General features: G+C 45.5%; 3 protein-coding genes and 2 pseudogenes across 3 annotated transcripts; 3 read left to right on the top strand and 2 right to left on the bottom strand.

Annotated features, from left to right (window-relative positions):
* Positions 1 to 5,211: 5,211 nt before the first annotated feature.
* LOC136456870 (glycerol-3-phosphate 2-O-acyltransferase 6-like) lies at positions 5,212 to 10,537 on the top strand. The gene is made up of 2 exons (XM_066456854.1): positions 5,212 to 5,947; positions 9,403 to 10,537. The coding sequence occupies exons 1-2, from the start codon at positions 5,330 to 5,332 to the stop codon at positions 10,285 to 10,287; spliced, it is 1,503 nt and encodes a 500-aa protein (XP_066312951.1). The 5' UTR covers positions 5,212 to 5,329; the 3' UTR covers positions 10,288 to 10,537.
* Positions 10,538 to 16,088: 5,551 nt separating this feature from the next.
* Positions 16,089 to 22,411, bottom strand: LOC136461175 (cytochrome P450 86A1-like). Its single transcript, XM_066460585.1, has 3 exons — positions 22,251 to 22,411; positions 21,384 to 22,176; positions 16,089 to 18,414 (listed from the first exon to the last, which is right to left on the bottom strand). Exon 3 carries the CDS (start codon positions 18,330 to 18,332, stop codon positions 16,089 to 16,091), a length of 2,244 nt encoding a protein of 747 aa, XP_066316682.1. The 5' UTR covers positions 18,333 to 18,414; positions 21,384 to 22,176; positions 22,251 to 22,411.
* An 8,587-nt stretch (positions 22,412 to 30,998) lies between these two features.
* LOC136459465 (uncharacterized) lies at positions 30,999 to 31,762 on the bottom strand (annotated as a pseudogene).
* A 1,715-nt stretch (positions 31,763 to 33,477) lies between these two features.
* Positions 33,478 to 35,509, top strand: LOC136461174 (UDP-glucuronate:xylan alpha-glucuronosyltransferase 1-like). The gene has a single exon (XM_066460584.1). The coding sequence runs from the start codon at positions 33,478 to 33,480 to the stop codon at positions 35,332 to 35,334; it is 1,857 nt and encodes a 618-aa protein (XP_066316681.1). The 3' UTR covers positions 35,335 to 35,509.
* Positions 35,510 to 46,423: 10,914 nt separating this feature from the next.
* Positions 46,424 to 47,158, top strand: LOC136461173 (uncharacterized; annotated as a pseudogene).
* Positions 47,159 to 72,089: the final 24,931 nt, after the last annotated feature.

The following is a 72,089-nucleotide window of genomic DNA, read 5'->3' as shown; positions in this document are numbered from 1 at the left end:
TTTTATAAAATATGATAAATAAGGAAAGTTTTAGATATAAAAATGGATTTGATTGATGCATGCGTGATCTCTTACTGATATGGTAAATCTTTTTAATTTTATAACTCTGTAGTTGATATATTTTGATTACCATATTCTTTTTTATGTAACTTTATACACTTAATTTTTGCATGTGTAAGGATTTGCATGTGTACGTGATTGGCGTGTCGTGTGTGTACGCGGCTAGCCTGGTTAGTGTGTGCGTGTGTGGTGAGCGCGTGTGTACATAGTTAGCCTCTGGTTAGTGTGTATGAACGTGTGGTTAGGCTAGTTAGCGTGTGTGTGGTGAGCGTGTCCATGCATGCATGTTAGATGAGTGGTTAGCATGTGTATGAATTTGATCAAGTTTATACAAAATAAATATTTTATAGTTATTCTCATGATACTTACTCAACGTCATAAGTATAAATTTGATCAAGTTTGAATTTATTTTATTTTAATTCAAGTTCGTATAAAAATTATCAAATTCATAGTTTGAATTCATACGAAAATTTATAGTTCAAATTCGGATAGCACCATTTATTCGATTTTAATTCAAACTCATTACGGAGAGGGAAAGAATGGCTTCTGTATCTGCCGTGATTAGTCCGTGATTAGGGGAATCGGCATGCATGTCTTTAAAGGAATCTCCCTCCTGTCATTAGGCGGATGCCGAAGTTTTATTTTGTTTCCGTGGAATTTTTAATTTATTAAGTAATTCATAAAATGTGAAAAATCAATGGCTCAGATTGATTCGAAATATTGTACCTTAGCATTGCCCTAATATAATACCAAAGTGAAAAAATTTGGAGAACACTCGTGTGTTGGAACATAGCCTACATAGGGATGATTATGAAGGGGTTAGTTGTTATGTATCATAAGCTAAATATGGGAGTTTAAGTTACTCCTACGTGTAACTTACACTAATACTACTTCACTCCACGAGATTCCTCTGCCCAGTAGTGGTTGCATCGTTTAGTCAGTGCGTCACTATGCCTCGTGCCTCAATTTCCTGTTAGTTACACCAGCTTACTCGCTTTGCATAATTCCATATGCGTTTAGAACTTACTTGTGCGAAAAGTTAGATGTGAATTCTCATGCCATTTTCTTCACCGCTTTTTTCTTATGATGGTAGACAACTGGTTGTCAAGATGTGTGCCTATTTTTGGCTCATCATCATATTTGCCAATGATGTTGCATTGTTGCTATCGTCAATCAAAAGGGAACACTTCTCCAGATATACACATTTGATGTTTCTCCGACGTAGTTACCAAGATTGCCATTTTGGAAAACACTCTTTAATATGGTAACTTGTGACCTGCCCTGATGTTGACTCTGTTTAGGAAGGTTGCGTTCAAGGACCCGCTGGCTGCTTCTTCTGTACAACATCTATCACTAATCACTCAGCATATTAATGTGTCCATTGAAATACACTTGCATTTTTGTTTTGTAGAATCTTAGGCCCTGTTTAGTTGCATCCCAAAATGCCAAATTTTTCAACATTCTCCGTCACATCGAATCTTTGGACGCATGCATGAAGCATTAAATATAAATAAAAAATAAAACTAATTAAACAGTTTAGACGAAATCCACGAGACGAATCTTTTAAGCCTAATTAGACTATGATTGGACACTAATTGTCAAATAACAATGAAAACGCTACAGTAGTGTTTTGCCAAGAATTTTGTCATCAAACAGTGCCTTAGCTGAAGGCCTGTATTTGGGACCTCCAGTCTGGAAGTCTGTGTGGTACGAAGGATAATAATTTACTTGTGGGTCTTATTACAACAAATTTTCTAGCATTTAAGTCAAACTGTCATCAGTAAATTTGCAACAGTGCGTGCATCAGTACAAAGGGGGCAGTCACATGTATGCACTTTAAACCCTGAAAAATCTGCGTGCATCAGTACAAAGGGACCACCTGTTAATGTTATAGCTAATGGGTAGAGTACCAAGACTGATCAGAGATGGGCCGAGCCCCCAAGGTTTGTTAATTGTTACCTCTTCACCCTATGGTGGAGGTAGAGAGACAGGAGGTAGGAGAAGGCTAATTGATTTCTTGACTCCTTTGGAATACAAAGGATTGTTTCTTAAGACACCAGACTAGGAGAATGGGCAATAACTTTTTAACATATTCGGCCGACACAATTGCTACAATTCTTTAGTGACCGGCTAAGAAACTGGACATGATCTTTTCAGCCTGATTCAGGCTCCTCTGGCACCTTGTGTTTCTTGTCTCAGCGGGAGTAGTTCCTGGTTCCCGCCCCACAAACAGTTGAATTATTGATTATTGTTGTCAGGAGAGCAGGATGTAATAAATCTTTTTCTAGTTCTAGCTTTCCAGTCTCCCTCGGCGTTCTTAAGAAGCAAAAGTCGATACGTCCAAGGGTATTTTTGTTCGTCTAGTAGCTACTAAATTAGTAGATTTTAGTTACTTTAGTAACTTTTCAACTAAACACTATGACTAAAAACTGTTAAAAGGGTTTTAGTCATCTCTAGTAACTCTGGAGTTACTAAAAGTGACTAAACCATTTAGTAGCTACTAAAGTTTAGTAGCTCGAACCAAACACCCCCTAATAAGGCTGTGTTTAGTTCCCAAAAAGTGCTACAGTAGCTATCACATCGAATCTTATGGTACGTACATGGAGTATTAAATGTAGATGAAAAAAACTAATTGCACAATTTGGTTAAAAATCGCGAGACGAACATTTTGAGCCTAATTAATCCATGATTTAACATTAATTGTCAAATAAAAATAAAAGTATTACGGTAGCCAAATTTCACGAAAACACTGCCTAAATAAATTTGTGTCGCCCAACAACTATGTCATGCTAACAGTGACGTATAACAAGTCACAGGTCACCATTTAATGAACAGCTCTGTCAGCATCAGCATGCGTTGGAATCTAGGTTCGCCTGAGCTTATTCGGCCCTACTTTTCAGCAATGAAACAATGGCTCTGTTCGTTTAGTTTATAAGACAGAATCAACTCTACTTTTTCAGCTATAGAATAGTGTTTTTCTCTAACAATAAATCGGTCCTATAAATCAGCCGTAGCAGCAATAAGTCTTGCCGAACAGAGCCTCTCACAACATTTCAGCATTGTTTTCTTGAGAATAAAAATCAGAATTGATTGAGTAATGCTAAACAATAGTTGATCCTTGAAGCTTCTATCAAAGACAGGTAAGTGTTGATATATACATAGGAGTAGTATATATCCTCTCTTCATACAGTACCTGTCTTAATTTTGTCACGTCCCAAAAAAAAACGAACAATGCTGAATCTTCCGTGTCCCAAGGTTTCGTTACCCTGTTTACTAGGACAGTTCTGAGGCCTAAAAGTTTGCTGCTTCTCGCCTTCGCCTGTTGGACGTGGGAAAGTTCCGTGAACAGCACTGCGTCCAGTCCATGTCTCCGTCACGTTTGCGCCTGTTTAGTTCCACCGAGGGCCCGATCTCACCCAAAATTCAAAAATTTTCAAGATTCTTCGTCACATCAAATCTTGCGGTACATGCATGGAGCTTTAAATGTAGAAGCTTTAAATGTAGATAAAAAAGTAATTAATTGTACAGTTTGCCTGTAATTGGCGAGACGAATCTTTTAAGCCTAAATAGTCCATAATTAGACAATTTTTACCAAATACAAACAAAAGTGCTACAGTAGCCAAAAGCCAAAAATTTTCACATCTAAACGGGCCGAATTTCCAACTTTGACACTATGCAAAAAGAAGATTCTCCGTCATATCAAACTTGCGGTATATGCATGGAGTACTAAATGTTGACGAAATCAAAAACTAATTGCACAGTTTGGTTGTACTTTGCGAGACAAACGTTTTGAGCCTAATTAGTCAACGATTGAATAATTATTACCAAATAAAAACAAAACAATACTGTAGACAAACGTTTTAAGTCTAATTAGTTAACGATTGGATAATTATTACCAAATAAAAACAAAACGACACTGACGGTTCGGCCGAACTAAACGTGGCCTTGTTTGCTGCTACTACTGCTATACAACCTTACGTAACCCGAAGAGCGTGATTAATTCTGATACGTGAGCTGTAACTGCGGTTGGTCATCACTTATCTGTTGTGGTTTAAGCTACGTTTAGTTCGCGAAATGAAAATTTTTGGATGTCACATCGGATGTTTCGGAGGATGTCGGAAGGGGTTTTCGAATACTAATAAAAAACTAATTACATAACTCGTCTGGAAACCGCAAGATGAATTTATTAAGCCTAAGTAATCCGTCATTAGCGCATGTTAGTTACTGTAGCACTTATGGCTAATCATGGACTAATTAGTCTTAGAACATTCGTCTCATGATTTTTAATCAAACTGTGTAATTAGTTTTTTTTCGTCAATATTTAATACTCTATGTATGTGCCGTAAAATTTGATGTAATAGTTTAAGGTGAAAATTTTTAAGAACAAACCAGGCCTGAGTTGTTGAGTAGTGAGCGAGACTGATCCACGGCGAGGCATGTCGGCGAGCGGCGACGCAAATCAATGAGCAGACGCTCCATAAACTTCCCAACCAACTATTCCGACGCGATTAAAGCCGCTGCCCTAGTGCCTTCTCCCCCTTCGACTGTCGCGCACGCTCCATGCTGCAACCGCGATTACGTCTCTTGCGGGCTTTATAGTAGGAGAAAAAAATAACATCGTAAATGTGGATGGATCCACGCACGGGAAAAGGGAATTGTGGACAGGTCAGGCCAGATATGACGCGGGCCGCGACACAGCTGTCCGTCTGGCCGCCTCATAAATTCAAACATGTTGGTGAGAAAACACAAAACACACGAGATAGCGCAACAGCTTCATTTACCTGGCGCGGCCTACAGCGTGCTCGGCTTGCATTGGACTAACCCAAGCGAGAAGTTTGTATTGCTGCATCGCCTAGCTAACCTCCTCGCGCACGTACCCAAACGAGGAACGATGCACTCCACTGCTCCAGTCCAGTGGTCAGTGGAGCACCGCACAGGCACAGCCATTGCTCTCTAGAAGTAATGGCCACTCAAGTTAGCTGCGAGGGAAGGTTGCCTGGCATTGCAACTGCAATTGCAATTATACACCGTCGTGGCTAGGGGCTGGGGCTGCTGGCCTGCAATGCAAAGCCTCCCCATCCATCCGCATCCATACTCCCCCGGGCCGTCACCACCAACCTCGCGTCGCGTATATTAACTCCACCTCGCCGCCCCACTCCACTCCACTGCCAACTCGCAGCAGCAGTCTCTCCTCTGCTCCCACTCCTTCTCTGGGGCCTGGCCTGGCAGTGAGATCGAGCCTCCATCGAGCACTAGCGAAGACATCAAGATGGTGGCGTCTCGCAGGTTCAAGCCCATCGAGGAGTGCTGCTCGGAGGGGCGGTCGGAGCAGACGGTGGCCGCCGACCTGGACGGCACGCTGCTCATCTCCCGGAGTGCGTTCCCCTTCTACCTGCTCGTGGCGCTGGAGGCCGGGAGCGTCCTCCGCGCCGCGCTGCTGCTCCTGTCCGTGCCCTTCGTCTACGTCACCTACATCTTCTTCTCCGAGTCCCTGGCCATCAGCACGCTCGTCTACATATCCGTCGCGGGGCTCAAGGTGCGCAGCATCGAGATGGTGGCGCGGTCCGTGCTCCCCAGGTTCTACGCGGGCGACGTGCACCCGGAGAGCTGGAGGGTGTTCAGCTCCTTCGGCAAGCGCTACATCATCACGGCCAGCCCCAGGATCATGGTCGAACCCTTCGCCAGGGCCTTCCTCGGCGCCGACAAGGTCGTCGGGACCGAGCTCGAGGTCGGCAAGAACGGCAAGGCCACGGGGTTCATGGTCAAGCCCGGCGTGCTCGTCGGCGACCACAAGAAGAAGGCCGTCGTCAAGGAGCTGGGCGACGCGCTGCCCGACGTCGGCATGGGGGATAGGGAGACCGACTTCGACTTCATGTCCATCTGCAAGGTATGACGTACTACTCCGATCCACTGGCTCAACTATACTTTAGCTCTTAATTTTGGAACTGATACTTCAAATGCCTGATGGCTTGTTGAATGGGTAACGTTGGACGTACGTTGTTTTCTGATAATCTGATCTCGTCGATGCATTAGTATTTGTTAGCACCCAGATTTGCAACTACTACAGGCTATTTAGGCATGAGCAGGCAACACGGAACATATCGGGTAGTTGATGCAGGTTGGAATTGAAGTACGGTAGAAACAACACCCAACTGTTTCACAATTTAGGTAACATCTGAGTATCTGACCGCTAATTAAATGACACTCGTTAAGTTTTTCATCTGCCTCAACTTAAGGCCACCCAGATTGGACTTTATACGGCGTCGTCAACGCTAATTTGCAAATAGCTCTCTATACGAGACTTAGAAATAATAAACTTTATTGTAGGGTTACGTGAGCGGTGAGAGAACTCTTTCTTAAGAGATCGTGCTACACTAACTTGTTATTTAATCTCTCTCATGATAGCAATAGAATTATTAGTAGACCAGCTATTTGGAAACATTGGAGACGGACTAAGAGTTAAGACGCACTTGTAAATTTGGTCTGACTGACTACGATAGCTAGTAGCACCATCTAGACTGAGGATTTGTTTACTCTGACTATAGCTAGTAGGAGCATACTAGGCCGCGTTTAGTTCGCGGCAGAATCGGCGCCGCCGGAATTCGCCGGAACTGTTCCGGCACTGTAGCGCACTGTAGCATTTCGTTTGTATTTGGTAATAATTGTCCCATCGTTGACTAATTAGGCTCAAAACGTTCGTCTCGCAAAGTACAACCAAACTGTGCAATTAGTTTTTGATTTCGTCAACATTTAGTACTCCATGCATGTACCACAAATTTGATGTGACGGGGAATCTTCTTTTTGCATAGTGCCAAATTCTGGAAAATGGGGGAACTAAACAAGGCCCTAGTAGAGCATAGTAGCACATTTGGCTGAGTTTAGTTCCTAAAAAGTTTTTCAAAAAGTGCTATAGCCATCACATCGAATCTTGCGATACGTGCATAGAGCATTAAACGTAGACGAAAAAGAACTAATTGTACAGTTTGGTTGGAAATGACGAGACGAACGTTTTGAGCTTAATTAGTCCATGATTGAACACTAATTGCTAATAAAAACGAAAGTGCTACAATAGCTAAATTCCCAAATTTCGCGAACTAAACACAGCCAAAGAAATCTGGTAGTATGCTAAATCCAGGTATATATAGGCCCTGTTTATATCCAGCGTGTAAAGCATTGGACGTTCCATCGGATGTTACACGGGGTGTCACATGGAGTGGTCGGATACTAATAAAAAATAAATTACAGAATCCACGAGTAAACCGCGAGACGAATTTATTAAGCCTAATTAATTCATCATTAGCATATGTATGTAATTGTAACACTTTATTATCAAATTATATACTAATTAGGCTTAAAAAGTTGATCTTGAAAATTAATTGTAAACTATATAATTAGTTATTTTTTAGTCTATATTTAATACTTTGTGTATGTGTCCAAAATTCGAGGAGACAGGGGAAACAAGGGCGTAGTATCATCGTAGGCATCGTCGCCCTGCTGTGCTGCTGTACTTCACTAGCTGCTGATAGTTTCTGCCATTGATAAGGCCCCGTTTAATTTCTCCCCTTGAAGTTTACTCTCTTATCATATTGTATGTTTAGAGATATGGAGTATTAAATATAGATTAAAAAAATAATTAATTATATAGATCGTGACTACACTACGAGACGATTTTTTAAGCCTAATTAGTCTATGATTTGATAATGAAGTGCTATCGTAAACATGTGCTAATGATGGATTAATTAGGCTTAATAAATTCGTCTCGTGGATTATTGAGGACTGGTATAATTTGTTTTATTATTAGTATTTGAACACTTTCATGTGACACCCGATGCGACATCTTTAAGCTTTAGCTTCTGGATTTAAATACCACATAAGTCGGTTGAAGCTGATTCGTTATGAGAGAAAAACATGGTATTCTAGTTGATAAGGCTGATAGGTTCAAGCCGATTTGTTTTCTATTTTTCTCAAGAATTCAGATACAGTACATGCATGCCATCATCCTGAGAGCCCGTTTGGCACGGCTCGCAGCGGCTCTGGTTTATCTGACAAAAACACGGTAAAGTATGAGAGAGAAAGTCGGCTTTTGCTACAGTGTTAGTACAGTATTTTGTCAGTAAGCCTAGGCCGCTGCTGCGAGCCATGCCAAAGAGACCCTTAATCGTACCCTGATAACTCAGGGTGGTTGTGAGTTGTCACAACATGAGCAACCAGATTGAGGTCTTAGATAACGTCATGCCACCACCGGTTGACACGTTACGTTTGACAGCGCAAAGTGGACGCCGGGAAAGGGGATCACCGGTTTCACTGGCGGAGTGGCGGCTGGCCCGGGCGGATTGAAGGCGCATCCGTTCGGCGTCGTCCCGTCTCCATTTACGGTTGTTTGGTGGAGAATTCATGGCGTCCTGTCCGGTGGAGAATTCATGGCGTCCTGTCCCCGGGCGCAATGAAGACCAACCCTGCTGGCTGGCGCGTGAAGCATGAAAGCTGGAGCTGAGCGTGCCAGATCTATGACTGCCGCTTCGTTTCTTTTTTTCTTCTTCCATCCATCGTCGTCCGGCCGGCCGGCTTTGCACCGGAGTAAATTCGGTGCTGGCACTGTTCGTCCTGGGACCGTCGTCGTGGCGCTGTCCGTGTGCTGCCAGTCTAACTACCAGGACAGTTGGCCTTGTTTAGATTGCAAAAAATTTTGTAATATGCACACTGCAGCACTGTTTCGTTTGTATTTGACAAACTTTATCTAATCATAGACTAACTAGGCTCAAAAGATTCATCTCGTGATTTACAACCCAAACTGTGTAATTAGTTATTTTTTTTACCTACATTTAATGCTACATGCATGCGTTCCAAAGATTAATGTGATGAGAGAGAGTGAAAAAACTTGGAATTTGGAGGTGATCTAAACAAGGCCTAGGACTAGTGGATGCTGCTGGTTCCCACCTCCTAAAGTTAATTGCACGGATCGAGATTAATCTGCGAAACGAATCCGTTAAGTATAATTAATTCATAATTTGATAATGTAGTACTATAGTAAACATACACCGATGATGAATTAATTAGGTTTAATAGATTTGTCTCGTGAATTAGTCATAACTGTAATTAGTTTTATGATTATCTCATATTTAGTTCTTTTAATTAGTATTTGAAACACCCGATATGACACCACGTAAACTTCATGAATCCATACACCCCGCGGCCTGTTGTCGCACTGAACAAATGGTAAAAAATAATGTCCATACTGATCGAAAATTACTAGTACGTACACTGAGTTATGTACACAGTACACTTGTTGACTGTTATGTACTACGATGACAACGTGCGTAATGTGGGTGCGTGGCTGTGCAGGAGGCGTATCTGGTGACGTCGAGGAAGTACAGACCGGTGCCCAAGAACCAGCTGCTGAGCCCGCTGATCCTACACGACGGTCGCCTCGTGCAGCGCCCGACGCCGCTCGTCGCGCTCGTCGCCTTCCTCTGGATGCCGTTCGGCTTCGCGCTCGCGCTCATGCGCGTGTACATCAACCTGCCGCTGCCCGAGCGCATCGTCTACTACACCTACAAGCTCATGGGCATCAGGCTCATCGTCAAGGGCAACCCGCCGCCCCCGCCCAAGAAGGGCCACCCGGGCGTCCTCTTCGTCTGCAACCACCGCACCGTGCTCGACCCCATCGAGGTCGCCGTGGCGCTGCGCCGCAAGGTCAGCTGCGTCACCTACAGCATCTCCAAGTTCTCCGAGCTCATCTCGCCCATCAAGGCCGTCGCGCTGTCGCGGGAGCGCGACAAGGACGCCGAGAACATCCGCCGCCTGCTGGAGGAGGGCGACCTGGTGATCTGCCCCGAGGGCACCACCTGCCGCGAGCCCTTCCTGCTGCGGTTCAGCGCGCTCTTCGCCGAGCTCACCGACCGCATCGTGCCGGTGGCGATCAACACCAAGGAGAGCATGTTCCACGGCTCCACCGTGCGCGGGTTCAAGCTCATGGACCCTTACTTCTTCTTCATGAACCCGCGGCCGACGTACGAGATCACGTTCCTGACCCAGCTCCCCAAGGACCTCACATGCAGCGGCGGCAAGTCGCCCATCGAGGTGGCCAACTACATCCAGAAGACGCTCAGCGGACAGCTTGGCTTCGAGTGCACCACCATCACGCGCAAGGAGAAGTACGGCATACTCGCTGGCACCGACGGCCGTGTCCCGTCCAAGAACAAGGACAAGGAGAAGGAGAAGAACTAACGGCCAAAGTCGCTGTGCCCAGCACACTGCATGCCGTTTACTGCTCAAATTTATTCCAATTAATTGCTCCTTGTCGAGAAGTAGGCCATTTACTCATTGTTTTTAAAAGGACCATGTGATGTGGGCCGTGTACTACTACAAGCCTTGATGATCACATAATTATCTACAAGTTCTTCCTTTTCGGAAGACGGACGGAAGTGTTGTTAGGCCCGTCTTAATACAAAGTATCATCACACATAGTTTTCAAGAATACTACATTAGTTTTACACATTTCGGTTGATGAATGAAACAACCCCTCTCAGTGATTTCATCTCACAATTTATAGATCAGTGCAACATTTAGTTGTTATATATATGGTGCTATGATTATATAATATATAGTAAACATGCAATTGCATATATTTTTTTAATATGGTCATGTTCGTTTCTCTTATAATCCGTACTTTTCAGTTTATTTTCAGACGGAACAGTATTTCAGCTTATTTTTTCAACGAAACGAACGTAACCTATATAGTATATGCAATTGCTTTTTCTTTTTTCTTTTTTTTCTTTCACGCGGAAGGTACATTTCACATAAAGTTTTCACACTGAATATGCAGAACCAGAAGCTTTCACACGCTAATATCATGTTTACCTAGAGGCACAGGCAATTTACCAATGTAGGAAATTTGTTTTTCTTTTCTAAAGAAAATAAGAACCGACAAAGGAGAGTTGTCTTGCTTCAGCTTGGCCACTTTTTTCGAGTAGTGTCGGGATCGGGCGGACCGCCAAGAGAAAAAAAGAAGAATGTCAACCTCCTCGTGACTACTAGCAATACGGATATGGTAACCTTCCTAATATACTTTCAGTGTTTTAATCTCAAAGTTGATGGGTTTATAAGTGGAATGGGACACATACTTATGTTCATGGTGTTGGCACGGTAGATCTGAAGTTTATTTCGGAGAAGATCAAGTAGCTGAAGAACGTACAGCATGTTCCTACTATACGTAAGAACCTTGTCAGTGCCTCCCTTCTTTTGAGAGACGGTTTATGGTAATGTTACAGTCCAATAAAGTAGTACTCCCTCTGTCCCATAATATTGGACGTTTTAAAGGTCAAAATTTGTCTCATAAAGCATGACGCTAGACGGTTTTCAACAACCGTGACCTAAAATATAAGACTCATTCGTTCTTTAGGTAGTGTTACAGGCAAAGAGTTCAATACCTATTTTTGATCTTCTCCAACAACAAGACCCAAAAGACAACCCTTTTACAAATGGGTCTCCTGGAGAGAGGATACTCAGATTTGGGTATGCCTCTCCTGGCATCCCAAAATGGGTCTTCCATATAGGTACTATGTTGGAGACTATAGGTATTGTATTGAGACTCATTTTAGGTTTAGGTTCCGTAATAGGTCTCATATTGGAGACAGCCTTATAGCCAATCATATAGGTTCCACCCTAAGCCAACCATCTCATCAGTCCGTCCATCTCCGGCTCAGCACTCCTTTTCGTCACGAGAGATGAATATAGGCCTTGTTTAGTTTCTTCCTTAAAATTTTACACCCTATCACATCGAATGTTTAGACACATGCATAGAGTATTAAATATAGACTAAAAAATAACTAATTGCACAGATTGCGACTACTCTGCGAGACGAATCTTTTAAGCCTAATTAGTTCATGATTTGATAATAAAGTGCTACAGTAACATATGTGCTAATGATGGATTAATTAGGTTTGATAAACTCGTCTCCCATTTTACCGACGGATTATGTAATTTTTTTTATTAGTATATGAACACTCATACGACATCACATGTAACATCCGATCTGACACCTCAAAACTTTATGCCATGGATCTAAACACCACCATAAAAGGGGGGGAATCAGAGTTGGGGGTGCTGTGGTGGTGCTCAGCGCTGCCCCTGAGATCGGTGAAAGGTCCTTGTTTGGTTTTGGTAATTGAGTGACAACTTAGGTGGACTAATTGTGTTTATGTGAGATATACAGGTGATTAGTCCACAGGTACATGTGTGTGAGCAATATATACCATGAAGGTAAAAATAGCTTGGAAATGTTGCAAAGCTCACACATGTGATGATGAAGGAGCTTAAATGCACTATGAGACATGACATTGAGTCATGTGATCAAGGTGGAGAAGATCAAGACAAGACTTGTCTTGATGGATCGGTTGTAAGCGTGAAGGGCAAGTCGAAGGCTTTGGAGTGATGGACCGCGTGGCGGTGAAGCTTGAGCAAGACTTGGCACCGATGGACGATGGCAACGGTGAAGAGCAAGTAAAGTTAAGATCGATGAACCAATATGATCATGTGATGATATGAAGTGGATCATATCATTGTTGATCGTGTTGGTGCATGTGTTGCATCGACATTGAAGGAGATGGAATGGAATGCGCAAGGCAAAGGTATAACCTAGGGCATTTCATTTCATCGGTCATAGGTGTGTAGAGAAGTTTATGATCGGGTTTAGGATAGATGGCCTATACTATCAAGAGAGGCAAACTTGTTTGCATATCGGTCATCTAGTGCCACTCGAGTGATCTAACTTTGCATTGTCGCTAGGATCGAGTGGACGTGGCAAGTTGAGTGGCTAACATCCTTTGGGAAATGATTGTGAAAATGCTAACACACAAACACATGATAGTGTACACTTGGTGGTGTTGGCACATTTACAAAGGAGGTGGTGGGATTCGGCGCTTTCGGGAAAATGGAATGCCTATTTTCTATTGCGCCGGATGCAAATTCTTGTGGTTAGCACACTTGAGAAAAGGTGAAGAGAATGGAGGAGATGCCAGCGTTGATCAACTGACCGGACGCTGGATCTGCATGCACCGGACGCTGGCAGGCTACGTAAGGTCAGGCTAACGTACGTTGACGTAGAAGCTGGAGTGTGACCGGACGCTGGCTGCGTCCGATCAAGTGTGACCAGACGCGTCCGGTCGAGGTCGGTACCTTACTGGAAATGACCGGACGCTGAGGGTTCAGCGTCCGGTCAGTTGAAGCTGCTGTGTCTGGTCAGGTCAAGTGACCGTTAGAATCGGGACACGTGGTCGTCTACGGGCGACCGGACGCTGAGGTCCAGCGTCCGGTCAACACGACCGGAGTGTCCGGTCGGCCCGACCGTTGCCCAGTGAAGGGGTAACGGCTAGTTTAGCCCTTGGGGCTATAAATAGAAGTGGCCTTCGGCCATGGCTGGTGCTGAGCACCTCAAGGGACTTAGTGTCCATGCTTGTGAGTGCTTGGGAGCCCTCCATCACACATATACTTGATAGTGATCATTCGATTGTGTGAGTGAGCGATTCTAGTGCGATTGCATCGTGAGGTTGCATCGAGTGGCACTAGGTGATCGAGTTGCAAGCCGGTGGTGCTTGTTACTCTTAGAGGTTGCCACCTCCTAGATGGCTTGGTGGTGGTCTCCGTCGAAGCGTGCAAGAAGCTTGTGCGGCGCTCCGGAGAAGTGCTTGTGAGGGGCATTGTGCTCGCCCCGCGGGAGCCGCGAAAGAGCAACTCTAGTAAAGCGTGTCATTAAGCTACCCTCACTCAAGGAGTAGGTTCTTGCGGCGCCCGACGTGCGGACTTAGCGGGTGATGCTAATTAGCCGCCGAACCACCAAGTGAGCGGTCGACACAACGGGGACTAGCGTGTTGACAAACACGTGAACCTCGGGAGAAAAATCATCGTGTCAACCTTGTTCTTCCCGTTGGTTTGCATCCCCATTACACAAGCTTGCATTTACTTTTATACATATTAAGCTTGTGTAGTTGCTCTTGTAATTAGATAGCTTGTGTAGCTTGCTAATTACCTTATTGCTTGTATAGCATAGAAGTAGCTCCCTTGCGTGGCTAATTTGGTTTTAGTAACCTCGTTAGTCACATTGCTTAGTTTGTGTAGCTAAGTATTTGCGCTCTCTAATTAGGCATTGGTTGCCTTGTTATTGAGCATTGCTAGTGAGCATCGTTAGCTTTGTGCTTTTGCTTACTAGCATGTGTAGGAGCTTCCCTTGTTGCTTAAAGTACTAGTGGCATAGGTTTGTGTAACCTTGCTCCTAGAATTGTTTAGGAGAGCTCTAACTAGCCCGGCACCTTTGTTGCATAATTGTTATCTTTGCAAGGTGCTAGTGAACATATATAGTGGGGTATAGTCTTGGCTAGACCGATAGTTTTAATTCCGCATTTGTATCGGTTAGCTGACGCGATTAAGTTTTAGAAAAGACTATTCACCCCCCCTCTAGTCGCCATCTCGACCCTTCAACCGGGCTTGTTGTCAATCAATCAGAAACGTAGCAGCTCATAGGGGCACGCAGGTCTTTCATCCTCAACATTGATCTACGTGATGAATTCTAAAAAGTCTTGCTTACTAAGACAGAGGAAGTAGTGTCGAAGCATAGACAATTTATTGGTAAATGCTTTGACATAAGGGTGGAGGCTTGTTCCTCTTTTCTTTAACATTTTTTTGTAATAAGTCAGTGAATCATATTTATAGCACGGTTAATGATAATGCAAATGTTTGGCACTCTTGCATGTCATGTTAACTTTGGTTTGATGTCATGAACTCATGATTGTCTAGCATGAGTTTAATCCGCATTTCACTATTGCCACAGGTCCTTGGTTTCATAGTCGTGTGCAACCAAAGCAACCTCGAAAGCCTCGCAAGGCAGCGGAGGAGAGAAACTTGACACCTCTAGAACTCGTACATTCTGAGCTATGTGAGATGAATGGTGTGTTGACAAAAAGTGGAAGAGATATTTGATGACTTTAATTGATGATGCGACTAGATTTTTGCTATGTTTACTTGCTTAAATCTAAGGATGAAACGCTAGACTACTTTAAAATCTATAAGGCTGAAGTTGAGAACCAACTAGAGAGAAAGATTAAGAGTTTAAGGTCAGATCATGATAGGTGACTATTTTCTCATATTGTTTGATGAATTATGTGAGGAACATGGTATTATTTATGAGAGTACGCCTCCTTATTCGCCTGAATCAATTGGGATTGCTATCAGAAAAAGCGCACGCTGACTGACTTGGTGAGCGTCATATTAGACACTGCTGGTTTATCTAAGGCATGCTGGAGCAACAAAATAACTCCGTCTCTCTCAATTGACAGTTTTATGGAGATGAGGGATGAGATTAGACTAGAGATGCTCTAAGGATCCAAACACCCCCGTTAGCCCTACCGCTTGTGTGTACATAGCAAGAGACGAGAGAGACATAATACACACCCTCCATCCTTCGGCACTCATTTAAGATAGGTTTCATACTTGTATATGCAAAGTAAAAAGCTCCATTGCTCTGTCGATTCATTAGACCTGAATAAAAGTACACAAACCGATCCATCTACCCAAAAGTACACGGGTACAACCATATGACGCCGGGTATCCTACAAACCTAACAGTTTAACGAAGAGGGGGAACGAAGAAAACCATACGACTTTGGCAAGCAGAGAGGCACATAGTTTGAAATGGCTGCGTGGCGAGACGGCTTGGAGCGGGACAAGGAGACGACAGCAGCACGGCTCGGATGGTGCGATGCTAGTCTAGAGATGGTGGCGTGGCTCGGCACGGCCCCGGAGGAAAGGGCTGCGACGGCTATGGAGGCGTCAGAAGAGGAAAGAAGAAAGAGATGAGGTGTGTTGCGGTTTCAACATAGGAAAAGATAAGGAGAGTGAAGAAGAAAAGAAAAAATAAAGATATTATGGAATATTTCACCCTTTTCACTAATCCGGAGAAACTGTTTTGCCATACTTATTTTTTATCAAGTGAAGTTGGAGCTAAAAAAACTATTTTATCAGAGAAGTTGTTTTGCCTCAAACAAAAGTTTTACCAAACACGTCCTTAGAGTGACACATCCGTTGTGCAGAATATGCCTGGGCGCATTTTAGCCTACCGCTTGTGTACAGCAGCCAGAGATGAGAGAGACATACACCCTCCATCCTCCGCCACTGATTTAGAACAGGTTTGATACTTGTATGTGCAAAGTAAAAAAGCTCCATTGCTCTGTCGATCCACTGACCTGAACAAAAGTACACAAACCGATCCAACCACACGAAAGCACACAAGTACAACCATATGACGCCAGGTACCCACAAATCTAGCAGTCTAATGGAGAGGGGGGAAACGGAGAAAACAATATGACTTTGACTGGCAGAGGCGCATAGAAGAACTTCAGCACGAAGAAGCCAACGCCAATGTGAGCGGGCACATGCAAGGCTTATGCAGCTGCTGCATGTTGTGGTCGGGATCACAAAGGCTCCCTGCTGCGGTGCTTCCTCCAGTGCCGCGACGTAGGCGGCGAGGTCCCGCTGCTTGACGTGCACGCGGAGCCCGTTCTTCATGAACAGAGTGAGCGACATCTTCTGCTCCACCTTGTGCCCAGGGATGAGCTCCACCGAGTGGCGCAGCAGCACAGCGGACGCGATAGACTTCATCTGCAGGTACGCCAGGTCCTTGCCCAGGCACGTCCGCGGCCCGCCGTTGAACGCCACGAAGCGGTACGCGTCCTTGGCCGGCTCGAACCGGGTCCCGTCAGCCGAGAGCCACCGCTCAGGCCGGAACTCAGCGCAGTCCTTCCCCCAGATGCTCTCCATTCGTCCAACCGAGTAGATGGAGTAGGTGATCGCTGAGCCGGCCGGCACCACGGTGCCATCGGGCAGCACGTCGTCCTCCACCACGTACTTGGAGTCCTGCGGCACCGACGGATACAGACGCAGCGTCTCCGCCAGTGCCGCCTTCAGGTACACGAGGCGATCCAGCTCGTCGAAGTCCAGCGGCTCCTCAGTCCACCTCCCGGTGTCGTCGCCCCGCGTCTCCCTGAGCACGGAGGCGATCTCCAGTACCACCTTGCGCTCGACGTCGCGCCGCAGCATGAGCATCCAGAAGAACCAGCTGAGCGCGACGGACGACGTGTCGCGCCCGGCGAGCACGAAGTTGAGCGCGATCCACTGGAGCACGTCCTCTGGGAACGCCCTGCCGTTGCCGTCGCGCTTCTTCATGAACCTGGAGAGCAGGTCGTCCGACGGCGTCGCCTTGCGCGCCGCGATGGCCTCTGTCATGTAATGGTCCACGATGGCGAGGCTCTCGCGGAGGTTCCGCTCGCTGCCGACGCCGAGCGCCTTCTTGATGCGCCACAAGAAGCTGGGGAACAGGAACCTCTGCAGCGTCGCCTCGGTTGCGGAGTCGAAAGCATTGGCGAAGGGATTGTCCTGCAACCCCGGCGACAATGTCTCGGGGTCCTTGCCGAAAGTGAGGCCGCAAATGTTGTCGAAGGTGAGGCGCAAGAGCAGGTCCTGGAGGTCCACGCTCGCTGCGGCTTCGCAGTGGTCTGCGAGGATACTCCACAGGCGGTACTTGATAATGCGGTTGGCCCAGCGTGCCATCGCCTGGCGCAAGGTCCGCGTGGTGAACTCGAGCGCCGCCGTCTTGCGCTGGAGCAGCCACGTCTCGCCGTCGGAGTTGAAGATGCCCTGGCCTAGGAGGTCGTGGAACGCCGCCTGCCACATGGGGCCCTTGGGGTAGTTGTCGAAACGCGCGCGCAGGATGTGCTCCAGGTTCCTCGGGTTGCACGTGACGGTCACCAGCCCCTGGCGCTGCGCGAGGAACGGCAGCGGCAGGATGCACGTCTGGTACGTGGCCGCTTCCCCCGTGGAGCGCAGGTTGTCGACGATCCAGTCGTGAACCTGCGCCCGGTTCAGGACGACGCTGGGCAGGCTGCCGACGAGGGGCCACATCCGTGGCCCGGACAGCCGCCGCGTCAGCGCCCAGAACCACACCATGTACGCCGAGACCAATGCCGCTGCCGCCGCGGCGACAACATAGGGGTGCGAGTGCAGGACACCGGCATCCAGTACAGTGGCCATGCCGGTGCGTTTTAAGCTTGGAATCGCACCTGGTTGTAACAGCACTGTGGCAATATAATTAGGAGGGCTGGGTTTTGGCGCTGCGATTAAGAAATGGCGCTGTTCTTGGTGAGTTGGGAAATGTGTTTGGTGCCCTCGTGTATATATATGTCCTCTGCACACGAGCCGTGTGGAGAGGCTTTCCTCTGCGCCCATGTCTCGCAAGATTTTGAATTCATCAAGGACAAATAAAATGCGTTGCTCTTGTCCATACTTCTTGCCTTCTTGCCCATCCTGCCTAACAAGAATAGGCAATGTTCCTCACTTCAGTGAACGTGCTGGTAGTGACTAATCTAACTGGGTTGGTGACATTTGTTTCAAAAGTGTAACAGAAAGCACGGAGCGCTGTAGGTATTGGGCAGTGGTTTCTGCCTATAGAAAATTCAGTGCGTGTGCGTTTCCTTCAAGAACTCTCGCTTTCTTTCTTGTTAGTGCGAACTACCGGAGCAGGTTGCCCATACTTTAGCAAATCTATTTCGTCAAATATTTCACCTCTCACGTACTAGAACCATGCATTGCTCTAACATCGACCTGGTAGCAATAGTTGGTGAGAAATCTGTTGCCTATTACTTCCCATCCAACATATCGAACAAGAAGGCAAGGCTAAAATTAAATACACAGAAGCCAAAAACGTGAGAGTTGATTCACATTACATTCTTTTCATGCCCAGTTTATTTAAATGGTTTGACTGATATAACAGCCTCTACATCGTGAGATCATTTTTGCTCTATGGACAGCAAATCTGATCCCACACTCAAAGAGCTAGAACGCTCGGATCATATGGAGATAACCTCGCGACGAACCCTAGCGAACCTGGCCTAGCCTGACTTCAGAAATTGGCCTAACTGATTTTACTAGAGAATTAAATCACGAAAGCCTAGAAAACGCATCCTGAGAAAGCGCCCACTGGGAAGGTGCACATAGGGTTGTCCTAGGATCTCGGAAGGTCATTTAGAACACCAACAAACACTATTGAGGAGCTTGCAGAATAACAAGTTGGGGATGGAAACGCTAGGGTTTGGAAAAGGCAAAATTAGTATATCATCGACTGATTATCCTCATTCGGTCATTGCCCCCTCATATTTATTTGGTGGGATGGACTTATCGCATCTAAAGATTGTTTACAACTCAAACTCAACATGGATCTCCACTCAGATATGTAAAATTAAAACGGACTTAGTCGACTTGGCAACCCAGCCTAGCCAGTTTGTAAAACATGGCCTAGTTGGCCTGACAACCCTACCTAGCCGGTTTTGCCAACAAAGCCGCAACGGGCCAATTTTGACCATCAATGGGCTCATGCTTACTACAATAGATGCATTTGTAGTAAAGTGTAAACTCATCAAGATATGTTACATATTTGCATAGGTTTATGGATGCTAGGGAACAATATAGAAGAATGTTACATATTTGCATAGGTTTATGGATGCTAGGGAACAATATAGAAGAAGAACGATCAAAATCCCGAGTTAAAACAAAGAAGATACGATGAAGATTCCTTGCTAGACCATACATCTGAGCACTTGATCGAGACGTTGGCGTCGAGGCACATGGATGATGCACATTGAAAACAAAGATCACCATATCATTCACCAAATGAAAAGATAGAGGTACAGTGGAACATCCGGCGAGGCGGCGATCACCAGATATGTGTGCAGTAAGATGGAATGACCCACCGAACAATACAGAGGAGTGATGGACCTAGTGCTAGATCATCAAGTGATTTGGGACCTAGTGTTAGTGGCTCAGAGAAACAACAGTCAACAACAATACGTCACCCCACCAGATGATCCAGTGATGCGTTTTATGGCCACCAGATCACCAAGTGATGCCTGCAAATTATGCATATTGTGCTGAATGGCTAGGACTTACTTAGGGGCTATAAATATGCCATTGGCTGGTTGTTTTGAGTAGGTTGGAAACCAAAGAAGCTAGAGGGTATTGATACACTTGAAGATACACTCCAATCGCATATGAGTTTTATGATCATATCTAAGGCTAGAATTGTGCTTAGTGTCATCTTTAGCAAGTCATTAGGTTTTAGCTTGAGAGCTAGAGTGAGCTGGGCTTTGTGCTCTTGTAATCTTGGTAGGCTGAGACACATCTCAATGAATCTCCGGCGACATCAATCTCCGGCGACATCTACCTCCAAGCTTGGTATGGATCAACGTGACTTGGGGTATGGGCAATAAAGATATCGCTTTCTTGGTTGAGAAACTCCTTAGTGGGAGAGTCTAGTGGCGGTGGTGAGCCTAAGTGGGTTACGGCATTTGCCTTGGTTGATAGGAGCCTATATGGTGAGCCCAACACTACGTCAGATATGCTTTCTAGGGGCGGCTAATGGGCATTTGTAGGGGCGGTTTGGCCGGCCGCCCATACCAAAGCGTGGCTACAAATCGCCAATTTGTAGAGGCAGCTGGTGTTATAAGCCGTCCCTACAAATCGATTTCGGCAATTTGTAGGGGCGGTTCCCAGACCGTCCCTACAAATCGATTTGTAGGGGTGACTGTAGTACCAGCCGCCCCTATAATACCTGTTTGTAGGGGCGGTTCAGTCTATAACCGCCCCTACAGTACATTTTTTCGCCAAAAAAATTCAAATTTACAATTTAAATTCGACCAGAACATATGTGTGTGTGTGTGTGTGTGTGTATATATATATATATATATATAATTCAAATCTGACCACAAGCACAAGAGCACAAGGTGTTGGTACTAAGGATTTCTACCTAAGTGAACGTTACAAGTATGTATAAAAACATATAAGCTAATGAGAGAACTATTAATCACTATGGTGGAATAACTCTGATTTCCCTAACCTATAATCTGAACAAGACAAGGCAGGAATGTTAAATTTAATTGGAGAGCAAAGCATGAAGACAGGAAAACCAAAAATAAAATTGTACAACCAAAAAAGTGATATATGTTACTATATCTATATGTGTAGACATATATGCGGGCACATAAGCTGCAACTAAGAAAGTAATGAGATAACTATTAATCTTGCATTAGCACCTATAAGGAAACCAAATAAATAGCTAAAAAATGTAGTACGTACATGTCTCAGGCAATGGATAGTCGAAATTGTGGAAACGATATGTACAGCATGACTGATGCAAGATTATAAAGGGTCCAAATGATCATGGAGATGGAGGTAGCACACTACTCATTATGAATTGGAAAAGGTAATAGGAAAAGGCTGGCTTACCATTGTCACCTCAAGTCACTGATTGGCCAGTGAACTTGCATGAACAGAGTAGGTAGCCCCAGATGACTTGAAGAAGGAACCTGTATAAGGGCATGGAACCTGCAATGCAAATAAACATGGCGCTGCACTGAACAAAGGCATGGAACCTAAAATGTGGAGTAGCAAAAGCAATAAGAGATATAACAAAAGGGGTTCATCTGTGCAAATTGTCTTTCCCTTACGTCTCATTGTACAGCCCCAAAAAGTGGAGTAGAAATTTAAGCACTAATGGTCCTGCTCTAAAGAATGGAAAGTCAGCAAAGCCACCATGTATAGATGAGGTTATAACGAATAGACTGCACCAGAGAAGGAAAAATTGTGAACCCATAACAAACTGTATAGGTTATCATGAATTGAATCTAGGTACTCCATAACAATGGGTGCTAAAGCACATCCTTTGGCATAGCATGAAGGTAAAGAACTTAACAACATGATGTACTATGCAACACTGGTTGTTGAGTGAGGACAAAGGGCACATGTAAACAGTGAAGGCACTATTAGCAGTTAGAGCCAAAAAAAACATCTTACATAGAACACGTATTATAAGAATAGAGAAGAAAAAACAAACCTGTCATAGAGCATCCAAAAATTTTCATTAGCACAATAGCGCACTTATTAATTGTTCGAAGAGGATACATGATAAGAGGCAGGATCTGTGGAACATACCACCAACAGGTGAAAATGAAATCATGGACCTAGGAATGCTTGCTGCTACAACGGTACTCAAATTGCCAGGTGAAGACATTGGGCATCGCTGCTGCAACATTTTTTTAGATAAGTACATTTTCCAGTGTATGGGGAACCGCCAAAAAAAAGAAAGGAATTTACCTTGGTTCACCTGAGCATGATTTGAGTAGGGTAATCGAAGGAGGCGAGTCACCAACATCATGCAGGAGGTCGTCACCATGGTGCGCAAGCCGAGACAAGGACGCAGTGGCAATAGATGAAATTAGCAATTGCTCAGAGCTAGCAGGGAAGAAGGTTCACGAACGCCCTAGACCTGCAATGACAGAAGCGAAGCACCACGCACTGAGTAGGGCACGAGGAAATCGTTGTCGCCATCACAGAGGGAAAAAAAGTGCAATTGTATAGAACTGACCTGGGCAAAAGCGACAGCTAGGGTTTCGTCGAACGTCGCCACGCTCGATCTCCCTCTATGACGCGGAGCAGCAGTATGACGACGAGACAGGGGGCGACGCGGGACGCCTGCAGGAGGCCGCGCGGGGAGAGCGGGGGGTGGGCCGCCGCCACGGCCACCAGCAGTTGCCAGCGTGTCGTGCCGCCTGGCAGCCGCAGCCTGTACACCGGCCAGCGCGCGTCCGAGAGGGAGAGGGGATCTAGGAGAGGAGCCATGAGAGGAAGCAGGGGAAGAAGATGGCGACGTACCGAGCTGAGCCGCCGCAGCGAGGAAGACGCAGGTAGGGTTTCGTCGAGCGCCCGCGGATCGCCGGGAGGACGCAGCGCAGGGGGGAGCCACGGCGGGGGCCACCGGCGGAGCCCAGCCAAGCTGCTCGGTGACCGGGGACGGCCGCCGGTGGGTCGCCGCGTGCCGAGGGCGACGCCGCTCCGCCCGTGTCGGGAGAGAGAGAGAGAGGAGGGGAGGAGAAGCGGCTGGAAGCTGAAGCGCATATATATTTGTCTGTCGGGATTCGGACGAGAAGCTGGAGAAGCTTGAGAAGCCTAGCAGAAGCCGCTCCATACGAGAATATGCTCCAGACAATCACAGCCACACGATGGAAGATCCTACAGCCGGAGAGAATTGGAGCGACGTGGACCCTGCTTCTCCTACTGGAAGCCGATTTTAGACAATTCAAATTTTGAATTTTAGAAAATGACAACTTCAAATCTGATTTTGAACCACTAAATGATTTCTTCTGTAAAGGTGATGAATATAAAAGTTGTTGAACACATCACTATCTACAATTTTTATTTTGGTCATCTTTTCATTTGACAAAATTTAAACAGTTCAAATTTTGAATTTCTATAAATGACAACTTCAAACAAGATTTTGAAACCTTAAATGATTTCGACTACAAAAGTCGTGAACATAAAAGTTGTTGAACTCATCACTATTTACAACTTTTATTTTGGTCATTTCTTTATTGGACAAAGTGTTAGTAACATCGTTTATAAATTCACATATCACTCATAGTTTTATGAACTATGAGTGAGACATTTTGATTTGTTAACAATGTTTGCTGTCACTTTGTCAGATGAATAAATAACTAAAATAAAAGTTGTAGATCTTAATAAGTTATACATCTTTGATATTCATCACTTTTCACCTGAAATCATTTGGTGTTTTAAAATCTTGTTAGAACTTGTCATTTTTTAAATTTGAAAATTTGAATTGCTCAAACTTTGTCAAACGAAAAGAATGACCAAATCAACACAGTAACTTGATATGGCATGATTTTAAAAAATTTTAGGAAAAAAATCATCACATTTGGAGTTAGTACGAGGGAGAAAGACGAGTTACAAATTTTACCCAGAGATTAAAAAAATCATAATTGTTCATGATGATCAACGATTAACAAGTGTGATTTCTCTTTTTAATCTGTGGTAGAAACTTGAAACTAGTTTTTCTCCCTCATACTAACTCAAAATGTGATGGTTTTTTTTCCTAAAATTTTCTAAAATCATGCTCTTTCATTTTAGTCTGGGTCATCTATCTCTGTCACTAATTTTGGACAATTCAAATTTTGAATTTCAGAAAATATCAACTTTAAACCTGATTTTTAACCACTAAATGATTTCAGCCGTAAGGGTGATGAATATAAAAGTTGTTGAACACATAACTATCTACGACTTTTATTTTGGTTATCTTTTCATTTGACAAAATTTAAACAGTTCAAATTTTGAATTTCTATAAATGACAACTTCAAACAAGATTTTGAAACCCTAAATGATTTCGACTACAAAAGTCGTGAACATAAAAGTTGTTGAACTCGTCACTATCTACAACTTTTATTTTGGTCACTTCTTCATTTAACAAAGTGTTAGTAAACATTGTTCACAAATTCACATATCACTCATAGTTTCATGAACTATATGAGAGACATGTTGATTTGTAAATAATGTTTACTATCACTTTGTCAGATGAAGAAATAACCAAAATAAAAGTTGTAGATCTTGATGAGTTATACATCTTTGGTATTCATCACTTTTTCAGCTGAAATCATTTGGTGTTTCAAAATCTTGTTAGAACTTATTATTTTTTTAAATTTGAAAATTTGAATTGCTCAAACTTTGTCAAACGAAAAGAATGACCAAATCAACACAGTAACTTAATAGGGCATGATTTTAGAAAATTTTAGAAAAAAATCATCATATTTGGAGTTAGTATGAAGAGAAAGACTAGTTACAAATTTTACCCAGAGATTAAAAAGAAAAATTACAACTATTCATGATGATCAATGATGAACAAGTGCGATTTATAGGGACGGCTGGTGATTGAGCCGCCTCTACAAATCGCAACACCGGGGCGGCTGGTGAGTGAGCCACCCCTACAAATCGACCCATTTATAGGGGCGGCTCGTATCATCAGCCGTCCCTACTGTGCCATTTGTAGGGGCGGCTGGTCTCGTGGGTTCCGAGGATGCCCATCGTAGGGCGGCTCCATCACCAGCCGCCCCTAAAAAATTATTCCTGTTGCTACAAACGTTTTTTTAGTAGTGCAACACCGTGACCGACAAGTCGATGAACCGTAGAGTGTACCTCAGCGGAACTCGAACATGGACTATGGGTTGTATTTTGGTAACTGATACCATGAGATACATCACCTCATTTCATGACTTTGCACCTCCTAAGGCTTGGTTTAGTTCCAAAAAATTTTCACCCCAAACTATCACATCGAATCTTGCGGCACATGCATGGAGTATTAAATATAGACAAAAAAAAAACTAATTGCACAGTTTGGTTGGAAATCGCGAGATGAATATTTTAAGACTAATTAGTCCATGATTAGCCATAAGTGCTACAGTACTAACCTGCGCTAATGATAGATTAATTAGACTTAATAAATTCGTCTCGCAGTTTCCAGACGAGCTATGTAATTAGTTTTTTTATTAGTATCCGAAAACCCCTTCTGACATCTCTGAAACATCCGATGTGACATCTAAAAATTTTTATTTCGCGAACTAAACACCCCCTAACATGAATTCTTTATTTAATGCACTTACATTTTCGCAATTGATTCATGTGACTTTACATTTTCTACATTAGCTTAGTCTGGTTAATAGGATCGGATCTATGTTACATTTTTTGTGGGTTTTGGTAAATAGAGAACATTAGATAAACTTAAGTTCACATCATCCTAGTTATTAGTTGTTTTGGGTTTATCAAGTGTGAATAGAAGTAAAGTCCTAGGACAAGCCGCTTCGGTCAGCCATTAACATTCCCTTCACTAGTAAACCTTTATTCATACTTTGCAGAGATCTCCCCTCATATAACCTACAAAGATTGGCATGCGCATGCTCGCATCACGCTCGCAATTGTCCTTTTTCGAGATTTACATGGTTTTCAGGGTGTGTTCTTGGTTTTTTCACTATTAGACTAAATTCATACATATCAGATATTTATTTATCTTATGTGTTTTCGAACACTTCATATTTCTCAATTCCTTTCTTTTTTGCCTTGGCAGTTTCAAGTGCTAAAATTTCAACTCAACTTTTTCATACCCGATTGGATTTTTTTTTGGCTCTAGTGCCAAAAATTAAAATAGGAGCCCCTGTTTAGGGTCCCTTGTTCTAGATGCTCTAGTTGAACATAGCTTTAGCACTAGAATCTACAGAGTGTGTGTTTCGCTTACAGAGCAAAACGAGATGGAATCAGCCATCCCCAGATGACTGGTTAGAGCATGTGTAGAATACAAATAATGGTCAAACTATATGCATTTAACTTAAAATAATAACTAAATTGCTGTATTGAGGGGCTGTTTGGTCTGACAGCCAACACCATCCACACGCCGTTATGGCGTCGCCGAATATTAGGCGGAGGAAACGGCCAGCCACAGGTGTGGCGAAGATTAACAAAGGAATAAGTCACAGAATCTTATGGCCACCACAACGGATTCACGAGCCAAACACTGGTCAAGTTACCCCAACGATTCACGAGCCAAACACTGGTCAAGTTCCTGTAGGCAGCCGTATGTGTAGCGTGGCGAACGACGGCCAGCAACAAAACAGCTCCTGAATGGCTCATTGTGTCACACCTCTACTTTAATGATTTCTGGAGCTAGTGACAACCAACTTAAAAAATTCTAGACCTGATCGAGTTGTGCAAAAAGGCCTACACGAGACCTAGTTTTTTTTTTAAGTTCCAAGAGGAGCATCTCAGCTAAATCCTAGAGCAACTCTACCAAACAATATACAGAGGAGCACTGATTCTATACTGATTTCTACGAAGTGATTCTCTCAAATAAACATAAAAGGTTGGTGGTTGGAAGCTAAAAAACTAGCCTCTTACTATTCAATTTTCGCACATAACTACTTACGTACATGTAGTTTATTCTATAAAATTACTTTTAGTCGTAGAATCACTTCTCTCAATTAATTATTTTCCACACACAATAAGGTTCTAGAAAAGCTCTAACGGATGCATCCTAGCTCTGTTTGACATCGAAGTGGGTCTTAGAAGCGCTTGCTTATTTCCAGCTTTCAGGTGAAGCTTTTTATTGGAAGCATATATATATTATTTATGATGGTCAAAAATCGCAATAGAGTTGGTGAGTATCCTCTAACAAATTTTCATTATTAGCCGCCGCGCAAGAGAACACAAGAACAACAAGCAGATCTTACCCGGATTTTCATGACCATATGTTACGACACTATCCAATTTATCGACAGCTACAAATTAGATGCATATAGCCAGGGGCGGACCCAGGGGCCGACGACCCTGGGCACCTGCTCGGGCTCTCCGTGGTGACGACTTGACACAGTGAAAGGCAACAATGCCAATGCAGCACCGCATGTCGGGAGTCCTGGTTACTGCCTCGGCTCCAGAAAATCAGTCACTTGATCAGCTGGTTCTCATGTCTCACGGAGCAATAGACAAGTACTCAACCACCGGCTACCATGTAGTAATTCATAATTGACTTTCCATTTTCACTCAACAGTCAAATTACCACTCATCCACCGTCTCAAAACTTAAGGCTTAAAAATATAGCTGACGCATGGTGTATATTGAACTTTTGGCGGCAATTTGTTAATGTACAGTTAATTTTTATTGTCATATTATTTAGACAATTGGTTTACATCTCCTTTTCCTTACTGGTTGGTGGTCCAGCTGGCTCCGGCTCTGCCTCTTTTTTTATTATAGAGAATTTTTTATTTGACACTAAGAAAATGAGTCGTTTCTTTCTTAGTCCTGAAATTGAGAAAATAAGTCGTTTCTTTCTTAGCCCTAAAATTTTCTTCGTTCCCTATTTGACACTCACTTCAACTTTCATCCCTAATTTGACACTACCGTCAAATTCATTAGCTAACGGTGTTAACTGGCTATTAAAAAGACGTTTTTGCCCCTAGAAAAAAAAGCGGCGAAGCAAATTTGAGAGGAAAAAAAACTTGCACCCGCCTCTGATGCATGCGCCCAGCTACAAAAAAAAGGCGCAGGTTTTTTTTTCCTCTTAAATTTGCTTCGCCGCTTTTTTTTCTAGGGGCAAAAACGTCTTTTTAACAGCCAGTTAACACCGTTAGCTAACGGATTTGGCGGTAGTGTCAAATTAGGGATGAAAGTTAAAGTGAGTGTCAAATAGAGAACGAAGAAAATTTCAGGGCAAAAAAAGGAACGACTCATTTTCCCAGTGTCAAATAAGAAATTCTCTCCTTTTTGTACACTGTAGCAAGTAGTCGTTTTTTATCTTTCTACTAAAAATGAACACGAGTCAATGAAGACATAATTTTTAGCTTCAACCGGCTTCGTCTGTGCACTATAACAAAAAAGCCCAAGACATTCAGAGCTACGCCAAACAATGCTTTAATGTTTGCATATTCACTTATGTAATGCTGAATGGTGATTTTAGTTTCAAAACTATCACGGCTGTACACTTAGCTTATATCAGTGGTCGATATGTTTATGTGAACTTGTTATCTATTGTTATGTTCATCCAAGCTCTAGGAAATTTCTAGGTCCGCCACTGCATGTATCCTATTTTGAGGTGAACTTTGTAGCCACATCAATTTTTTTAGAGAATTGTAGCCACGTCAATTATTATTACGGGACATATTATAGCGACGGTGTCCTAGAGGATTGGGTCTAACCTACACCACTTGGCAATCTTATTATATATAATTTTCTAGAGCCGAACAACTAGCGACCGGACTGTCCGGCGCGAGGCCCGCGTTCGGACGCAGCTGCCCCATGCCCCGCTCCTGCTCCGTTCCGCACGCCCCACCCGCTCGGATTCTGTGCCGCTCGAATGACTCGCCCCACCCACGCCGCCCGTCCCCCACGCGGGCCCACATCATCGGAACATCACCAGCATCGAGAAGAGGAGACACCGAGGCAAGGCTGCAGAAGGCGAGGAGGAAGATGCAACACCCGATCTACTTTTGAAACATCCAAATAAAATATTTACAACATACGTTCAAAAAGAGTTGAAACACTTGCAACATACGTCTGAAACACTTGTAAAAACACCTGAAAACTGCTTGAAAAAGTCATTGCAAAATATATGCAACAACTAGATAAAACACATGCAACATATGTGTGAAACACGTGCAACATTAGATAAACACACTTGTAACATACGTTTAGAAAAACAACTAAACATTGGAAGCAAAAGCTTGCAACATAAGTGTACAACCATTGCAACATATACAATATCTCGATCTACTTTTGTAACATCCATATGAAATACTTGCAACATCCAGATGAAACATTTGAAACACTTGAAACATACGTTTTCAGCGCGCAATGTCACCTTGCTGCCTAGATGAATCACGGAGCTCGATGCCACCACGACGCATGGAGCTCGCCGGTGTGCCTCTACGCGAGGACCTGCTCTGCGGCCTAGGCCAGCGCACCCTGGATGCGGTGAAGAACGGGCTTGGCGTGGCAGGGGATGGAAGCGCCGCGGGGGATGGTGGCGGCGGCACGCCGGGGTGGCCTGGCAGGGTCGGCGCCCAAGCGCTGTGCCTCGGAGGCGGTCGCGCGCCGCGCCTGGCTGGGCCAGCGGCCGAGCGCTGGCAGGCGAGCAGATAGGAACGAGTATGTTGACGAGCTGATTTTTCTATTTAGAAACGGAGCAACGGGGGTCTTTAACTGGCGTCGCGCGGCCCACCAACGGTGCGTCTAGCCGCCCGGACGCCCGTTTCCTAGCATTAGCGTTTCTAGAGCACGTATATAACATAACAGCTCTACTTTAGAGGCCTTAAAGAATGACATTGGCCGTGATGCCAGAACTCAGTTAGGAAAGGCCTATCTAGAAAAGTAGGTGGGTTTTCATCAGAATGCAAAGCCGGCCCAGTATAGCACACTGACAACGCCTACCCATCTAGTTTGTGAAAGGTGTTTCTACTGCATCACCTGATTGAGTTCCAATGCGTGAGCAAGTTTTTAGTTTGGGCTTATTACGGTTTGTTTGATTGCTTGGTTAAATCTCAGCACGGCCAGGAATTAGGCTAACCAAAGTATAGACAGATAACAGGTTATATTCAATGGTATGGTGTTCAGTTTTTTTTAGAGGCGCTTAATGATGCAGTCTCTCTCTCTCTCTCTAAGCTACTCTATAAGAGTCTATGCATTGTACAAGCCCTTATGTTCTATAAGACGTGTAGGCTTTTGTTTGTTTCGTCAATTTACGGTACAAAAATCAAAAGCAGAAGCACCTTGTTTTGTCCTCAAACTCATCTAACTTTGAACAGGTCTAACGAAGCTGAGTAAACACACTACGAAATCATTTTTTACTGGATCTAAAGTTAAAATATTTGATTTAAACACATTTATCGCTTGAAAAGACAAGCTGAAAAGTATTGTTCGTTGATAATGTTAGGAGAGAAAAAATATTGTTTCTTCTCTAAAAAAGTACGGCTCATAAGACAAACGAACAAGGGTGACTTCCATGCATAAGGAAGGTAGGAAGAGTTAAATAGACATTTCTTTTTTTTCCCTTCTACTAGCAAATGTGCCCGTACATTGCAACGGGATGTACGTATAGGAATCAGACTTTGTATTGCCATTACACAATATGTCTTGGAATCTAGTTATTGCAAACCATATGAGCATGAAGTTAGGAGTCTGAGTCGCGTATGTGATACGATGAGCGCGAGACCAGTTTATAAAGTAAAAAAAGTAGGATGAAGAAACGGTTTGGAACAAAAAAAAAATCCTCTTTAATATTAGCTATATAGGTGTAGAAGAAATAGATATAGATATACATAGATAAGATTAAAGTAGAGAAGTAGATAGAAATAGTTATTTATTTATTTGTTCAAAACGTGACAAAAAAACGGATGAAAAATCGTAAAAAATAAAATAAAATGGCAACAGTCGACTTTGAAAAGATGGAACATGTAGATACATACATATCTGTGACAGCACCGTTTTAGCTGCCAAAGTGGCGATTCGTTGTTGGCTTCAGCCCCGTTTCCTCCTCGTGGCGACGATAGCCGCCACCGAGGTGACGACCACCGATGAGGCCTCACGCTGGGGCGGTTGCAGACGAAGAAGTTTGCCATCCTCTGGTTGTGGTACTGTCTCACCTTGTCGATCTCCCGGTCCATGGCCATGTACACGGACGGGTACGTGGAGTGCCCGTCGATGTTCTCGATCAGCTCGTGCACCTCCTGCCCGCCGCTGGACCCGCCGCGGACCACACCGGCGCGGCGGAGGATCCGCACGTCGGCCGCGTCCTCCACGATCTCGGTCATCATCTGGAAGTAGCGCGTGATCGGCTTGCTCAGTTGCTCTGCTCCTCGTACTCCCGCGGCAGGGGGTTCCGGGCCATCGTGATCAGCTTGAAGTCGTACACCAGCGCCGGCAGCCACACCGTCGGCTGCGCCAGCCGCGAACTCGATCTCGGCGCGGCCATTGTCGGAGGCCTGGAGACGGACCCCTGACCTGACCGCCAGAGATACCTCGCGGTCGGCATGCGAGACGGCCAGCCGGTGACGCTTCTCGGCTTCTGCCCCTCCCCTGCGCCGGCTTGACCACGCTCATGTGCAGGCAGTCCAGGAGCGTGCGCTTGCCGCCTCATCATTGTTGGCCACGTCCTTGAACGGGCTGTCCGGGGGCGCCGCCACGGTCTTCTTCGTGGAGAAGAGCGAGTAGTACCAGCAGAAGTGGTGGATCACGTCGGCGAGGTTCTGCTCCGTGACGTCCAGCTTGTACTCGCGCTCCATGGATTCTAATTAAATTTCTAATCGATCTGCTTTGTTGCTGCATGCTCCCGCTGAAGCGGCTGCGTGCATGGATCTCGCACGGGCAGCAACGAGCGGCTGCAAATTAAGCACGGTGGCCAGCGATCGAGCGGGTGAGCCTGCCTATGATGGTCCACGTCCTTGACGCCGTCGCCGACCACGCTAAGCCACCGTGTCGCTACACGCGCCTACACCACGCCTTGCCCTCTCCCATGTATATATATATATATACACGTACTCAATGGCTTCGTTGGCTTCGCTTGAAAAAACCGGTTGATTTTCGAAAAGATAAAATAGGCACGGGAGATAAAACCGATAGTAAACAAACCGATAACGGGGAGACTGGAAAAAGGAAAAATCAAATGTATAGAGGAAATGCGTGGAAACGGAAGCAGACACGGAAATATATGGTAGGATAAAAACGAAAGAAAAAAATCAGAAGAAATGTGGACAAGAAAGAAAAGCTGAAGCAAACACGGAAAATAAAAACGTTATTTGGATCAGGATTCCTACAGGTTATTCAGAAGCCATATATATGGAAAGTAAAAAAGACAGGTTGAAAGAGACGCTTTGCTATATAAAAAGTAAAAATAAGATTTTATCTAATTTATTTTCTATTTGAATAAGGATTCCTATTCTATTTAGTTTATTCAGGCTTAGAGAGATCTATTTGTCCTAACTATCTAAGGTAAGTCTAGACGGAAGAAAACTTTCAACTATCGGTAGTTAGAGGAGTTGGACGAAAAAAATGACTGAAAATTTTGCCTCTTTATTAATTAGGTATAGATATAGATACAATCTAGGAGTATATATATATAATAATAAAAAAGAATAGTTGTGAAACACTGTTGGAACGAGACTGACCTGAACTTAATTTTATCCTAAAACTATGGGCAGCAGAAATAAGTTGCCATTTACAACCAAATGGATAGCATCACTTGATCGGACAATGTGACGGAACAATCGATGGAACCATTCGCCATTAAATTTTGTCGCGGTCCGATTCGTTTCGGCTGATTGGCTACCTGAAAGTACTGCTGACGGGTTTGGTGTGAGAGAAAAATATTGTTTAAGCCGTGGATTATAAGCCAGATACGAGCGAATAAGCCAAAATGAACGTGCTGACGAACGATCGAACTCCAGTAGACGTTGAGTATACGAATAATTATCTAAAAACGAGCTTGCTAGTTCTGTTTAGTTAAAGGCAGACGATTAATTTCCAAATGCCACCTGACTGTGAGGTGCCCCGTGCCCATCCATCACTCCATCTATAAGAATCCTCCAGATGGCGTTCCCTACAAAGCAAGCTACGAACCATCTGACCTAGCAAACTCTCCCTATGTATTGTCCATTTGGATTACATGCGTATATATATTTATTTATGTCAAAGCAAAAGCATACGAATGCACTATACAAAGAGCTACTGCCTCTTTCTCTAACAACAAAAAAAGAAGAAGAGCTACCCCAACTTTGGAAAGGAAACTGGCCTGATATATCTAGCCTGGGCCGGGGATGCTGCTCGCTGCTGCTGGAGCGCATGCAGCTATAAGCTCCGATCAGAAATCGATCTGTAAGTAGCTACCTTCAACCATTCTCTCCGTCTCGGTTGTTCTGTTCCACACCACATTTCGTCTGATGATCATCCTGCTTCTGTCAGTTCAGTGCTTGGGAACCTGAGACTGAGACTCCGCAGAGACATGACTGGCGGCGTACGGAAGAAGAGGGTGTTCAGTAAGCTGCTGGTCTTGCTGTTCTTTGTGTGCGCCATCATCATCGTGGCGCTGCTTGTCCGCGGCAACGGCTGCTGCGTCGTCGTCCAAGTGGCAGTACTGCCACGGATAATTCCAGTTTCCTCTTGGGATGCCTCTCCTACCGCTGCTACAACTCCAAGTGGCAAAATCATCATCCCTCCAACGTCTTCGAGAGGAGCATCGTCATCAGACGATGATCGTCAGGAAGACTCAGAGGCAGTAGCAGCGTCGGAGGAAGAGGTGCCCCCTGCAGCTGCCCCGTACGCGGCAGACAGCAGGTGGAACATCCAGTGGGAGAGCATCGCCAGTGTCCTTTCATCATTCAGCAGTAATGGCACTGGGCGTGGATTCGCCAGAGTGGGCCTGCTCAACTTCAACTCGTCGGAGGTTGCGCGCTGGACGAGCACGTTGCCTGCCGCCGACGTTCGGGCGGTGCGCCTGGCGCCCGCCGCGGACGCTGTCGCCTGGCAAGCCCTCTACCCGGACTGGATCGACGAGGAGAGCAACAGAAGCAGCTGCCCCTCCCTCCCCGACCCGGATGCCGCCCCTCATCACAATTACGACCTCGTCGCCGTCAAGCTTCCCTGCCGCGGCCAAGGCTGGTCCAGGGACGTGCGCAGGCTCCACCTCCAGCTCTCCGCCGCCAAGCTCACCTTCCACGGCAATGGCAGCAGCAGTAAGTCTGGCATGGTGTTGATCCTGAGCGAGTCGGGGTGCCTCCCCCTGCCCAACCTCTTCCCCTGCAAGCACCTCCTCGCGCGCCGCGGCCACGCCTTTCTCTACCGCCCCGAGACCACCTACCTCCGCCACCGCCTCAACCTGCCCGTCGGGTCCTGCCAGCTCGCCGTTCCTTTTCTCCGGCCTTCACCTACACCACCAAGTGCAACGCCAGGTACAAGCAGGATCAGCAAGCAGGCCTACGCCACCGTGCTGCACTCCGCCGACGCCTACGTCTGCGGCGCCATCGCGCTGGCGCAGAGCATCCGGCAGTCAGGGTCCACGCGCGACCTGGTGGCCCTGGTGGACGCGCACAATGTGGGCGCCGAGCACCGCGCCGCCCTCGCCGCGGCAGGCTGGCACGTCCGCCTGGCGCCGCGCATCCGCAACCCGCACGCGAAGGTCCACGCCTACAACGAGTGGAACTATAGCAAGTTCCGGCTGTGGCAGCTGACCGACTACGAGAAGGTGGTGTTCCTGGACGCCGACCTGCTGGTGCTGCGCAACATGGACTTTCTGTTCGAGGAGGCCCCCGAGCTGAGCGCGACGGTCAACAGCGGCGCGCGCTTCAACTCGGGGGTGATGGTGCTGGAGCCGTGCAACTGCACCTTCGACCTGCTCATGTCGGGCATCCACGACATCGAATCCTACAACGGCGGCGACCAGGGGTACCTGAACGAGGTTTTCCCTTGGTGGCACCGCCTGCCGCGCCACGTCAACTTCCTCAAGTACGTCTGGGCCGAAGGGGACCGGGCGGCACAGGCGCGGATGCTTACCGCGGAGCCGGCGGAGGTGCACGCCGTGCACTACCTGGGCATGAAGCCGTGGCTGTGCTATCGTGACTACGACTGCAACTGGAACGTGGCGGCGCTCCGGCGGTTCGCGAGCGACGAGGCGCACGCGCGGTGGTGGGCGGTGCACGACCGGATAGAGCCCGTGGAACTGAGAGAAAGGTTTTGTGCGCTGCCGGCGAGCCACATGGAGGTGCTGGAGCAGCACAGGAGGGAGGCGGCGATGGTCAAAGCGCCAGACGGCCACTGGAACCGCACCATCACCGACCCGCGCCGCCGCATCAAAGTACAGTAATTGCTCTTCGTACGGCCTCGGGCCATGGCTGAGAGAGATCAAGAGCTAGGATGGCCATTGGGCAGAGGGGCTGGTTCGCCTGATTTTGTTCGCTTGGTTGAACACTTCAGACAGGGCCTCGGCCGTCGAAATTTTCTAGCTTCACAAGAAAATTTGCCAGCTTCATAACCAAAAAATGTTCTATTGGCTCTGTTTGGCTTACCCCATATTTAATTTAGTTCGGCTTATTTTTTAAGTCGAAACAGTATTTTTCTCTCACAACTAATTTATCCGGAACAGTGTTTTTCAGTCAGTTTCAGTCAAGTTTTCAGGACCAGCGAACATGGGCAGTACTAAAATTATTCCAACGTTTTATTCCGACGTACGAGAAAATTTATTCCAACATCACAAGAAAAACGATTGAACGCTACAAAATGCTACGGATGAATGCTTATGATAAACTTGTGTGAAATTAAAAGATTAGCAAAATGAATTGTATTTATTTGGCTGAAAAACGTGGAGCGGGACAGAACCAAATATGTCGTATATATACATAGATGTCACCATAGAGTTTCATATTGTTAGAAAATTAGTCAAATCAGTACCAATTTAATCCAAAAAATTATCGGTAACATGTCTATGACATTAGACATGTGCACGCGTGATCTAAGCGCAACAAAAGGTGATGATTGTTTTCGGCTCCGATCGATCGATTGTGAGGGTTCTGACGGGGACCAATATTAGGGTACCCAAAGAGGAGGAGCTAACAACCGTCGCACGCTGACTCATCCGCACAATCAAGAGCGCGACTACACCGCTTACCGGGTCACTCCTCGTCCGTCCACCAGGACCATGGGCCCACCCTAAGCAGACTCTGCCTCGCCCGACATCTGAGGGCAGACTCTGCCTTGCCCGATGACCGCGGGCTGGCTCCGCCTCACCCGACGTCTAAGGGCAGACTCTGCCTTGCCCGACGTCTGAGGGTAGGCTCTGCCTCACCCGACGTCTGAGGGCAGACTTCGTCTCGCCCGACGTCTGGGAGCTGGCTCCGCCTCGCCTGACGTCCGGAGGCCGACGTCCGGGGGCAGGCTCCGCCTCGCCCAACGTCCGACGTCCGGGGGCAGGCTCCGCCTCGCCCGACGTTTGCGCGTTGCTCCTTCATAACTACGTGCGCAGATAAGGGGGGACACTCAAGTCAACCGTAATACCGAGGACCATACCCTGCACGTCTGCAGAAAAGTACCGACATAATATGACGAGACGAGCGCTTTAAGGCCCTTCTAGGCATGTCCGAGCCCGAACAGTGTTGTAGGCGTCGACGTTTGTTTTACAGTGTTGTGGACGCCGCCATTGGCCCTCGGACACGGATCTTGATGAAACCATACGACAACCACTACGGTCCAAGAGGAGACTCACGTCCTCTACAGTGAGTGACGTTCAATCACTGCGCCATCCGCTCACCTTGGGGTTGCGGATCAACACCCTGGTCTGTCGCGCCACCCGCCAGGGCGGGATGAGACGTGACCACTTGCTGATCAAGTCAGAGCATGGCATCATCAATGGACAGACGCCCAGCATGGAGCTATCCCTGGCATCATCTGCCATGGCAGTAGGGCTCGCTCAAAGGAAAAGGAAGACCCAACACCTTCGAAGGACCCTCTTTGCTTCTGATTTTTCTTCTTTCTCCCATCTATAATTCCTGCTTCCCCTTGGTCTATAAAAGGGAAGGCAGGGCACCCCACTAAAGGGACGGATCAATAGAACACACCATGCACCACATAACACACGGTTGAGCAGTATCCTAGCTCTCAGCACCCGTTCGACCTTTCCATCAGAGACTTGGGACATATCCCTCTCTCGTCCATTTATACCCCCTACTACGAACCTTTCAGTGCTAATAACAAGAGCAGCAGCCACAAACTGGACGTAGGGACATTCTGCCCGAACCAGTATAAACCTTATGTCTTTTAGCACACCATCCGGGCCCAACGCGCAATAATACAAATTTACTCGTTGGTGTTTACTCGAAACACTGACAGTTGGCGCAGTAGGTAGAAGACCTTTGCACGTTCCGACATTAACACCAGGCCACGGATGGCTAGCCACGAAATTAGCTAGGTCCCGAGCGCACACGTGCACTTTGGAGACCTGGACTTCATCGTCACGGTAGGAGGAGAGTTGGTATTGGCTCACGCCATCATCCAACCTCTCCCCTCCATCAGCCTCAATTATGGGAGGCTTGAGCGCTAGCTCGACATCTCCCTAGGACCCTAGCCGTCTAGGGAGGACCCATGCCACCTCACCCTCTCTCTGGAACACCCCACATGGAGCGCCCCGATAGTGCTTTCGTTCGGTCTCCGCAACGTCGCGTCGACCGTTAGCCACCTTATGGCACAGCGCATGATCCTATCCCCTGCGAACAACGAGTTCATGGGGGTGATCGAACGTGTCACAGAATCTTTCCACCACCTCCTAGCTGAGGAGCCAGGGTTGCCCTCTAGCTCTGACTCTAGCAGGGGAAGCCATCATCCCTCTCGTGAATGCTTCATGGCAGGTACCCCCAAGGGGCACGTCGAAAGCATCCACGAGGGGGAGGCTACTCCAACAAACAACCTCGGTGACAAGGCCAAGAGGGAGACAGTGGCCCCGCCATGCATGCTGGTGGAGCAGCTGAAAGTCTGACACTGAGAGATCAAGGAAGCGCGACTCCAGCTCGAGCAAGAATGCATGGAGCTCGACCAGGAGATAGAGCGCCACAGAGACGATGGGCACGCATGCGCCATGGCCCGCGACATGAACCGGAGGATCATCGCAGATGATGAAACCCTCCCTCGCTTCGCCCGAGTGAGCCAGAACATCACCACCATGGTGGCCTTGCTCCATGGCCTTCCAGAGGCCGCGATGCTCAAGTATCGTCAGGCCCACCGTGAGATTCGCACGTTGCTCAAGCGTACGGTGGCGCAGCAGGCCAAGAGCTCATTGTCTCGACGATGTGAGCTCGACATCAGCCATTGCACGCTCTCAGAATGCCCCTGGCAGGTACACGTCGGTCCACTAGGAACCACAAGAAAGTAGGCAGCGCACCGTGGTCCCGATGCGCTAGCGTCTCGGCCACAACCGTGACACGCGCAACACCCTCGGCGACCGCAGACGTGCCTACAATGACCCAAGAGAGGGAGTTAGATGGGGCTATCACCCTCGACATGGTGGACGCTACAACAGCAGCGAAGGACCAAAGCCCAAGCCCCGGCCCACCAGGGCCTTAGGCCTTTGGCTGTCACATTCTCAACGCTGCTTCCCCACTGAGGTACCGACCTCCAACCAATATCCTGAAGTACTCTGGGGAAACAAACCCCAGACTATGGCTCAAAGACTATTGGCTTGCCTGCCAAGCTGGTGGTGCGGATAATGATGACTTCATTATCCATAACCTTCCACTATTCTTGGCCGATTTGGCACGAGCGTGGTTGGAACACCTGCCGTCCAATAGAATCCAGAGTTGGGTGGACCTGAAGGAGATCTTTGTAGGGAACTTCTAGGGCACATACAAGCGTCCTGGGAACCTATGGGACCTCAAAAACTATAGACAGAAGGCCAGTGAAACCCTCCGTGGGTACATCCGGCGCTTCTTCCGGTAGTACAATGAGCTACCTAGTGTCGCCGACACCGATGTCATAGGAGCTTTCCTATCCGGGACTACCTACGAGTCTCTGGTGCATAAGTTGGGACGTAAGGGCCTGCGAACCACCAAGAAACTCCTGGACATTGCAACTAGCCATGCCTTAGAAGAAGAAGCGGTCCGAGCGATCTTTGATTGTCTTGATAGCAAGGTAAGGCGGGAGGAGGGCACCGGCGAAGGCGCCTCCAATCATTCTGCCAAAAGGAAGAACAAGAAGCAACGGCACAAGGGCTCGCTTGTGGCCACTGCTGACCACAAGGGTGGTCGAAAGCCCATGGAGGGCACTCCGAACCATTTCGAAAAATTACTCGAGGGGCCATGCCTGAACCATGCCTTTCTAGTTAAGCATCTATACAAGGACTGCAGCTTAATGAGGCAGGTTCTTGTCCGGAGGCTCCAACAAAGGGGAGCATGGGAAGGACCTTGACCCCACCACAGAAGACACCGAGGGGAAGGACGGTGACTTCCAACACCAGACTGGTTGCCTCATGATCTTCGGAGGATCAGTGGCCTACGACTCCAAATGCCATCAGAAGGTCGCACGTCGCAAAGTCTATACGACCAAACCAACCACACATGCCTTTCCTCTGGTGGTCAGAGTCCGCCATAACCTTCGATTGGACCGACCACCCAGAGAGTGTCCCGCATCTAGGGGACATATCCGCTCAGTGGTTGATCTGATCGTTGGCACAAAGTGACTCAGCAAAATACTAATGGATGGAGGCAGCGGCCTCAACATCATGCATGCCAAGACACTCGATGAAATGGGCATCGATCCGAACATGCAGTCCACCCAACCAGAGCACCTTTCTACGGCATTAGTGCTCGGAAAGTAGGCCATGCCACTTGGGCAGATTGATCTACCCGTTATCTTTGGGGATCCATCCAATTATAGGATAGAAACCCTCACCTTCGAGGTGGTTGGGTTCTCCAAAACCTACCACGCCATCCTAGGACATCCATGCTATGTGAAGTTCATAGCCGTCCCCAACTATACCTACCTCAAGCTAAAAATATCAGGCCCCGATGGGGTCATCACCGTTGGCACCTTCTACTAGCATGCCTACGAGTGCGAGGTCAAGTGCTGCGATCACACCACAACAATCGTCATCTTCGGAGAGCTCGCCGCCATCAAAAAGGAGGTCACCAAAGAAGTGCCCGACCCCAAGAAGTCGACTAGGTCTTTCAAGCCTACAGAGGGCTCTAAAGAGGTCCTCATAGATCTCGGCAACCTCGACGGTAAGGTGGTGTGCATTGGCACCACGCTTTCCTCTAAATAGGAAAACACACTCGTCGACTTCCTCCTCACCAACAAAGATATCTTTGCGTAGAAAACCTTGGACATGCCATGCATCCTGGGGGAAGTTGCCGAGCACACCTTGAAGATCCATTCAGCCTCTAAGCCAGTGAAATAGCGCCTGCGTCACTTCAATGAGGGGAAACGTAGGACCATCGGTGAAGAGATCACAAAGCTTTTGACAGCTGGATTCATCAAGGAAGTGCACCACACAGAGTGGTTGCCCAATCCTATTCTTGTACAAAAAAGAATGGGAAATAAAGGATATGTGTTGACTATACGGGTCTCAACAAAGCATGCCCAAAGGATCTATTTCCTTTACCGCACATAGACTAGATAATTGATTCTACCTTGGGGTGCGAAATCCTCTGCTTCCTTGATGCATACTCCGGGTACCATCAAATTGCGATGAAAGAGTTCGGCCAGCTTGTGACATCATTCAGCACCCCCTTCGGATCGTTCTACTATGTCACAATGCTGTTCAGTCTGAAGAACGCTAGGGCTACATACCAGCACTGTATGCTCAAGTGTTTTGGGGACCTCATCGGGCAGACTATTGAGGCCTACATAGATGACATTGTGGTCAAATCCAAACAAGCCGACCACCTCGTGGCCAATCTTGAGCAAACCTTTGCAAAACTCTGAGCAAACGGCATGAAACTCAATCTCGAGAAGTGCGTTTTTGGGGTCCTAAGGGGCATGCTACTTGGTTTCATCATCTTTAAGCATGGCATCGAGGCCAACCCAGAGAAGATCTCAGTTATCACAAGAATGGGTATGATTCAGAATATAAAGAGGGTGCAACGAGTTATAGGGTGCCTCGTCGTACTCAGCCGCTTCATCTCACACCTCGGTGAACGAGGTCCCCCCCTTTATCGGATACTAAAGAAGATAGATCACTTCGAATGGATGTTTGAGGCCTAGGAAGCACTTGACATGGTTAAGTAGCTCCTAACAAAGGCCCTAGTCCTGGTTCCTCCCACCGAGGGAGAACACCTTCTGCTCTACATTGTGGCCACCACATAAGTGGTCAGTGCTGCCCTAGTAGTAGAGCGGGAAGAAGAGGGGCACACCCTTAAAATACAACGCCTTATGTACTTCATCAGTGAGGTCCTATCTGACTCAAAAACCCACTACCCCCAAATCCAAAAGCTTCTATACGCTATCCTCATCATCAGGAGGAAGCTACGCCACTACTTTGAGTCACATCCAATGACAGTCGTGACATCATTCCCCCTCGACGAGGTCATCCAAAACTAGGATGCCATGGGAAGAACCACAAAATGGGCGCTCGAGCTAATGGGGTAGGGCATTATGTATGCCTCCCAAATAGCCATCAAGTCCCAATTGTTGGCTAATTTTGTCATGGAATGGACCGAGGTCCAAATGCCACCAGTAGTCATCGATCAAGAGTACTAGACGATGTACTTTGATGGATCGCTGATGAAGATTGATGTCGACGTAGGTCTGGTCTTCGTGTCACCCCTCGAGGTACGCATGAGGTACATGGTCCGTCTCCATTTCTCCTCCAACAATATGGTTGAATATGAGGCACTCATCAATGGCCTACGCATTGCCATCGAGCTGGGTGTCTGACACCTTGACGTTCGAGGAGATTCCTAGCTAGTCTTTGACCAGATCATGAAGGAGTCAAACTGCCATGACATCAAGATGACCGCATAATGCTAAGAAGTCCACTAGTTGGAGGACAAATTTGATGGCCTCAAGCTCAATCACATCTCAAGGCGACTCAATGAGGTGGCTGACATGCACGCGAAAGCTACATTCGGACGAGAGCCGATGCCAATGGGTGTCTTCACCAACGACCAGCACAAGCCCTTGATTTGCTCCGAGGAGTCAGGACAGGGCGGTGATGGTCCATCCAATCCTGGCCCGGGGGCTGAACAACCGTTGGCTACATCCGGCTCTGAAGTCATGGAGCTCAAAGAGGATCTAGCGACAAAGCCTGACCCTCTAATCGACTAGAGAAAGCTCTACCTCAACTACCTCCTCTGTGACACACTGCCGATAGATAGGATAGAGGCCCGATGGCTCACACATTGCGCCAAGTCCTTTGTTCTTGTGGAGGGCGAACTCTACAAGCGAGGCCACATTAGGATCCTACAACACTGCATCCCCTTCGAATAGGGGAAGAGTTTTCTGAGCAACATCCATGGTGGGGTTACCATGCCACACCCCAAACCCTAGTCGGAAATGTGTTTTGACAGGGATTCTACTGGCCTACCACGGTAGCCGATGCCGATCAAATCATACACACCTATGAGGGGTGTCGTACTACACTTGACAGGCTCACCTACCAGCTCAAGCACTCCAGATGATCCCCATCACCTGGCCATTCATGGTTTGGGGACTCAATCTGGTTGGACCACTCAAAAAGGCTCTCGGGGGCTACACTCTCTTGCTTGTCACCATTGACAAGTTTATAAAATGGATAGAGGCTAAGCCAATCTCTGCGATCAAATCCGAGCAGGCCATGTTGTTCTTCCTTAACATCATCCATCGCTTTAGAGTCCCAAACTCCATCATCACGAACAATGGCACATAATTCATTGGGAAGAAGTTCCTCCAATTTTGCGATGAACATCACATCCGCATTGATTGAGCCTCCGTAGCAAACTCCTAAATGAACGAGCAGGTGGAACACACGAACGACATGGTCCTACAAGGCCTCAAACCTAGGATCTTCAACTAGTTGAATAAATTCATTACACGCTGGGTCGCTGAACTTCCTTTAGTACTCTAGAGCCTAAGGATGACCCTAGTCGAGCCATTGACTACATGCCCTTCTTCATGGTCTATGGTTCTGAGGCCATCCTCCCAACTGACCTCGACTATAGAGCACCAATGATTAGGGCATACGATGAACAGGGAGCCGAGGTATCCCATGAGGATGCCATGGACTAGCTAGACAAAGCACACGATGTCACCCTCCTCCATTTGGCCTAGTACCAATAGGCGTTGTGATGGTACTATAGCCGACGGGTGTGGGGCTGAGCCTTCAACGTCGAGGACCTGGTCCTCCACCTCATACAGAGCAATAAGGACCACCACAAGCTCTCCCCACCATGGAAAGGACCATATGTCATTGTAGAGGTACTCCAACCAAGCGCCTACAAGCTTAAAACCATTGATGGTGAGGTCTTCACCAATGCCTGGAACATCAAGCAGGAAATCTTCTCTCAACAGGTAACGTGAGTCGATCGTATGACTTGACCGCTAATGAGAAATAGATAAGGAGCAAGTAGGGTCACTGCTCATATTAGGGGGAGGCTTTTCAAACCCACCACACTTGCCATCAAGGTAAAATCGATGTCCTAGGTCGATCAGGACGGCTCAAGACCGCTACTAAAAGATAAGCACCCTTACTTACTTACATTACATATTAAATTCACTGCTGAGCCTCCGACCCTAGCAACGGTAGGGGATCAGACATCACTCAGAGTCTAGCAAGAGTGTCTGCTCGCTAGACATTTCTCTTTGTTGGAGATATACCCTAGAGGCAATCATAGAGATGATGCTCTAGAGGCAATCATAGAGATGATGATATTCCATTGTATCCATGTTTCATATTGTGTTCCTTGAATATCCATTAAAGGCTACTTGAATTGATTTGCAATTATGTGAATTGTATGTGAAACTCTTTAATTGTATGGTTATTCTAAAGTTGTCCCTAGTCGGAGTTCATGTGAGGACACACATGAATATTAGAATAGTACATGTATTAGCTGATGACTATGTTTCACAAGTCATGGACATGCAGAGGTCAAACTAATAATGTGGGCACGTGTAGAGACATGTGTCAGGACCGACCCAACACAAGATATAGTTACATAGTTCTCTTTACACAATGTGTATGCTTTGTCCTTAGACCTGAGATTGTTGCATGCACTCAATATGTGAATCGACTTACTTGGGGGCTGTCAAATGCTACTCCATAACTAGGTAGTTATAAAGATAGCTTTCAGGTTTGTCAGGAAGCAAGCTGTGAGGTATGATCAGTCAAGATGGAATTTGCACCTCTCTACTTGAGAGAGATATCTCTAGGGCCCCTCGAGTGATCGAATTCAGAAATGCATGGCCATGCTATGTGAGGTTAAGAGTTAACCTAAGAAAGGGATTTTGAATCACAGGATCGAGAAAGAGAGGTCGCCTTGGAGCTAGACCAAATATCATGAGGCAAAGGGAATAGCATGTACATGATGTTGTGATGGTTCATCTGATATGATCTTTGTGTGCGTATAGGAGTTGGCATGTCTTGCTAGAGGCCGCTACCAACTATTGGCCAAGTAAAAGTACTCATAGTCATGTCTATACGTATGTGAACCTATAGGGTCGCACACTTAAGGGGCTAGAAGCCCAATGAGGATCTGATCCAAATTGGACCAGATTTGGGAGTACTAATGGGCCTTAGACCTAGAGGCCTATCAGTGACCTCTATATATTGAGGGGTAGGGGTGGCTTAGGGTTTGTACCTTTTTGGCATAGCTGCTGCTCCATCTCCCATGCCCAGTAGCTGTCCATCTCCCATGCCCTCACCGAGTTGCACTCATGGATCTAGCAGTCCGGTTTGCGACGCTTCCTCCCCACACATGTGGATACCTTAGAGGTGTTGCATCTACAACACTTGGACAAGCCTCTGCACGAGGAGGATGCCGCTGAACATTTGACATGGAGGTGATCGACTACACTACCTCGATGCGCTTCATCAACTTCCACATTTATATGTCTAGTGGTAATCTCGTGATCTATAACAGCAGTGTTCTTGTTTTACGCGGTAGAATTTTTTTGTGCTAGCGTAGCCTACCTCATATTGCGACAGTGGTATCAGAGCCGATGCTGTTTAGTTATGGATTCGAGATGTGTGCATATGGAGATATGCGTGTTTTTAGATTGATCTATGATCTGGTTTTGTGATCTTGCTGCAATGGTCGTGTAATGACGTACTCCTACCGGTCGGAATTCTGCCATCGGAGTTAAGTGATACACGTAATGCCAGTTGCAGCGAGTGAAGATCAATGTGATTGGTCGAATGGAAACCTAGATTCATACGCCAGATGCATATGATGCGCAAGTAGTCAATTGGATCTACTACTAGATCAGATAATTTACCTTGGTCATGTGTTTTGGTAAAATGGCCATAACTTTTTGGTACAATCTCGGATCTCGGCAAATTTTATATGAAAATTGATCTATAGAAAAAATTACACATGAAATTCAATGCCTTTGGCATTTTTAGCGAAATTAGATTTCCCAAAATCAGCTTGGAAGATGGAGTTTTAGGGCCTTTTAAGTTTGGACGTTAGAACGCCTAACTCTGTTTTGCAGGATTTTGTGATCAGTATGGCCCCTGCATATGTATTGTCAAATTAATGTAATTGATGACCTGCGTGTCAATCTATGATGATCCAAGCAACTATGTAACCTTCTTTACTAGCTGATTAGATGTAATAGCTTGTATTAGTTCTTGGAGGACTCATCACTAGGAGGATGGCGCACATAGATCATGGAGATGGAGATCATCATGGTGAACAGGTTCTATGGAGATGGAGATCACCACTAGAAATCGGGCCATACTGTGTCACAACTATGCGAATGCTACTCTTTTGTTTTACTCTACATGATGTGATGTTAGAAGTAGAATGATCCCTCACAAATTTTAAGTTATGTATGCCCTCCCAACTAAAACTTGCACCGTCCCATGTCTTGTACAATTGGTGGTGGGTCTATGAAATTAGAGTATCACTAGTTTTCCTTGACTAGACGGGTTTGTATCGGATACTTACATGCATAAGGGTTGGTTTGCTTCACAAGGTCATCTTAACGGTTAAGGACTTTGGGGCATGAAGGTTGGGCACCGAGACATGGAGATGTCACCCAACAACAGGAGTCATATGTGATATGATTAGCAAAGAGTTGCTTACCGATCTACCTGACTGCTAGTGGTGATGCTAAAGCTCACTAGTAGACTTGTTAGTTGTGGATCTTGAATCACTAAGTATCAATAGAGGGATATTGATTTTAGTGGGAGTAGAGTCTGTTAAAAGTTTAATGTGATTTACTCTATCATGGATACTTTTGTCTTAGTATTTTGCATTATTATTTGTTGTAGATAAATGGCACCTAGCAACACCACACCGTTTGCTTTGCGTTCAGTCCTTGAGAAGGACAAGCTGAATGGAACAAACTACATGGATTGGATCCGTAACCTGAGAATTGTTCTTAGGGCTGATAAAAAGGAAGATGCTCTGGACACCCCATTACCAGAAGAACCTGCTGATGATGCACCTGCTGCCGTTAAGAATGCTTACAAGAAAGCATGTAATGCTAATCTTGAAGTAAGCTGCCTTATGCTTGCTTGCATGGAACCCGAACTGTAGATGCAGTTTGAAACAAATCATGAGGCGTACGATATGATCGTGGTGCTTAGAGACATGTTCCAGACACAGGCTAGGACTGAAAGGTTCAATGTGTCTAAGGCTTTTGTGGAAAGCAAGCTAGCAGAAGGCGCAACAGTAGGGCCACACATAATCAAGATGGTTGGTTATGTTCAACGGTTGGAGAAGCTGGGCTTCCCACTAGGCCAAGAGTTGGCCACTGATTTCATTCTTTCGTCTCTTTCGCCTAGCTATGGGAACTTCATCTCAAACTACCATATGCATGGGGCAGAGAAGGGTCTGAATGAACTACGTGGCATGCTTAAAACAGCAGAGGGTGACATTAAGAAAAGCGTTGGCAGCAGCCATGTGATGGCAATACAGAACAAGCCTAGCTTTAAAAAGAAGGGCAATTCTTGGAAGAAGAAGGGCATGGCTATGAACTCTAAGCCAAACCCAGCTGCCCAAGGTTAAAGCTGGACCTGCTCCTAGACAAAGAGTGTTTTTATTGTCACTGAACTTGGTCACTGGAAGAGAAATTGCAAGCAGTATCTGGCTTCATTGAAGAATGGCGGAAGTAAGAGTACTTCCACCTCAGGTACGCTTGTTATTAATGTTATAGACAACATATTTCTCGCTGATACAATTATTAATTCTTGGGTATTTGATACCGGATCGGTTGCTCATATTTGTAATTCAATGCAGAGACTGATAAAAAGTAGAAGCGTTGAAAGAGGAGAAGTTGATTTCCACGTGGGCAATAATGCAAGGGTTGCTGCGTTGACCGTCGGGACGATGCAACTCCACCTCCCGTCAGGATTTATCATGGAGTTGAATAATTGTTATTTCGTTCCTAGTTTAAGTCGAAACATTATGTCTCCTTCATGCTTGATGAAGGATGGTTATTCATTTGCGAGTGAAAACAATGGTTCTGTGATCTCTAAGAATAATATGTTTATGGCTTTTGCACCCATTGTGAATGGATTGTTTGTTTTAAGTCTTGATGATTCACCTATCTATAATATAAGTGCTAAAAGGCCTCGGCCTAATGATTTGAGTCCTACCTACATGTGGCATTGTCGTTTGGGTCATATAAGTGAAAAGCGCATGAAGAAGCTCCATTATGATGGACTTTTAACTTCATTTGATTTTGAATCATACGAGACATGTGAGGCTTGCTTGCTAGGCAAGATGACCAAGGCGCCTTTCATAGGTTTTCCTGAGAGAGCATTAGACTTGTTGGAACTCGTACATACCAATGTATGCGGACCAATGAGCACGACAACTAGAGGAGGGTTCCAATACTTCATAACTTTTACTGATGATTTTAGTAGATATGGCTATGTCTACTTGATGAGGCACAAGTCTGAAACATTTGAAAAGTTCAAGGAATTTCAAAATGAAGTTGAAAATCAGCGTGGCAAGAAAATTAAGGCCTTACGATCTGATCGTGAAGGCGAGTTTTTAAGCCATGAGTTTAGCAATCATCTGAAGAGCTATGGAATTGTTCCATAGCTTACGCCGCCTAGAACACCTCAGAGAAACGGTGTATCCGAGCGACTGTAATTGAACCTTGTTGGACATGGTTCGATCAATGATGAGCTAGTCAGACCAACCATTATCATTCTAGGAGATACGCTCTAGAAACAACAACTTTCACACTTAATAGGGTACCGTCTAAATCCATAGTTAAGACACCATATGAGATGTGGACTAGAAAGACTCCTAGTTTGTCTTTTCTAAAGATTTAGGGGATGTGAAGTATTTGACAAACTGACTTCAGTTGGACAAGATAACACCCAAGTCGGATAAATGCATTTTCGTGGGATATCCAAAGGAAACTTTAGGATATTATTTCTATAACCGATCGAAGGGCAAAGTGTTTGTTGCTCAGAACTGGTGTTTTCCTAGAGAAAGAGTTTCTCAAAGGGGAGAAGAATGGAAAGATAGTGCATCTTGAAGAAGTTTGGGATGAGCCAATTGGGTAAGAATCAACGAGTGATGCTAGCGTAGCAGAACAAGTTGAGATATCCATGGCAAGAGAAGCACCACCACAACCACGAAGGTCGGCGAGGCTCCACGAATTGCGGGAAATATTATTGTTGGACAATGATGAGCCTACGACATATGCAGAAGCAATGATGGACCCAGACTCTGAAAAATGGTAGAGTGCCATGCAATCCGAAATAGAGTCCATGGGAAACAATCAAGTTTGGAACTTGGTTGACCCACCTGATGGTGTTAAAACCATAGAGTGCAAATGGATCTATAAGAAGAAGAAAGATATGGATGGAAATGTTCACATCTATAAAGCTCGACTTGTCGCAAAAGGTTTTCAACAAGTTTAAGGAGTTGACTACGACGAGACCTTCTCGCCCATAGTGATGCTTAAATCTATTCGGATTATTCTAGCTATAGCTGCATATTTCAATTATGAGATATGGCAGATGGATGTCAAGATAGCTTTCCTGAATGGAAATTTAACTGAGGACGTGTATATGATGTAGCCCGAGGGTTTTGTCGATCCAAAAAATGTTGGAAAGGTATGCAAACTTTAGAAATCCATTTATGGGTTGAAGCAAGCATCTAGGAGTTGGAACATTCGTTTTGATGAAGTGGTCAAAGGGTTTGGCTTCATTAAGAACGAAGAAGAGGCTTGTGTTTACAAGAAGGTTAGTGGGAGCTCTATAGTATTTCTAATCTTATATGTGGATGACATATTACTGATTGGAAACAACATTCCTATGCTTGAAACCGTCAAGACCTCACTGAAAAATAGTTTTTCGATGAAGGACTTAGGGGAAGCAGCATATATTCTGGGCATCAAAATCTATAGAGATAGATCCAGAAGGCTTATAGGATTAAGCCAAGATACTTACATTGACAAAGTGTTGAAATAGTTTAGCATGGAACAGGCAAAGAAAGGGTTCTTGCCTATGTCACATGGCATACACCTTAGCAAGACTCAGTGTCCTTCGACAACTGATGAGCAGGGATCACATGAGTAGAGTGCCATATGCTTTGGCTATCAGATCTATCATGTATGCAATGATAAGTACTCACCCAGATGTTTCATATGCGCTAAGTATGACAAGCAGACATCAGTCTGATCTAGGTGAGAGTCACTGGACAGCGGTGAAAAACATTCTTAAGTACTTCAGAAGGACTAAAGAAATGTTCCTCGTATATGGTGATATTGAGGAGCTCGTTGTAATAGGTTACATCGATGCTAGTTTCCAATTAGACAAAGATGATTCAAAGTCACAATCAGGATTTGTGTTTATGATAAACGGTGGTGCTGTTAGCTAGAAGAGTTCCAAGCAGGAGACGGTGGCTGATTCTACGACAGAAGCCGAGTACATCGTGACTTTAGAAGCTGCGAAGGAGGGTGTTTGGATAAGGAATTTCCTTATTGAGCTTGGTGTGTTCTCGAATGCAGTCCAGCCCATTGAATCTCTACTGTGATAACAATGGAGCTATTGTGCAAGCAAAGGAGCCAAGGAATCACTAGAAGAACAAACACGTAATGCGGCGATTTCATCTCATTCGAGACTTTGTTAACCTGGGGTGAGATCAAGATATGCAAAATACATATAGAATTGAATATTTCTGATCCTTTGACAAAGCCTCTCCCACAGTCTAAGCATGATGCGCATGTAAGAGCTATGGGTATTAGATATCTTCTAGATTGACTCTAGTGCAAGTGGGAGACTATTAGAGATATGCCCTAGAGGCAATCATAGAGATGATGCTCTAGAGGCAATCATAGAGATGATGATATTCCATTGTATCCATGTTTAATATTGTGTTCCTTGAATATCCATTAAAGGCTACTTGAATTGATTTGCAATTATGTGAATTGTATGTGAAACTCTTTACTTGTATGGTTATTCTAAAGTTGTCCCTAGTAGGAGTTCATGTGAGGACACACATGAATATTAGACTAGTACATGTATTAGCTAATGACTATGTTTCACAAGTCATGGACATGTAGATGTCAAACTAATAATGTGGGCATGTGTAGAGACATGTGCTAGGACCGACCCAACACGAGATATAGTTACATAGTTCTCTTTACACAACGTGTATGCTTTGTCCTTAGACCTGAGATTGTTGCATGCACTCAATATGTGAATCGACTTACATAGGGGCTATCAAACGCTACTCCGTAACTGGGTAGTTATAAAGATAGCTTTCGGGTTTGTCAGGAAGCATGCTGTGAGGTATTATCAGTCAAGATGGAATTTGCCCCACTCTACTTGAGAGAGATATCTTTGGGCCCCTTGAGTGATCGAATCTGGAAATGCATGGCCATGCTACATGAGGTTAAGAGTTAACCTAGAAAGGGATTTTGAATCACAGGATTGAGAAAGAGAGGTCGGCTTGGAGCTAGACCAAATATCATGAGGCAAAGGGAATATCATGTACATGATGTTGTGATGGTTCTGTCTGATATGATCTTCGTGTGCGTATAGGAGTTGGCATGTCTTGCTAGAGGCCTGCTACCAACTATTGGCTGAGTAGAAGTACTCATGTCATGTCTATACGTATGTGAACCTATAGGGTCGCACACTTAAGGGGCTAGAAGCCCAATGAGGATCTGATCCGAATTGGACCAGATTTAGGAGTACTAATGGGCCTCGGACCTAGAGGCCTGTCAGGGACCTCTATATATTGAGGGGTAGGGGCGGCTTAGGGTTTGTACCTTTTTGGCATAGCTGCTGCTCCATCTCCCACGCCCAGCAGCTTTTCATCTCCCATGCCCTCACCGAGTTGCACTCGTGGATCTAGCAGTCCGGTTTGCGACGCTTCCTCCCCGCACTTGTGGATACCTTGGAGGTGTTGCATCTGCAACACTTGGATGAGCCGCTACACGAGGAGGACGCCACTGAACAGTTTGACTTGGAGGTGATCGACTACACTACCCCAACACGCTTCATCAACTTCCACATCTACGCGTCTAGTGGTAATCCTGTGATCTATAACAACCATGTTCCTATTTTATGTAGGTAGAATTTTTTTTGTGTTAGCAGTAGCCTACCTCGTATTGCGACACTCTTTGCCCGACCCCTCCTTACGTTTACAAATTGGAGACGCGGTGTGCGGGCATAAACTTTGAGAAAAACTAGTCAAACTGCTAGGACCCTACGCCCGAGCGGCTATGGATTTTTGTTCACCAGTGTGATCAAAGTCTTTATCCCCGCACTCCAAACCTTAAACTCCACCTTCACATGAAGGATTTGGAGGGGCCTACCTACGGAATCTCTATCAAGGAGAGGTTGTTAGGTCACCTAAATCGATTGAACGGCTCAAGCCGCTGTCGAACGATAGATACGGAAGGACGAGAGGCTCATGCAGGTTACTCTAGTTCTGTCACAAACATTGGACCCGGACCTCCGCACGAACACATCCGGTAAAAACTTCCAGAACCCGTCACTCGTGCCATCTAGGTAACATTATCGACCCCCGCTATTTCTTTATGCTCATTCATTCAATCACCCCGTATATCCAAACATTGGACATGTGATTGCTGCATCACAACACTTCACGTTGCGTCACGAAGTGGTACTCATCTCATTCGATATGAACGGCGACATACCAAGGTTCAAAGGCCGGCCCATGAAGGGCTCGTGGCCGCCTTGTGTCAAATAGAGCCAGGAGAGAAAAACCAAGATGAGCCCTAGCGGCCTTGCTCGACCCTGCTCAAAAGCGGATAGGGACATCTTGACCTTTCTCGTTCGATTCTAACCTCAAGCCAAACCCATAGAATCTCCATCGAGGAGAGGCCAACGGGCCACCCGAGCCTATCGAATGGCTCGGGCATCTACCGGGGGCGGGTTAAGAAATAGTGGAATGCCACATGAGGGCTCTACCTTCCCCGTTAGCGGATGATGGACCCAGATTCCACTCGAACATGCCCATTAGCGAGCTCGCCAAACACGACACTTGAGCCATCAAGGCAAGTGTCGTTAGCTCAGCCTCTTCGGTTGTGGAAACCGAGGATGGAGTGACACATGATTCACGACCGACCCCTACCGAACCCCACGAGGCTTGGGGGCTCGAGCCACCCAATCCTAGATCAAAAGGCCAAGGTTCGAAGGCCGGCCCATGATGGGTCCGAGGCTACCTCGTGTCGAACAAAGATCCAGGGGGAAAACACAGATGAGCCTCAGTGGCCTATGCTTGTCCTGCTTAGAAGCGGCAAGGCTGTCTCAATGTTCTCGTTCGATGCTAGCCTCTAGCTGAGCCCATAGAATCCCCATTGAGGGGGAATCTATTGGAAGGCAGGTTAAGGAGCAACAAAATGCCCTTCGAGGGCTTTGCCGATCCCATCACAGGTGACAAAACCGGATTCCGTTTGAAACATGCCCGCTAGCGAGCTTGCCGAGCACGTCACTCGAGCCATTGGGGTAGGTGGCGTTAACTCAACCCCTCTAGTTGCGAGGACCGTGGATGGGGCGACAGTCACAAAAATGAGCCGACCCTTGATTGAATCCCGCCACGCGTGGGGGCTCAAGGAAGATCAAACTTGCAAGGAGACCAAACGCATGGTCATAGAAAAATAGCTAAGACCCTAGGGAGAGGGTGCGAACACAAGAGATGCATTCTTCTAAGTCTCACCATCCTCCCCTCAATTTTCAGTGACATCTGACCTCAGTAACGGCAAAGGGTTGGATCTCACTCGGGGGTTGATAAGGGTACAAATACACCTTTTCTAAAAACAATCGCTGCATCATACCTCTTCCTCACATTAAGCCTAGTGGCAAAGTTTGCGGAAACAAATAAACTAAGGGTGCCTGGTTAAAAAACCTACGCCTCGACGGCTACGGTATCTTTGTTCACCAGCGTAATTTGAAGTTTTTTCCTCTTATGCCTCAAGCCCTATGGTCTTAACAAATAGAGGGGTCGGAATGTGTGAGCCTTTCTTTTGCACATAAAAAGGGAAGAAAAACAAGTTCAATCAAACAAATCAAATAAAATAAAGTTACAAAATTGTTTTCATGATATATAACGATTGGCACTTGTTCACGGGTTACGAAAACACTTATCCAGACTATTTGAGTAACTACCCCCTTCGGGGGAGAACTATATCTTCAACCTTGTCCGCTAGGTTCCGCGCAATAGGAGCCACCGCCTTCTCTATTTCATCCAACTCGGAGGCTTCGTAGCTAGGCGTGAAGCTAAGGCTCATTGTCTCCAAGTCGATACTATCGGCGTAGTGGGAGTGGGCGATGGCAAAGGCTTGGGTAATCTTAGAGCGAAGAGCTTCCCTCTAGAGCTGGCACACCTGTGCCGTGATATCTACGGTAGCATAGGCCGCAAGTGGGCTAGGTTCTCTTCGGCCGTGCCACCTCTAGGTCATCAAAGACCACCCCAATGGCAGCGCGTAGGAGATCGTGCTCATCACTCTCTGCCTAAAGGATCCCCCATGCCTCAGCAAGCTCTGTGACCAGCCTGACAGAGATGCTCTCAGCCTATAGCCTTTGGGCTACTGTGGTTCCAAGATCATCCTGGAGGGAGCTGACCTCCTGCTGCACCTCATCGTGCTCTCGGATGGCCTAGTCACACTCCCCGTGGGCCGCTCCACACTCCGAGTGGAGTCTCTCCATAGTCTGGCGTAGCTCGTCTTGCTCCTTGTGCAGCCAGGCAATCGCTTTGGTGTCTAGGTTTGTCTTCTGCTCTAGGGCCACAGACCTCTCCTTAGCTCCCAACTTGAGCTCCTGCTCCTTCTCCACCTTGGCCAGGAGGTTGAAGATCCACTAGCGGGCCTCAGTGTCCCTTTAGAGCAGCTCATCCCGCTCCTTCTAGACTCTGGCGACCTCCTCCTCATCCTACCACGCCCTCACTGATAGATCCTGGAATGCCTTCTTGGCATCCTCCGTGTCCCGACGGACCTCGGCCTCCCGCTACCGGAGCCCAGCCGCCTCCTCGGCTAGGGGAGTCAGCCTAGCCACCTACTGTTAGGCGATAGCAAGCTGGGTGCTCACATCCCCACACAACCAGGCCTCTTTGGTGAGGCAGTCCCATTTCACCTTCTGCTCATGGAGGAACCAGGATTTCTCCTAGCTACGAGCTATAAGGGACTGAAAAGAGGATCAATGTCAAAACATAAAAGTACATGAAGAAAGAAGAAAGCAAGAAGAGAGATTAAGTGGATACCCAGCCAGTAGGAATGATGATGTCACGTAGGACACCATTGGCCTAGTTTAGGACTTCAATCATGGCCGAGATCCCTTTGTTGAGACTCTCCCGCTCTATGCACTCGGTAGCATCATTGAGCGAGAAGGGTATCGACGTTGGGCCTTGAGGATCCATCCACTTGAGCAGTGACTCACCCCTCACGGGTGAGTGGCTACCCCATGATGTTAGGGCCAAGGGTGACCCCCCGCTGGTCCTCTCCACCATCGCCACGATGCCCGGGGACCCTTCGGTCATGTCCCCCTCTATCCGGCCCATGCCGAGCGCCGTCACCTAGGTCACCGGTGGCATGGATTGTGCCGCATCCTTGGGCACCACCATGGCTGTGTCACGCCCACAGTGGTCGGCGCCATAAATGCGAGTGGCAACTCTGTCTGCTCCAACATCAGCAGTGGAATCCCTTCCATCGCTAGTTGCTCAGTGACCTCCAAGGGCATTCCCTCAGCCCCAGTGATCGTTTGTTCCACCAAGGGCATGGGCACCGCCACAAGCAACACCTGACTGACCGACGAGGCTAGGACGCCAGCTCCGCTCCTGCTCGAACCAAGAGTGACATAAGGCGATGACCAACGTCTTGCCTGGATGGCAACACTCTTCTTGCGCACCAACAGCAAAGAGTGGCCCCATCTTAGGACGCTACAAGAAATAGAAGGCGTGAGTCACACTAAAAACAGAGAAAAATAGAGAAAATAGAGAAGTCAATGACTTACATCGATGTCGTTGGGTGTAGGATATGTTTGGGGGATGAACCCCCAGGTCCTTGCTCCACCTCCTCGTGACGGGGCCGTTTGGAGCCTGCCCCCTACTCCCAGGCCAAGGGGCTCGCCTCCCTTGCACTCGAGGGCATGACGGCGGAGCCATCCCCCTCCCTTGGCACCTTAGGCATGGCGGTAGATTCACCCACCCCTACTAGCACCTCGGGCGTGGCGGTAGATCCACCCACCCCCACTGACTCTTGAGGCACGATGGTGGGGCCGCTCCCCTTCGATGACACCTCGGGTGCGGTGGCTGATCCATCTGCCCCTACTTGTTCTGAGGATGGGCTGATGGTTTGGCCCACCTCCACCGTCCTCATGGGCTCACTCCCTCTCACATGAAATGGGAAGGGTCCCTGCATGGATGAGGGGATACCTATCAGTGTATCCTCGCTCTCCAGGTCATCCCACTTGGTGTTGGTAACTACCTCTTCTTCTTCTTCCTCGTCGTCGTCTTCATCACTATTGGTTTCCTCCCCACGCTCCCATGCATGTAGCTTCTACTACTTCCTCCTCCTCTCATCCTCCTTTGCCTTCCGCTGTCACTTAGCCGCAACGCGGTTGGCCACCATCACAATCGGATCCTTTGGTAGTGGAGCTAGAAGATCCATAAGGACAAGCTTCTTCGGCTAGTCCCCCTATCTCAATATCATCATCAAGAGGTCAGGAGTTCAATTAAAAAGGAGGCATGAGGGAAGAAAACTTACGAAAACAATGTATCTCAGTTCTGGCCACATTGGGGGATGCCCCGGCACCGGATATACAAAGTTAAGGATGGCACCAGCATCGTCCCACAGAGGCTCCATCGCCTCCTTGATACGCTACGCAACTTCAGAGGGGGAGAGTGCTCCCTCGGCGAGCGCCGTCCCGTCGAGTGACACCCTGGGGGCCATCATGTGTAGGGGAAGCGTGTGTCTCATTAGCGGTGCCACCCTCTATGCATGATAGGCACCGATGATCCCCAACGCCTTCATGCCCCTCTCCTTTTGAATTCGGACGGTGGCGAGATGGTCCTGGATCTTCTTCTTATATTTCTCTGGGACTCCCCACCTCCTCCATGATTTCGAGACCTCTTCGATGAGGCACCTGGTGAACTCTAGCAAGGGGGTAGCTACGTCGTTCTTAATGTAGAACCATTGCGAATGCCACCCCTTGTTGGAGGTCAACAGATGCATCGACAGGTACTCGCTGACCTAGTTGTTGCGTAGTTGAGTACCAGTGCATCCCATCAGCATGTTCAGCTCTTGCTTCTTCTCTCGCTTCTTTAGGAGGGTGATGACGAAGAAGTACCACCATAGGTCGAAGTGGGAACCAATCCCTAGGAACCCCTCACATAGGGCAACGAATGCCACAATGTGTTGGATTCTGTTGGGATTAAGATGCTGCAGCTCTACCTTGTAGTAGTGCAGCAAGCCCCAAAGAAACTTATGGGTGGGAGTGGTGAATCCTCGCTCATGGAAGTTAGCGAAGGATACAACATACCCGTCGGGTGGCGACAGTGCTTCCTCATCGCCGGGCAGCCGCCACTCCTCGGCGGCAATCCGCGCGCAAAGAAGGCTAGGGGCTGGCTCTGCCTCACCCGACGTCTAGGAGCTGGCTCCGCCTCACCTAACGTTCGGGGGCTAGCTCTACCTCACCTGACGTCTAGGGACAAGACAGGTGTTGACATTTGTTTTATAGTGTTGTGGGCGTCGCCATTGGCCCTCGGGCGTAGATCTTGAAGGAACCGTATGACAACCACTATGGTCAAAGAGGAGACTCACATCCTCTATAGTGACAGACGTTCAGTCACTATGCCGTCTACTCCCCGTGGGGTTGTGGATCAACACCCTAGTCCGTCACGCTGCCCATCAGGGTAGGATGGGATGTGACCACTTGCTGATAAAGTTAGAGTGTGGCATCATCAACGGACAGACGCCTAGCATGGAGCTATCCCTAGCGTCATCTGTCGTGGCAGTAGGGATCACTCAGAGGAAAAGGAAGAGCCGGCACCTTTGAAGGACCCTCTTTGCCTCTGGTTTTCTTCTTTCTCCCATCTATAATCCCCGCTTCCCCTTAGTCTATAAAAGGGAAGGTAGGGCACCCCACTAAGGGGATAGATCATTAGAACACACCATGCACCACATAACACACAGCTGAGCAGCATCCTAGCACTCAGCACCCGTTTGACCTTTCCATCAGAGACTTGGGACCTATCCATCTCTCACTCGTTTATACCCCTACTATGAACCTTTCAGTGCTAATAACATGAGCAATGGCTACAAACTGGACGTAGGGACATTCTGCCCGAACTAGTATAAACCTTATGTCTTTTAACACACCATCTGGGCCCAATGCGCAATAATACAAATTTACTCATTGGTGTTTACTTAAAACACCGATAGGTTCTTGTGCCTATTCCCCATGGGAGATTACGAAAGGCAACTCTAGTGAAATCATGGCTTGGTAGTGCCTCTCTAGTGGTTCTTATGGCGCTCGTATGGTGGGCTTGGTATGTGATGCCAATTAGCACATGGACCACTTTGTTTGTACTCGCCACAACATTGATGTAGGTTGCTGGCAAGCAACCGAACCACGGGGATAAATCTTGATGTCTCCTTGGTATTCTTAATTGTCACTTGCCTGGTTTGGTATAACACTCCTTCACTTGCTCATTACTTTTCTAGTATACTTGTGTAGTGCTTGCTTGCTTGCTTGAGTAGCTAGTAGAGTAACTTAGTTGTAACTAGTTGTAACTAGCTCTCTAGTGTAGTAGTAGTTGCTAGATTGCTCGTTTGAGTGAAATTGACCTTAGAGATCATAGCAACTAGCATAGAGGATTGCTTGTGGTGAAGTAGAGCTATAACACCCTCGGTGTTACACCATAAATTATTTACTAAAACATGTCATGAGCATCATGTTTATGTGTTAATGCTTGTAATAAAGTGTGTAGATCAATTTTTGTAACTCAAAACGATCAACTAGAATGCAGAACGAAAGTTGATTCGATAGACATGTTATATCACTTAGGGTTTCAAACTAATTGAAAGCATCTAGGCCTCTAGTTGGATTTCGGTGATTAATGACAATACGTGATTACTGTGACTAACATGTGTTTTACAGAGGTAATTAAGTTAGGTCATGGTAATGGAGATTGATTCGGCTATCATGGTGGTCATGCCCCTATGATGGAAATCATTTTAGTTTTCAAAGGATGGATGACAAGGTTAAGGATGGACTTGTTCTAAGTGTCGTTTTGTGTTGAGGAGACACTTAGAGTAGTTTAGGACTTTTTTTCCTTTGGCCGTACTATTAAGGGGGGTATGGATGGGTAGCTTGATCTAGGTGAGTCTAGTGGGTTAGGTGTGGTGCACACTTGCTAAATCTAGCACTAGGTAGCTCCTGAAAAGCCCTTAGAACCATTGGAGCAAACTTCATTCACGTATGATCGAGAGTTAGAAGTGAATGGAGGGTCAAATACTGACCGAATGCTGGTTCCAGAGTGACCGGACGCTGGTGCAGAGTCTGGTTAGTTCATTTGATCAAGGTGAAATTGTCTAGATGCGAACGGACACTGGTTTCAGAGTGACTCGACTTTGGCACAGAGTTCGGTCAGTTCATTTGATCAAGGTGAAATCATCTCGACGCGACCGAACGCTGAGACATGAGTGATCGGACGCTGGGCGCCAGCGTCCGGTCGACTCCAGTAAGGTTTTAGAGAGGGAAAATCATGACTGAATGCGTCCAATCGCAACTTAAACACTAGAGATCAGGGAGAACTGACTGGAGCATCTGGTCAACATGAACGGAGCATCAGGTCACCCCGTAGAGGCACATAACGGTTTGTTTTTCAATCAAGGTTATAAATACTTCCTCTATTCATGTAAGGGGGTACTTTTGCTCATTCTAATAGCTAAGAAACACCTTTGAGAGTGCCAAGAAGAGCAAGGTCCTAGTGAGGTGATTGAGATTTGAGAATCCCAAAGAGAGCCCTCATTAGTGAAAGCAAGAGTAGCAAAGTGTGCATCCACCCTTCTCATTAGGCTTGTCATGGTCAAGTGAGAGTTCATGCTTGTTACTCTTGGTGATCGCCATCACCTAGATGGCTTGGTGGTGATTAGGAGTTTGGTGATCATCCAACGGAGCTTGTGGATGACCCAACTCAAGTTGTGAGCGGTTGTGGGTGCTTCACCGTGACGGAGTGTAAAAGAATCAACCCGTAGAGAGCAGTTGATCCTTGCATGGATCAAGGGGGAGCTACACCCTTATGCAGGTGCTCCAATGAGGACTAGTGGGGAGTGGCGACTCTCCGATACCTTGGCAAAACATTGCCGTGTTCCTCCTTCTCTCTTTACTTTGAGCAATTCAATTCTTGTCATTTACATTCATAGAATTGTCATGGTAGTGTAGGATTGGAACATAGGTAGCTAAACTTTTGTGTAGTAGATCAATAGAAACACTTTCTAGGCACAAGGGGTTAATTGGGCTAACCATAGGACTTAATTATTGCAAAGAAATTTAGAATTAGCCTAATTCACCCCCTCTTGGGCATCTTGATCCTTTCAATTGGTATTGGAGCCTCGTGCTCATGAATTAGACTTAACCATCTAGAGAAAGATGTCTCATGGGGATGGATCTCCTCCTATCTTTGAGGGGGGGTGATTTTTCATATTGGAAAATCTGCATGGAGGCGTATTTAGAAGCTCTAGATGTTGGAATACTTAGAGCCGCCTCACAAGGCTTCCTAAAACCTCGGGATGCTACACACCTACAAGGCGATGAGGTGAATTATGAGAAATGGAATGTAAAGGCTCGAAACACCATTTTTAGAGGCCTTTGCAAAGATGTGTTCAATAGGGTGAGAAACCATAAGGATACCCATGCACTATGGTCAGACGTTTGTGCGCTCCATGAGGGAACAAAGAGTGAGCGTGAGGAACGCTATCATCTTGTCATGAAAAAGCTTAACTCTTTTGAGATGCTTCCTAAAGAATGTGCTAATGAGATGTACTCATGTTTGAATGTTCTTGTAGAGGAAGTCAATGGGCTTGGACTCACTCAAATGCAACCACCCGATGTTGTAAGAAAAATCTTGAGTGTCCTCCCCATTGATAAATATGGGCATATTGTGGCCGTGCTTCATCAAGGTGATCTTTCCACCGCTACACCAACACAAATCTTGGGAAAGATCAATGCTCATGAGATGTATATGCACATCACATCACAAGATGGCTCATCCTCTACTAAGAAGAAAGAAAAAATACTTAGCATTAAAAGCTAACTAAGAGAAGGGCAAAGTAAGTCTTGAGTATGAGAGTTCAAGTGATGATGAAATTGATGATGCAAGTCTTGCTCTCATGGTGAGAAGAACCACCAAGATGCTAAAGAAGCTCAACAAGAGTGACATTAAGTTTGATGGCAAGAAGAAAAAGTTCTTCACTAGCTCTAGAAGGAATCCAATCTCCGAGATGGATTACTACAATTGTGGAGAACTTGGTCATCTAGCACACTAATACACCAAGCCCAAGAAAGACAAGTTCAAGAACAAGTACAAGGGCAAGAAAGATGACTCAAGCAATGAAGAAGATGAGAAGAAGAAAAACAAGCCATACAAGAAGAGAGATGGCAAGAAGAAAGACTTCCACAAGAAGAAGAAAAGTGGAAAGACATACATCATCGGTGATTGGCTCATGGACATTGATTCATCTAGTGGCTCATCCGATGATGATAGTGACAACGAGAAGGTGGCCGCCATTGTTATTGACTCTTCATCATCTTTACCGCCACCACTACCATCATTCTCTACACACCTATGCCTTATGGCCAAGGGTGATCGCAAGGTATCAAATGATGATAGTAGTGGTGATGAACATGCTAGCAATGATGATAGCGATAGTGATGATGATGAATATGAATCACCTTCTTATGATGATTTTGTTAAATTGGTAAATCAATACACTAAGATCATTAGAAAGAGTAGAGCTAAGAATGACAAGATAGAAGCTAAGAATGATTCTCTTTTAGCTAAATGTGATGTAGCCGAAAAGGCTAGTGTTGAGCTTAGAGAAGCAAATAATTCTATATCATCTAAACTCAAGGAGCTCAAATCTTCTAAGAAAGAGCTTAAAGATAAACATGATAAACTTAAGAGGATCCACAATGAGCTCATCACTAGCCACAACATGCTAAAAGAAGAATATACTACTCTTTAGATTAATCATGATAATCTTGTCATTGCTCAAGAATATTTATCCAATGAGCCACATGATGCTACTAACAATGTTGTTAAGATTGATATAGCTACATCATATGATGATTTGATCATTGAGCAAAGTTCTAGTAGCAAGGGCAAGCAAGTGGTTGAGACCGATAGTTATGATGAGTATATCAAGCTCAAGAATGACAATGAAAAGCTAAAGAAAGATCTTGAAGAGCTCAAAACCACCAACACCATAGTGCTAGAAACTCTTGATCATGATGGTGATTTGATTCTTGAGAATGAGAAGTTAAAAGAAGAGAACAAGAAACTCAAGAAAGAGAAAAATAATGATGCACTCAAGGAAGAGAACAAGAATCTCAAATTGGAGAAAGAGCATCTCAAGATTAGATTGAGCAAGTTCACAAGAGGCAAGCATCTTCAAAGTGAGCTACTAATGAACATCGTCAAGAAGATGGATAGAAGTGGCATTGGGTACTTGGTAAACAACGAGAAGAAGGCTCAAGCTCAACAACAATACAAGTCAAAGCCAAAGCCAAAGAGATGTTTTGAGTGTGGACAAGAAGGCCACTTTGCCCATGAGTGCCAAACTCCACCACAACCCTTGCCTAAGCATGCTAGACCTTTTGCTTTCAATGCTCATTACATACTTAGAAAGGATTCTAGTGAAAAAATAAAAGTCATATTCTTAGGACCTCCCAACAAGAATAGGCCTAAGAAAATTTGGGTAGCAAAGTCACTTATTGAGAAGGTAAAGGGCCATCAACAAGTTTGGGTTCCTAAAACTTAATCTCTTGTGTGTAGGTGAACTACAAGACCGGTGGAAGTCATTGGGTTATTGATTGTGGTTGCACACAACATATGACTGGTGATCCTCGTATGTTCACCTCACTAGATGAAGAAGTAGATGGACAAAAAAGAATCACATTTGGAGATAATTCAAAGGACAAGGTTAAATGATTGGGTAAAGTGGCAATATCAAATGATCATTCTATCTCAAATGTGCTACATGTTGCTTTATTAAGCTTCAACTTGCTATCCATAGGATAATTGTGTGATCTTGGCTTTCAATGCTTGTTTACCGAGAAGGAAGTTATTGTATCTAAGAAGGAAGATGATCAAGAGATATTCAAAGGATTTAGATACAACAACCTATATCTAGTGGACTTCACCTCTGAAGATGCTAATTTAAAGACTTGCCTATTTACTAAAACAACACTTGGGTGGCTATGGCATAGAAGACTTGCTCATGTTAGGATGAGCTCACTCAAGAAGCTAATGAAGAATGATTTGGTGAGAGGGTTGAAGGATGTGAAGTTTGAGGACAAGCTTTGTAGTGCATGTCAAGCCAGCAAGCAAGTTGCAAATACTCATCCAACAAAAGCTTTTATATCAACCACAAGAGTGCTAGAACTCCTTCACATGGACTTATTTGGACCAACAACATACAAGAGTTTGGGAGGAAATCTTTATTATCTTGTGATTATTGATGACTATTCAAGATACACATGGGTATTCTTCCTTCATGACAAATCTGAAGTTGCATCTTGCTTCAAGAAGTTTGCCAAGAGAGCACAAAATGAGTTTGAAGTAAAGCTCAAGAAGATTAGAAATGACAACGGTAAAGAATTTGACAACACAAACATAGAAGCCTATTGTGATGAAGTTGGGATCAAGCATGAGGTCTCCGCAACATATACTCCTCAACAAAATGGTATAGTTGAGAGGAAGAACCAGACATTGATCACTCTTATAAGAACAATGCTTGATGAGTACAACACTCCCAAAGCTCTATGGGCAGAAGCTATCAACACCATATGCTATGCAGCCAACTGCCTATTCCTTCAAAAGTTTTTTGACAAGACACCTTATGAGTTGCTCAATGGGAAGAAGCCAGATGTCTTCTTCTTTAGGGTGTTTGGTTGCAAATGCTATATCTACAAGAAGCGGCAACACCTAGGGAAGTTTCAAAGATATGATATTGGTTTTCTTGTTGGTTACTCATCAAAGTCCAAAGCATATAGAGTATTTAATCATGCCACCAGCTTGGTTGAAGAAACATATGATGTGGAATTTGATGAATCTAACGGCTCCTAAGGAGCACATGAGAATCTTGATGATGTAGGTGATGAACCATTGAGGGAGGCCATGAACAATATTCCAGTTGGAGACATCAAGCCTAATGATGATGAAGATGATGTATAAGTGATCAATCCACCTTCTTCATCAAGTGTGCCACAAGATGGTGAAAAAGATGGGAGAGTAGAAAATAAAGACACTCATGTCTCCCATGAGCAAATGGTGGTATAAGCACAAGATGTTGATGCTCCACAACCTCCCCCTTAAGTGGTTGATAGAAGAAATTTACCTCTTCTATAAGCTCATCCACAAGATCTCATCATAGGGAGTCCATCAAAGGGAGTAATGACTTGTTCTTAAAAGCTTGCTTCATTTATTGAACATCACTCTTTTATCTCTTGCTTTGAGCCTACTAAGGTAGAAGAAGCTCTTCAAGATCCAGATTGGATAAACGCCATGCACGAAGAGTTGAACAACTTCACCCACAATAAAGTGTGGACTCTTGAAGAGCGACCAAAAGGTGCAAGAGTCATTGGAATAAAGTGGGTGTTCTGCAACAAGCAAGATGATCAAGGCGTTGTTGTGAGGAATAAGGCAAGACTAGTTGTAAAGGGGTTCTCTCAAGTTGAAGGTTTGGATTTTTGAAAGACCTTTGCACCAGTTGCAAGACTAGAAGCCATCCGTATCCTCATTGCATATGCATCACATCATGAAATAAAACTATATCAAATGGATGTGAAAAGTGCATTTTTAAATGGCTTTATTAATGAACTAGTCTATGTTGATCAACCTTCTGGGTTTTAAGACCCTAGATATCCTAATCATGTTTATAGGTTGTCCAAGGCACTATATGGGCTTAAGCAAGCCCCAAGAGCTTGGTATGAGCATCTTTAGGACTTCCTTATTGAGAAGGGCTTCACTATTGGGAAGATTCTTGTAAAGAGTTTAGTGAATTGATGTCGAAGGAGTTTGAGATGTCAATGATTGGAGATCTTACATTCTTTCTTGGTTTTCAAGTCAAACAAATGAGAGAAGGGATTTTCATCTCTCAAAAGAAATATACAAATGATCTTCTCAAGAGATTCAAGATGGATGAATATAAGGCAATCAAGACACCAATGCTAACTAATGGCATCTCGACCTAGATGAGGGAGGTAACACGGTTGATCAAACTCTCTACCGCTCTATGATTGGTAGCTTGTTATATTTAACCGCATCTAGGCCCGATATCATGTTTAGTGTGTGTATGTGTGCTAGATTTCAAGCTTATCCTAAGGAAACTCATTTGATTGTTGTTAAAAAATCCTTAGGTATCTTAAGCACACACCAAGCATTGGCCTTTGGTATCCCAAAGGAGCTATATTTGAATTAGTTGGCTATTCCGATTCAGACTAGGCTGGTTGCAAAGTTGATAGAAAAAGCACATCCGGAGGGTGACATTTGCTTGGTAGATCACTTGTGTCTTGGTCCTCCAAGAAACAAAACAGTGTGGCTTTGTCCACCACCGAAGCGGAATACATTGCCGCAGGTGCTTGTTGTGCACAAATACTTTATATGAAACAAACTTTGCTAGACTATGGAATAGTTCTAGAAAAAGTACCTCTTTTGTGCGATAATGAAAGAGCAGTAAAACTTGTAAATAATCCGATTCAACACTCTCGCACCAAGCACATAGATATCCGCCATCACTTTCTTAGAGATCTTGTTGCAAAGAATGATATTTCATTAGAAGGTGTAAGGACCGAGGATCAATTAGCGGATATCTTCACTAAACCGCTAGATGAGGTGACTTTTCGACTTTTTGTCGATTGCGGAATGAGCTCAATGTGCTTGATTTTAGTAACTTCACTAAAAAATGAGCTTGTGTTGTCCCTTGCATTGCATTGTAATATACAACATATTTAGTTTTTGGTAATGCATATAGGGCTTGTCTAACATGGTTAAGATAACCACCATAAAGCGTGTGAAGAAGCTTAACATTGGATCAAACTTGACAAGCAACTAGATTTACTTTCAAGTATTGCATTGCATATGCATGAATGTTGCTTTATCGTTTATCTTCAATTGCCCTCTTATTGCCTATTTTCTTAAAAAGAATTATAGCCTAAGGCAAAATATTTTTAAAAATTTTGAGGGTTTGAGAGAGGTAACTCACATCAGTCTCAATTGGTGTTTATTTGGATCTTATTGAAGTTGGGACTTGATTGGGAATAGGCAGCATGAAGGACTTTGAAGATTTACTAGAAAAAGGGTGACCGAATGCTGCACCGGACTCTGAAGTCCAGCATCCGGTCAGTTCATAGGAGGTGAACTTGCTACGATGGAGTGACCAGACTCTGTTGTTCAGCGTTTGGTCAGATGGTAGTTCAGTGTCCGATCGAGCGAAGACAATGGAGGCAGTGTGGATTGGACTCTGGCTGAGTCCGGTCAAGGTTCATCGGATGTGTCCGGTCGTGATTCCAGGGGTTTTGGACCTCTCTGGAATCGATCGGACTCTGGGTGACAGCGTCCGGTCGTTGCCACCAGAGTGTTCGGTCAGTAGAAATCGTGCGGGTTTAGGACTTCTTCTCCATTTCCATTTCTATCTCGTCAGGGGACCCGTTATAACCCAATCCGCCACACCGTTTTCCCCAGCCACCACGCTACACAAAGCCCTAGCCATGCAGCAAGCTCGCCACGTCACCCAACTCCCGACCCTTGCCGCCCTGCTCCTACGCCCTCGCTGTTGTGCCCATGCATAGCTGCTCCAGCGCTGTCGTTGTGCCCTACACCAGTGCCGCCACCATGCCCTACGCCACCATCGCCATGCTCGTGCTCTGCTTCAGCGCCGTCACCATGCCCTGCGCCACTGTTGCCACCATGCCTTGCGCCACTGCCGCCGCCGTGCCCGTGCTTTGCTTCAGCGCCACCATCATGCCTTCACCGGAGCCGCGCAATAGCACCAGTCGCCCATAGCTCAATAGTGCCACCAGAGCCTTCTCTTGCGCCTACTTCGCCGATCCAGTGCTCACTGTCTCGCTAGAATCCCAACCCTAGCCGATCCGGTGGTTCCCCGATCGTTCCTCTTCTCATCGATTCATTGGTTTGCTAGGTAGTAAGCCCTCATTTCCAATTTCATATCTATTGCTTGCATCTTAGGGTTTTGTATCTCTAGATATATTGTAATTATTCATATATCTGATCTATTCTAACGTGCAGCAAGTCGGTGTTTCTAAGGTCTCAGTGGCAGTTGACAGTCAACTCGGGGCCAAGCTCATGAGTATGGATCGAGGCCAAGCCTCGGAAGTGACAGTTGGCAGTTGATTCTTGTCAGGGCAGTTGTTCTTTTTAGCTTCATCAGATGGCTCATGTCAAGAATGTTAGAGGAGGTCCCGGTGATGAGGATCCAAGGCCCCCGCTATCACAGAACCGACCAATTTATAAGGGTACAAGTACAATGGCAGCCCGCAAGTAGTTGCACTATCATACTTGAACCCATATAAACCTGATAGTTTGTCGAGTACCATGATGGGTCTCGATAAATGATTTACAACAACCAAGATCGTACATGATTCAATATACATGTCACATATTATATAAAGTTCACAGATACATTTTCATCATCAGAGTATGAAACAAGGTTATTACAAACCAAGTTTGATAAATAAAAGCAGAAGCAAATTAAGTTTTGAAAGTAGCATTTGCCAACATAGTTTGATACAGTGCCAACATACGATCACAATCCACAAAAGCATGTAGAGGGATTAATAAAGAAGCCTGCCCTAGGCTTACTCCCCATCCATAGCGGGATAAAAGCAACTCTTACAATAACCATGATACACAGTGCCATCTGCAACAATGGGAAAATAAAACCCTGAGTACGAGAAGGTACTCAGCTAGACTTACTCATCATAAACCAGAAATAAATTGACTCCAAGGATCATGCAAGGCTGTATAAGTGGAGATAGCTCAACAAAATTTTGCGTAAAAAGCGATTAACTCAATATACCATTATAATTCTATTATCAAGTTAATTATGATTGTCCATCTCTAAATTAGCAACTATCATGTGCCAAACATGCTGTATATCATTTTAAGAGCATACAATAGTAACCATGGCAGGTATTGTAGTTCTATGTTTAACCGAACCATTATATTCCATAATACAATTACTACAATGTTGGGGCTAGCCAAGTTTCTCACTATCCGAGAGAGACGGTGATTTGAATTGATTTCAACCAGCTAGGAATTTATTCCTAACACAAACCCAGGTCTACCAGCTATGGTAGCCTTAGGTCACCTTTGGTACAACTCAAGTACACATTTTGCGGGTTCGCCCAACGCCACACGATTAGGGACAACCAAATGCCAGGACGTTCAGGCCTAGCCTGTCCTTGGGCTCAGTCTGGCTCCCCGCACATCCTTACTACCATCCAGAGTGCACACTCTTATAGAGCAGGGCCCGGTTTGAGTTGAGCTACTCGGCTTCGCGGTTGGAGCGACTTATCTGGCCAGCTAAGTGATAGACATGTGTTCAATCTTGTCAGAAGTGCCAATAACAGTACGGTCCTTAATTGGCACAGACAAAATCACATGAGTCAACCTACCATAGACTCCGCCCAGCCTTGATTTACTTTTACCCCATGGTTCTTTTCCACGATAGCAAATACAACCAACCGTGCTTCGGTATCCACCTATATCTCGCAGGTGATAGGAAATCACCCGACTTCTACCGGTCTAAGCATGGTTAAGCATATATTCGATCCTGGACCTATATAGGGTTAAAGGTAGCATTTTTGGACAAGGAATTTATATGCATCAAGTGGTTCCAATTAACTCTTATAACCTAATGCATCAATCATAAGGACTTGAGTAATATTTTGTAAAATACTAGGAGACTTAGAATGCTCCAGGGCTTGCCTTTCAGAAAGGAAATGGGGCGGTGATCAGGGCACTCTAGAAGCTCTTCTGGGATCTGCTCCTCACCTTTGGGAGACATGGCTTGAGGAATCTCTTGCTGGTCCCCTTCCTCTCCTTTGTCGAACTCCAGCAACGTTATCTCCTCCGTCGATCCTAGATGCATGAGTATGACATGAGATATTGCGAATGCATTCATGTTGACAAGTATAGTATGATGTTCCATGATGAATGGATTTTTGCAAGCATTCTTAACAACATGGTGTTAAAGTAATAACAAGTGTATCACATTTACTGAGTATGTGCATATCTCTTCTTGGTTATTTAATCAACTACTTCAACAATGCATCTACTATATCACAAAATAGCAGCTACTTGTTTTACTCATAACTAAAGTTCTACTTATAGAAATATGGTGATCTTAGACTTTATGGAAAGCTTATAAAATTATCTAGAACTTTTCTTTAATACTCTCACTGTGATTCAAGAGTTAAATTGGGCAAACAAATCATTTAATCAAATCTGTCCAGAAAGTAAACCTTTCGGACAGCAAACTTGTAACAGCTAGAACTCAAAAACCCTAAGCCCTATGGCTGTGAAAATTTAACACAAGGTATATTAGTAAGTTATCTACAACTTTATTATTAACAAGTTTTACAGTAGAGACCATTATCCATATGAAATCACCCACATAATCAAAACTATACATACAGTCTTGTATTTGAATGATTAAGCAATAATTAGTCATTTGTATACAACCAATGGCTTCTAAGCCTTACCATTGACATCAACAATTACTATGCGTCATAAGAACCATAGAAAACATTATGCTTAATCACAATCTAATTATTTAATTACCTTTCTTAATTTAATTAAATAATTAGGGTAATTAATAAACATATACCAAAAGTGCATCATAATTTCTCAAAAATTTACAGTGGCTTACTAGTGCTACCAGTAGACTACTGTAAAAGTTTCATGCCATTTTACCAAGGAAAACATCCTATGCAAAAATGACAAGGCACACAGGCTTAAAATACCATAAATAGAAAACCCTAGTGAAAAGTGTCAAGCAACGGATTTTATATTTTTCATAAATACTACACTTTCTAAGGAACACTACAAAATTTAGTTCACAAGATTTGGATCTTTACAACCCCACTTATCATTTTTCAATGTTTGCAACAAATCTGAAAACAAATGAACTAGTTTTCTCCATCGAGTCACTGACAGCTGGAGCCCTCAGTTCAGTCGATCCCACATGTTAGCGACGGTAATACAGAGCGCGGTGCGGGACAACCGAAGTTCGCCGATGGTCACCCTCTCCAGTGATGGCACCGACCCAACGATGGTCCCCATGACCTCCCATACCTATTTGAGTTAACAAGCTGGACCTATTGCCGGAGCTAAGCATGGCGGCGGCATCAATGGCGGCACGGTAGAGCAGGACGACGGCGCTACATCGGCGGTGACCGCTACGACTAGATCTAATGAGTCGACGAGCTGCTGCACGTGACAGCGGTTCTAGAGTACCAACCACTATGGTGAAAGGCGGTCGGAGGCGGTGTGGCCACGATGACTTACCGGGCACAATTAGTAAGCAAATGTGCGGGTGGTGAGACTCTGGGATGATGGTAGAGTGGCTGCGGTGCTCGGCAGAGTTGGCGCAGCGCTCGGCAGAGGTGGCACGGTGCTCGGCAGAGTTTGCACGGCGCTCAGCAGAGTTGGCATGGTGATGTGGTGGAGTTGCAATGGCACTGCTGTGGTGGCGAAGGAAGAGGCAGAGAGCGAAATGAGAGCGTGGGGATGGAGTGGGCGAGTGCTGGGCGTGATATAGTGCGCTCTGGCCCGACACAGCCGCGCTGTGGCTCAACATGGCCTAGCTGCTTAGACTAGCGGTGACGCATGGCTTCGTTCCCTCCACATGGTGGCCATGCTCTGTTGCCGGTCGGCCACTAAAGACCAAACGAGTTGGCCATCAGAGCCCTGAACCGAGCCTGACGACACGATTTCACGGCGATCAAACAGATAATTCATAGCTCCATCGTGCAAAGAACCTAAATGGGAATTGTAGACCTATGTACCAGCTCCAAAACTCCTTTAGAAATCAAGGTCTAATTTGCAATGGATAGAGAGTAAAATCAACTCAAAGTAGTGACCGTCAAACTGCCAGTGCACACGACTTAGAAAATTTTGCTAAGTGTTGAAAACAGTGAATTGATGACTTTTGTGAGCCTAATTCAAGCATGTTTGGAGTGAAACCAGTCTATGACCCAAAAATAAAAGTTGTTCCTTTACTAGAATACTACAACATTGCTATAGTAACCACATCCATGCAAGGTCTCTATGACATAGTTCAAACTTGGTCAAACCTATTACATTCAAATGACGACTTGTACTTGGACTATGATTTAGTGACCAATTTAGCCCTAGCCATGAATACCAAAGTTGTTCATAATAATCTTCTAAACATGTTAAGCTATTTGTAAGGTCACACAATCATTTCATACATTGGTTACACATAAAGCTATCCAGGTCAACATGTATAGCATCACTTAAGTACTTGATTAGACAAAATGATCTTCATGAACATTGTTCCACTAGTCATCATAAGTGTAGCTAACATGTTTTAGTGACTCACATCCATCATTTACATGTATTCACTCATGATCATATGTATATATATAGGGAAACATAAAATAACAAGCAATGTTGCAAAAGTTTCCATTACATGTTTCAATTGTAAAAGCTTAAATATGAATGCTTGATGCTCATGCTCATGCAATGCAAGTCAATTTATGCAAGGCTAACACCTAAGGTGTTACAACCCCTCCCCCTTATAAAAATCTCATCCTGAGATTTGCAAGACCTACCATTCTTGGAAAAAGGCAGGATAAACCTCTCGTAAATAATCCTCTCGTTCCCACATAGCATCTTGTTCACTGTGATTGTTCCACACCACCTTATAGAACTTAATGATCTTACTCCATATTACTCTTTCCATCTCTTCTAACACTCGGACTGGCTTTTCTTCATAAGTCAAATCCGATTGAAGCTTCATGTTGGTGGGTGCAATAGCTTCTTCTGGTACACGAAGACATTTCTTCAACTAAGAAACATGGAAGACATCAAATATTGCACTCATCTCTGGTGGAAGTTGAAACTTATAAGCAACATTTCCTTTTTGTTCTATAATCTTGTATGGTCCTACATATCTAGGTGCAAGCTTCTTTTTCATTCCAAATCTCTTCACCCCTTTCATGGGTGATACTTTCAAGTA

The sequence above is a fragment of the Miscanthus floridulus genome, chromosome 6, assembly GCF_019320115.1.
Source record: "Miscanthus floridulus cultivar M001 chromosome 6, ASM1932011v1, whole genome shotgun sequence".
Classification (NCBI taxonomy): domain Eukaryota; kingdom Viridiplantae; phylum Streptophyta; class Magnoliopsida; order Poales; family Poaceae; genus Miscanthus; species Miscanthus floridulus.
This window is presented reverse-complemented; position numbering and strand designations above follow the sequence as displayed.

Excerpts from the sequence above, each read along its gene's own strand:
- LOC136456870 (XM_066456854.1), top strand. The coding sequence starts at position 5,330 with ATGGTGGCGTCTCGCAGGTTCAAGCCCATCGAGGAGTGCTGCTCGGAG. Across the intron at positions 5,948-9,402 it reads ACTTCATGTCCATCTGCAAG|GAGGCGTATCTGGTGACGTC; the intron begins GTATGACGTACT and ends GTGGCTGTGCAG.
- LOC136461175 (XM_066460585.1), bottom strand. The coding sequence starts at position 18,332 with ATGGGCGCAGAGGAAAGCCTCTCCACACGGCTCGTGTGCAGAGGACAT.
- LOC136461174 (XM_066460584.1), top strand. The coding sequence starts at position 33,478 with ATGACTGGCGGCGTACGGAAGAAGAGGGTGTTCAGTAAGCTGCTGGTC.